At 41.6% G+C, this 69726-nt stretch overlaps 1 protein-coding gene, 1 long non-coding RNA gene and 1 pseudogene across 5 annotated transcripts; 2 read left to right on the forward strand and 1 right to left on the reverse strand.

Moving 5' to 3' along the window:
• The first annotated feature begins 6465 nt into the window (after positions 1–6465).
• On the forward strand, positions 6466–11956 carry LOC127920599 (uncharacterized). 2 transcript variants are annotated; one of them, XR_008106698.1, is made up of 3 exons: positions 6466–6492; positions 6631–6737; positions 11368–11956. It is a non-coding gene; the product is annotated as an uncharacterized LOC127920599 (long non-coding RNA). The 2 variants fall into 2 exon arrangements; XR_008106697.1 differs by lacking the exon at positions 6466–6492 and having other exon boundaries at positions 6499–6737.
• Positions 11957–12942: 986 nt separating this feature from the next.
• LOC127920598 (oocyte zinc finger protein XlCOF6-like) lies at positions 12943–36152 on the forward strand (annotated as a pseudogene).
• A 4586-nt stretch (positions 36153–40738) lies between these two features.
• LOC127920600 (zinc finger protein OZF-like) lies at positions 40739–58309 on the reverse strand. Of its 3 annotated transcripts, none has more exons than XM_052504637.1 (3): positions 58079–58309; positions 54130–54381; positions 40739–42363 (listed from the first exon to the last, which is right to left on the reverse strand). In XM_052504637.1, exons 2-3 carry the CDS (start codon positions 54233–54235, stop codon positions 41180–41182), a joined length of 1290 nt encoding a protein of 429 aa, XP_052360597.1. In that variant the 5' UTR covers positions 54236–54381; positions 58079–58309; the 3' UTR covers positions 40739–41179. The 3 variants fall into 3 exon arrangements, with proteins under 3 accessions (XP_052360597.1, XP_052360596.1, XP_052360598.1); XM_052504636.1 differs by lacking the exon at positions 58079–58309 and adding an exon at positions 56266–56381; XM_052504638.1 differs by lacking the exons at positions 54130–54381; positions 58079–58309 and adding an exon at positions 47480–47690.
• Positions 58310–69726: the final 11417 nt, after the last annotated feature.

Below are 69726 nucleotides of genomic sequence, written 5' to 3' on the forward strand. Positions count from 1 at the left end.
ATCTAAATCTTTTTTTTTTTTGGGGGGTGAGAAGGATTACTTACCCTTACTTACCCTATCCTAGGTATTCCTTGAAGAGGTGGGGTTTCAGGTGTCTCCGGAAGGTGGTGATTGACTCCGCTGTCCTGGCGTCGTGAGGGAGTTTGTTCCACCATTGGGGGGCCAGAGCAGCGAACAGTTTTGACTGGGCTGAGCGGGAACTGTACTTCCTCAGTGGTAGGGAGGCGAGCAGGCCAGAGGTGGATGAACGCAGTGCCCTTGTTTGGGTGTAGGGCCTGATCAGAGTCTGGAGGTACTGAGGTGCCGTTCCCTCACAGCTCCGTAGGCAAGCACCATGGTCTTGTAGCGGATGCGAGCTTCAACTGGAAGCCAGTGGAGAGAGCGGAGGAGCGGGGTGACGTGAGAGAACTTGGGAAGGTTGAACACCAGACGGGCTGCGAGGCGTTCTGGATGAGTTGTAGGGGTTTAATGGCACAGGCAGGGAGCCCAGCCAACAGCGAGTTGCAGTAATCAAGACGGGAGATGACAAGTGCCTGGATTAGGACCTGCGCCGCTTCCTGTGTGAGGCAGGGTCGTACTCTGCGGATGTTGTAGAGCATGAACCTACAGGAACGGGACACCGCCTTGATGTTAGTTGAGAACGTCAGGGTGTTGTCCAGGATCACGCCAAGGTTCTTAGCGCTCTGGGAGGAGGACACAATGGAGTTGTCAACCGTGATGGCGAGATCATGGAACGGGCAGTCCTTCCCCGGGAGGAAGAGGAGCTCCGTCTTGCTGAGGTTCAGCTTGAGGTGGTGATCCGTCATCCACACTGATATGTCTGCCAGACAGGCAGAGATGCGATTCGCCACCTGGTCATCAGAAGGGGAAAGGAGAAGATTAATTGTGTGTCGTCTGCATAGCAATGATAGGAGAGACCATGTGAGGTTATGACAGAGCCAAGTGACTTGGTGTATAGCGAGAATAAGAGAGGGCCTAGAACAGAGCCCTGGGGGACACCAGTGGTGAGAGCGCGTGGTGAGGAGACAGATTCTCGCCACGCCACCTGGTAGGAGCGACCTGTCAGGTAGGACGCAATCAAGCGTGGGCCGCGCCGGAGATGCCCAACTCGGAGAGGGTGGAGAGGAGGATCTGATGGTTCACAGTATCGAAGGCAGCCGATAGGTCTAGAAGGATGAGAGCAGAGGAGAGAGAGTTAGCTTTAGCAGTGCGGAGCGCCTCCGTGATACAGAGAAGAGCAGTCTCAGTTGAATGACTAGTCTTGAAACCTGACTGATTTGGATCAAGAAGGTCATTCTGAGAGAGATAGCGGTAGAGCTGGCCAAGGACGGCACGCTCAAGAGTTTTGGAGAGAAAAGAGAGAAGGGATACTGGTCTGTAGTTGTTGACATCGGAGGGATCGAGTGTAGGTTTTTTTCAGAAGGGGTGCAGCCAAGACCTCAGAAAATAAATTGTAGACCTCCACAAGTCTGGTTCATCCTTGGGAGCTATTTCCAAACACCTGAAGGTACCACGTTCATCTGTACAAACAATAGTACGCAAGTACAAACACCATGGGACCACGCAGCCGTTATACCGCTCAGGAAGGAGACGCGTTCTGTCTCCTAGAGATGAATGTACTTTGGTGCGAAAAGTGCAAATCAATCCCAGAACAACAGCAAAGGACCTTGTGAAGATGCTGGAGAAGATAGGTACAAAAGTATCTATAACCACAGTAAAAAAAGTCCTATATCGACAACCTGAAAGGCCGCTCAGCAAGGAAAAAGCCACTGCTCCAAAACAACCATAAAAAAGCGAGACTACGGTTTGCAACTGAACTGCACTTGGGGACAAAGATTGTACGTTTTGGAGAAACGTCCACGGGTCTGATGAAACAAAAGTAGAACTGGTTGTCCATAATGACCATCGTTATGTTTGGCGGGAAAAGGGGGTGGCTTACAAGCTGAAGAACACCATCCCAACCGTGAAGCACGGGGGTGGCAGCATCATGTTGTGGGAGTGCTTTGCTGCAGGAGGGACTGGTGCACTTCAAAATAGACGGCATCATGAGGATGGAAAATTATGTCGATATATTGAAACAATATCTCAAGACATCAGTCAGGAAGTTAAATGGGTCTTCCAAATGGACAATGACCCCAAACATACTTCCAAAGTTGTGGCAAAATGGCTTAAGGACAACAAAATCAAGGTATTGGAGGGGACATCACAAATCCCTGACCTCAATCCCATAGAAAATGTGTGGGCAGAACTGAACAAGCATGTGCGAGCAAGGAAGCCTACAAACCTGACTCAGTTACACCAGCTCTGTCAGGAGGAATGGGCCAAAATTCACCCAACTTATTGTGGGAAGCTTGTGGAAGACTCTCCGAAACATTTGACCCAAGTTAAACAACTTAAAGTCAATGCTACCAAATACTAATTGAGTGCATGTAAACTTCTGACCCACTGGGAATGCGATGAAAGAAATAAAAGCTGAAATAAATCATTCTCTCAGCTATTATTCTGACATTTCACATTCTTAAAATAAAGTGGTGATCATAACTGACCTAAAACAGGGAATTTTTACTGGGATTAAAAACTGAGTTTAAATGTATTTGGCTAAGGTGTATGTAAACTTCTGACTTCAACTGTACATGTATCAGATAGAGATGGTGTGATGATCAGTTTTCACCATTACTTTGGGTGGATTCTTTTTTACTACATAATGACTTTTGTTTGATTGTACACAGGCTATGAAATGAGTACATGTGTTTTATTAAATTGTCTTTTAAAACTAGATTCATTATTTTAGTCATTGATTCAGGTATTTGGAAAACTGTAATGAAATTAATTGATATACAAATGAAAAATAAACATGTTACATGAATTTGTGCTCGTAAACCTTTGTTTTCTGGGTTATCTATACAGAAAATACAATGTTTCTGTTTAATTCATGGAATTCAAAGTAATTTACATGTCTATTATCTACTCAAAACATGTCACTACACCTTTGCACATCACCATGGGGACAAGCCAATTTGCTGGCCACCAGTAATTGCTACAATACACACACAGATGTTTTGCAGTATAAAGGACTTACATATGTTTCTTATTAAATAACAGTTAAATGAAAAAAAAGTATTGTCATTTTAAAGTGTTTTATATGGTACCAAAGTCCAGGGACAGCATTACCACCACAAATCAACAATGACCCAGTTACTATTGGGGAATGGAACCAGAGAGGAAGCTTGTGTTACCTTTCTCTTACTTATCCTGTACATTACATTTACATTACATTTAAGTCATTTAGCAGACGCTCTTATCCAGAGCGACTTACAAATTGGTGCATTCATTCGCCTTATGACATCCAGTGGAACAGCCACTTTACAATAGTGCATCTAAATCTTTTAAGGGGGGGGTGAGAAGGATTACTTTATCCTATCCTAGGTATTCCTTAAAGAGTTGGGGTTTCGGGTGTCTCCGGAAGGTGGTGATTGACTCCACTGTCCTGGCGTCGTGAGGGAGTTTGTTCCACCATTGGGGGCCAGAGCAGCGAACAGTTTTGACTGGGCTGAGCCGGAACTGTACTTCCTCAGTGGTAGGGAGGCGAGCAGGCCAGAGGTGGATGAACGCAGTGCCCTTGTTTGGGTGTAGGGCCTGATCAGAGCCTGGAGATACTGAGGTGCCGTTCCCCTCACAACTCCGTAGGCAAGCACCATGGTCTTGTAGCGGATGCGAGCTTCAACTGGAAGCCAGTGGAGAGAGTGGAGGAGCGGGGTGACGTGAGAGAACTTGGGAAGGTTGAACACCAGACGGGCTGCGGCGTTCTGGATGAGTTGTAGGGGTTTAATGGCACAGGCAGGGAGCCCAGCCAACAGCGAGTTGCAGTAATCCAGACGGGAGATGACAAGTGCCTGGATTAGGACCTGCGCCGCTTCCTGTGTGAGGCAGGGTCGTACTCTGCGGATGTTGTAGAGCATGAACCTACAGGAACGGGCCACCGCCTTGATGTTAGTTGAGAACGACAGGGTGTTGTCCAGGATCACGCCAAGTTTTTAGCGCTCTGGGAGGAGGACACAATGGAGTTGTCAACCGTGATGGCGAGATCATGGAACGGGCAGTCCTTCCCGGGAGGAAGAGCAGCTCCGTCTTGCCGAGGTTCAGCTTGAGGTGGTGATCCGTCATCCACACTGATATGTCTGCCAGACATGCAGAGATGCGATTCGCCACCTGGTCATCAGAAGGGGGAAAGGAGAAGATTAATTGTGTGTCGTCTGCATAGCAATGATAGGAGAGACCATGTGAGGTTATGACAGAGCCAAGTGACTTGGTGTATAGCGAGAATAGGAGAGGGCCTAGAACAGAGCCCTGGGGATACCAGTGGTGAGAGCGCGTGGTGAGGAGACAGATTCTCGCCACTCCACCTGGTAGGAGCGACCTGTCAGGTAGGACGCAATCCCAAGCGTGGGCCGCGCCGGAGATGCCCAACTCGGAGAGGGTGGAGAGGAGGATCTGATGGTTCACAGTATCGAAGGCAGCCGATAGGTCTAGAAGGATGAGAGCAGAGGAGAGAGAGTTAGCTTTAGCAGTGCGGAGCGCCTCCGTGATACAGAGAAGAGCAGTCTCAGTTGACATTACCCACCCTGACAACCTGGCCCTCAATTTAAAGCTTGTGGAAGTGACATAACAAATACACTAGTACAACACAGAGTATATTTAATATCTGCACAAGTACAATGTAATTACCAGGTGTTTCACAGGATTTGGCCGGTGATAATGAAGTCTATCTTGAGGTGTACTTACATGTAATTACAGTGAACCAATAGCCAGTGGTGGAAAAAGTACCCAGCTGTCATACTTGAGTAAAAGTAAAGATACCTTAATAGAAAGTCACCCAGTAAAATGCTCCTTGAGTAAAAGTAAAGATACCTTTATTAGAAAGTCACCCAGTAAAATGCTCCTTGAGTAAAAGTAAAGATACCTTAATAGAAAGTCACCCAGTAAAATGCTCCTTGAGTAAAAGTAAAGATACCTTTATTAGAAAGTCACCCAGTAAAATGCTCCTTGAGTAAAAGTAAAGATACCTTAATAGAAAGTCACCCAGTAAAATGCTCCTTGAGTAAAAGTAAAGATACCTTAATAGAAAGTCACCCAGTAAAATGCTCCTTGAGTAAAAGTAATGATACCTTAATAGAAAGTCACCCAGTAAAATGCTCCTTGAGTAAAAGTAAAGATACCTTAATAGAAAGTCACCCAGTAAAATGCTCCTTGAGTAAAAGTAAAGATACCTTAATAGAAAGTCACCCAGTAAAATGCTCCTTGAGTAAAAGTAAAGCCACCTTAATAGAAAGTCACCCAGTAAAATGCTCCTTGAGTAAAAGTAAAGATACCTTAATAGAAAGTCACCCAGTAAAATGCTCCTTGAGTAAAAGTAAAGATACCTTAATAGAAAGTCACCCAGTAAAATGCTCCTTGAGTAAAAGTAAAGATACCTTAATAGAAAGTCACCCAGTAAAATGCTCCTTGAGTAAAAGTAAAGCCACCTTAATAGAAAGTCACCCAGTAAAATGCTCCTTGAGTAAAAGTAAAGATACCTTAATAGAAAGTCACCCAGCAAAATGCTCCTTGAGTAAAAGTAAAGATACCTTAATAGAAAGTCACCCAGTAAAATGCTCCTTGAGTAAAAGTAAAGATACCTTAATAGAAAGTCACCCAGTAAAATGCTCCTTGAGTAAAAGTAATGATACCTTAATAGAAAGTCACCCAGTAAAATGCTCCTTGAGTAAAAGTAAAGATACCTTAATAGAAAGTCACCCAGTAAAATGCTCCTTGAGTAAAAGTAAAGATACCTTAATAGAAAGTCACCCAGTAAAATGCTCCTTGAGTAAAAGTAAAGCCACCTTAATAGAAAGTCACCCAGTAAAATGCTCCTTGAGTAAAAGTAAAGATACCTTAATAGAAAGTCACCCAGTAAAATGCTCCTTGAGTAAAAGTAAAGATACCTTAATAGAAAGTCACCCAGTAAAATGCTCCTTGAGTAAAAGTAAAGATACCTTAATAGAAAGTCACCCAGTAAAATGCTCCTTGAGTAAAAGTAAAGCCACCTTAATAGAAAGTCACCCAGTAAAATGCTCCTTGAGTAAAAGTAAAGATACCTTAATAGAAAGTCACCCAGTAAAATGCTCCTTGAGTAAAAGTAAAGATACCTTAATAGAAAGTCACCCAGTAAAATGCTCCTTGAGTAAAAGTAAAGATACCTTTATTAGAAAGTCACCCAGTAAAATGCTCCTTGAGTAAAAGTAAAGATACCTTAATAGAAAGTCACCCAGTAAAATGCTCCTTGAGTAAAAGTATTTGGTTTTAAATATACAAAAAAAAGTCAATGCATTAATAATTTCAGATTCCTTCTATTAAGCAAATCAGATGGCACAATTTAAAATATATATTATGGGTGGCCAATGGGCACACTCCAACATTCAGACATCATTTACAAAGTCCACCAGAGCAGAGGAGGTAGGGATGACCAGGGTTGTTCTCTTGGTAACTGTGTGAATTGGACCATTTTCCTGTCCTGCTAAGCATGCCAACTGTAATGAGTACTTTTGGGTGTCATGGAAAATGTATTGAGTAAAAGTACATGATTGTCTTTAGAACAGGAGTCGAGAAGGTCAGTGTGCAAAATCTGGACAAGATAGATTGCCGCGAAAGAAAAATAGTGTTATAGACAAGATAAAAACGTCAAGACAGAAGAGAGAAAGGTACGTTTTCCATGCAATTTCTTTCGTTTCCTTTTGGGAATACATGAATAGTGCTGGACGATTTAGCATAGGACGTTAGATAACTAGCTAGCTAGCATTTGGCAGCTACCTAGCCAACGGAAGGCTAGCTAGTTAACGGAAGGCTAGCTAGCTAACGGAAGGCTAGCTAGCTAACGGAAGGCTAGCTAGCTAACGGAAGGCTAGCTAGCTAACGGAAGGCTAGCTAGCTAACGGAAGGCTAGCTAGCTAACGGAAGGCTAGCTAGCTAACGGAAGGCTAGCTAGCTAATGGAAGGCTAGCTAGCTAACGGAAGGCTACCTAGCTCACTGAAAAGCCATAACTGTAGCATGCTAACGTTAGCTGGCGTTAATGTTAGGCTTACCAACTAGGCTAACAAGTTACCATAGCACATTGTACGGAATAGATTTACCATGTAGTATGTTGAGTTTTGTTTGGATTAGCTAGCACGCTAGATAGTTTTCTAACCTTTACTAGCCACTGTAGCTAAATTACCTAACATAAAGCTGGCAAATAGCTACGTTATGGTCGCTACTCGCTAGCTAGCTGGGCTCACGGTTGCTAGCCACAATAACGATTATCCACAACGGTATAATTTACGGATCGCCTTCATAATAAAAGTCCCCCATTGGAAACAACAGTGTGTCGTCTATCTTGGGTTAGTTATACAAATCTTTCGTGTTAGCATGCAATTTTATAGCTAGCTGGATAACACAATAACTAGTTAGCAAGGCCGAGGTAGCTACAGGCTTAAACTATGGAAAGCATGATGATGATAACTACTTCATCGCTGAAATGTGGCTCCCACGTGGACAGGCTTCTTAGCAAACTTCCTGTGTACCTCAGAGACAGTTTCATTGAACATTGTTTGAACAAGGGCATCCTGAGAGAGGGCTCGAGAGGCACCTATGCTCTCAGAGACCTGGCCGCATGGTTGGAGGATAAGGCAGGCCACACCCATGTCTCCTTTGTCATGGCCAGGTCCAGGGTTGCACCCAAGAAGCAGTTGTCAATGCCTAGGCTGGAACTCCGTGCTGCCCTTTCCGGAGCCCAGTTGGCCTCTACCCTGCCAGCCGAGCTCACCTTGCCAATCCAATGGGTCATCTACTGGAGTGATTCAACCACTGTATTGACCTGGCTCAAGTCGGAGTCCTGCAGGTATAAGGTGTTCGTTGGAACCCGCTTTGCGGAAATCCAAGACCTAACAGAAGTCCAGGACTGGAGGTATGTTGATAGCATAAACAATCCTGCTGATGACGTTACTTGCGGTAAAACCCTTAAGGAACTGGCTCAACCCCATCGCTGGAGCTTGGGACCGCCATTCTTGTCCCAACCAGAGAATGAGTGGCCGACAGCTCCCAGGCGTGCGCCCCCTCCGCAACCAACTGAAGCTCATGAGTTAAGGAAGTCCGCCCAATGCTACAGCATCTCTACGGAACCAACAACACAGCTCTCCCTGACCTAGCACAATCCCAAACACTGCCGGATCTGATCGCCGCCACAAACCAGAGGTTTGGGGTGGCTTCTATACCCACCTCCCTCATGGCAGAGACACTACTCCTCCAGCATGCACAAGCAGTTAGCTTCCCTGAGGAGTTAAAAGCTCTGAAAGCCGGTAGGGAAGTTGCTAGGAGAGCCGTCTTCTCTCTCTCGCCCCAGAATATGATCAAATCCTTGGAGTGATCAGAGTCGGGGGAGGCTGCGCCAAGCAGAAGTTTTGGACCCCGATGCTATCCACCCAATTATCCTTGACTCCAGACACCCTCTTACCAGGATCCTCATCAAGAGTTATGATGAGAGGCTTCTCCACCCAGGGCCAGAGAGGGTCTATGGGGGAGATGAAGTGGAAGTACTGGATAATTGGAGGACGAGGAGTCATTTGTAAGCACCAATACGCCTGCGTAGAATGTCAGAGATGGCGGGCCGGAGCCACGATGCCCAAAATGGCAGATTTACCCCCTGCTCGCTTGCGCCTCCTTAAACCACCCTTCTGGTCAACAGGAGTAGACTGCCTTGGCCCCTTGATGATCAAGCTAGGACGCCGTGTGGAAAAGCGCTGGGGCATTCTATTCAAGTGTTTGACAACTATCTGGACCTACTGGAGAGATTGGATACTGAAGCCTTCCTCATGGCCCTACGGCGGTTTATCTCCCGACGTGGGAAACCCTACGAGATCCTTGCTGACAGAGGTACGAACTTCAAGGCAAAAGAAGCCAGGTTGGAGGAAGCCTTCCAATCCATGGAACCCAGCCTCCAGGATCAGCTGATGGACCAACAAATCTCATTCAAATTTAACCCTCCAGGAGCTCCTCATTTTGGAGGAAATGGGAGCAAGAGATCAAATCTGAAAAAGACGGCCTTACGAGTCGTACTAGGGGACTAAACTGACCCCTAGTACGTCCTGATAGAGGTGGAAGGGATACTGAACTCCAAACCCTTGGGATATCTCTCTGCAGACATCGCTGACCCCGATCCGGTTACACCGAATATGCCCTTGATGGGACGCCGAGATGCGTCACTTCCTCAAGCCATGTATGCTGATACCAACCTCGTTGGCAGACGCCCGGTGGCGACACAGCCAGATCTTAGCTGGTGGACCCTCAGCTGCCTTGAGCCTCCTGGCCGGTGGGCCATATCACTAAGACCATGCCTGGGACCGATGGTCGTGTTAGATCAGTGGAGATCCAGGTGAAGAACCCGGACATATATCCGGCCAGTTGCCCGACTAATTCCTCTCCCTGAGATGACAGAGGACGGGGAGCAATGAGCCTTTTTTGAGGAGTGTGGAATTGAACAAATTTCCAGGGTGGCTGTAGAAAAGGCCCATGGAGTTGGTGGAATAATCCTTTAATTCATTGCCATTTACTCAGCTGAGCCAGGGGCGCTTTAATTAGGTCAGGTGGAAATGTCAGACAGATCTCAACTCCATAAAAGGAGGATATTGCCATCGCCTGAGCTCACTGCTTTCTCTTCCTTAACTCTGTCTGATCCAGAAGTTCTGTGCGTCCATGAATCCACAAATTCCTGCCTCGGTCGCATCCATTCCTCTGTCACCTGACACGTGACCACCTGTTCACCTTCACTGTCAGTCATCCTACCTGTCCAGCTACCCACACAGATTCCACTAATCTTTCAATAGGGTAACGTAGTGTCTCAATTGTCATACATTCTTCTCTACCACAGATTTCCACTCTACAATCTACACACGATACCCCATAATGCCAGGGCGAAAACAGGTTTTTAGAAATGTTTTCAAAAAAATTAAACATCAATACTTTATTTACATAAATATTCAGACCCTTTGCTATGAGACTTGAAATTGAGCTCTGGTGCATCCTGTTTCCATTGATCATCTTTGAGATGTTTCTACAACTTGATTGGAGTCCACCTGTGGTAAATTCAATTGATTGGACATGATTTGGAAAGGCAGACACCTGTCTATATAAGGTCCCACAGTTGACAGTGCATGTCAGAGCAAAAACCAAGCCATGAGGTCAAAGGAATTGTCCTTAGAGCTCAGAGACAGAATTGTGTGGAGGCACAGATCTGGGGAAGGGTACCAAAAATGTTTGCAGCATTGAAGGTCCCCAAAAACACAGTGGCCTTCATCATTCTTAAATGGAAGAATTTTGGAACCACCGAGATGCTTGCTTGAGCTGGCAGCCCGGGCAAACTGAGGAAGCACCCCTGCTTGGTCAGGTAGGTGAGCAGAACCTGATGGTCACTCTGACACAGCAGGAGTGGTTTCGGGACACGTTTTGTAATGTCCTTGAGTGGCCCAGCCATAGCCCGGACTTGAACCCGATCAAATATCTCTAGAGAGACCTGAAAATAGCTGTGTAGCAACGCTCCCCTTTCAACCTGACAGAGCTTGAGAGGATCTGCAGAGAAGAATGGGAGAAAAACTCCCCAAATACATGTGTGCCAAGCTTGTCGTGTCATACCCTGGAGAACTCGATGCTGTAATCGCTGCCAAAGGTGCTTCAACAAAGTACTGAGTAAAGGGTCGGAAAATGTGATATTTCCGGTTTTAAAAATATATAAATTGCCATTTCTAAAAAAACTGTTTTTTATTTGTCATTCTGGGGTATTGTGTGTAAATTGATGAGGGGGGGGACTAATTTAATCTATTTTAGAATAAGGCTGTAATGTTACAATATGTGGAAAAAGTCAAGGGGTCTGAATACTTTCCGAAGGCACTATATATCAAGTAATTTGTCACCTAGTACAGCCAAAAGAGGAGCGGCCACTGCTCGGAGCCTGGTTCTTCTCTAGGGTTTTCCTTTCCTAGGTTCCTTCTAAGGAGTTTTTACTAGTCCCTCTGCTTCTGTATTGCTTTCCGTTTGGGGTTTTAGTCTTGGTTCCTGCACCCTCAGCGGAGTCGACAAACACCGGGAGCATCTGTTTTTCAGGAAGAAGGCTTCTGTTTTGAGCTTCTGGTTTCTGTCAACCTCATTGAGGCATTTATTTGTACACCTGATACGTTAGGTTAGGGTGTCTGTAAAGTAAAGCACTTTGTGACAACTGCAGATGTAAAAAGGGCTTTATATATTTTTTTGATTGAAATGTACATCACACCACCTGACTGGTTCTTCTGATGTTGTTCACACAGGAGACCATGTTGAGACATTCTCTACATCCAGAGAGCAACAGCAGGAAGATCACAGAGTGAAGAGGTCTCACCACTGCCCACGTTGTGAGGAGATTTTCCAATTCTATCAAGCTAAAAAACACACCTAAAAATACAGACAATGTAGAATCTTTATCCCTGCTTTGACTGTGGGAAGAGCTGCACAATATCAAGGGATCTGACAGTTCATCAGTCAACACTGGAGAAAAGCCTTACTCCTGCTCTGACCGTTGGAGAGTTTCTCTCAACATGGCCACTTAAAAACACACCAACATATACATAAATGTGAGATTCCTCATCAGTTCTCTGACTAGCGAAGATTAAAATCATTCCATCACTTAATTATCAAGAAATCGTAGAACACTCTATTGTAATCCTATAGTTTCTCACTGTGACTTAATTATCAAGAAGTTGTAACACACTATTTTAGTCGTATTGTTTCTCACTGTGATATCTGTGCAGAGGAAAGGGAGTGTTATAGAATGTTAGCCTCTCTTTACTTTACTGATCAGTATTCACTGAAACCTGCTTAATTTATCTGCAAATTAAAAATAAAGTTTGTACATTTGTACTGGTCAAACTCTTCTCTTTTGGAAAATGAATTACCAAAAAACAATGTTTCAAGTGACATATTTGCTGTTTTTCTGAAGCTGAATAAGACAGGAAGTTGAAATGAGCATCACCAAGCTAAATCTGACCTATTCTCTAACATGTTATGTCAGCATAAGCAGCTGTGAGACCTGCTAGAGTACTGGAACTTTATTGATCTACTGAGTCATTGTCGTTTTTGGGGGGTTAACTTTACAGTAAATGTAATGCTTTTGTTTAATTCATGACATTCCAACAAATACATATCTGTATTTATCTACTCAATACATGTCATGCCACCTCTACACATTGGGACAAGACAATTTACTAGTCACCAATATTCTCTAAATCAAATCAGTGATGACTGTTCAACAGTGTTATGGGCTGGAGATAGAAGCAGTTTCATTCTCTTGGTACCAGCTTTGACGCACCTGTACCGTCTCTGCTTGCTACATGGTAGCAGGGGGAACAGGCCGTGGCTCGGGTGGATGAGGTTCTTCATCTTCCAAATAAAATGTTATTGATCACATACACATGGTTAACAGATGTTATTGCGAGTGTAACGAAATGTTTGTGCTTCTAGTTCCGATTGTGCAGCAATATCTAGCAAGTAATATCTAGCAATTCCACAACAAATACCTAATACACACAAATCTAAGTAAAGGAATGGAATAAGAATATATGTTAATATATGGATAAGCAATGTCAGAGCGGCATACGCTAAGATGCAATAGATATTATAGAATACAGTATATACATATGAGATGAGTAATGCAAGATATGTAAACATTATTCAACTGGCATCTCTGTGGCCTTCCACAGAGACCATGTACAATGCATATGTAATGTTTTTAAAAAACTTAGACATTAAAACAGACACACCTTTAGTTTTCTTGAACCAAGGTTTATTTGTCTTGCTAATCAAGTTCCCTTTATATTTTACATGCTTTATCAGTAGTTAGTCCATCAGTCCAATACATGTCGCTGTTGCACTACGGTAGTTGGAAACAGGAAGTTCCGGGTTGCCTGCCACCATTCTTCAGAGTAAAGAAAACGACAGAACGTTGTTGTGCGTTTCGCTTTATTACTACAGGTATGTAATGGCACGTTTAAACTGTGTATTATCGAAATAGCGTATTATATAACACATCCTCGAGATATTATCCCGTTTGGGAAAGGTTTTGTGTAATTTCTCTGTCAAACCGAGTGAGAGAAGAACGTGATAAAATATTTTTCAAGCACACGGAGCGATGTCCACCACACGTTCATTTGTGAGGCTTTCCAGGTTCATACATAACTCAGTCGTGTTCTCCTGGGGATGTTCAGTACAAAAACGTTGTGGAAAGTTGCAGATAGAAATGCCCTGAATAGAACTGAGATGATCCCTTAGAATCAGAGGCATGTTTGTTCTACATAATACATTTCTATCGGAATGTGGCCAACGTTTCCGTCCCCATCCTGGAAGCAGCCCTGGTACCCGCTTGTCCCTAGCTACGTGAAATTAGCCAGAATAACGATTAGCCACAATAATGGAATTTGTGGTTCGCCCTCAACATAAAATACCCTCATTGAAAGCAATGCGAACTGATACAAATTAGTGGAATCATTTCAAATTAGGATTAGGCAACAATAAACACTGTTAGAATGTTGTTACTAAATTTAAAAGTGAGAAGAATGGCGCCAGAGTAGACGGCTGCCGTATTATGGTTTTCTAACCTATTGTGGGTTTTTTGGCATTATTTGTGGGTAATCTGCCTCTACCCTCAGTCCAACTAGCCCACGTACAATGATTGGATGACAAAATAGACGAGCTTCGATCACAAATAAACTGTAATGTCTTGTGTTTCACCAAGTTGTGGCTGAACGATGACAAAGATAGCATACAGCTGGCAGGGTTTGCGCTGCATCGGCAAGATGGAACATCTGCCTTTTGTAAGACAAGGGGTGGCGTCTGTGTATATTTGTAACCAACAGCTGGTGCATGAAATCTAATATTAAAGAATTCTAAAGGTTTTGCTCGCCTGAAGTAGAGTATCTCATGACCCACAACAATTTGCATACCTCCCCAAAGATCCACAGATTATGCAATTTCTATTGCACTCCACACTGTCCTTTCCCACCTGGGCAAAAGGAACACCTACGTGAGATTGCTATTCATTGACTACAGCTCAGCGTTCAACACCATAGTGCCCTCAAAGCTCATCACTAAGCTAAGGATCCTGGGACTAAACACCTCCCTCTACAACTGTCCCCAGGTGGTAAGGGTAGGTAACAACACATCTGCCACGCTGATCCTAAACACAGGGGCCTCTCAGGGGTGCGTGCTCAGTCCCCTCCTGTACTCCCCGTTCACTCATGACTGCGTGGCACCAACACAGTCGTTAAGTTTGCCGAAGAGTGTGTAAAGCTGTCATCAAAGCAAAGGGTGGCTACTTTGAAGAATTTCAAATATAAAATGTATTTTGATTTAACACTTTATTTTGGTTACTACATGATTCCGTGTGTTATTACATAGTTTGGATGTCTTCACTATTATTCTACAATGTAGAAAATAGTAAAATCAAGAAAAACCCTTGAATGAGTGGGTGTTCCCAAATGAGAGGAAGATGTGATCTCGCAACTTTGTTGACGTGAAAGTCAGGGGGTGGGGCTTGGTGTGTGTAAGTCATTGAGAAAGAGGCAAAGCAAGAAGTTTCACTCTCGCTAAATTCTCACTCTCGCTAAATTCTGTCCAAAATAATGCCAATGCGTTTCTATGGGCTTGTTTTGGACCTAACCTTGTTGCCTGCCTTCCTGCCTTTGGGACAACGACTCCCATTGTTAGAGTAGAGACGTGCATCTTGTCATTATATACAGATCTCTGGTGTAAATGGGAAGGTGCACACGGCACAGAGGAGCAAAAATACAATTTGACAACAAAAGGACATAAACACTCATGAAAATGAAAGTAAATACAGAAATTTGGAATTTAGCTAAAAAATGTACATTTTAATTAATTCTACACTGCTCAAAAAAATAAAGGGAACACTAAAATAACACATCCTAGATCTGAATGAATGAAATATTCTTATTAAATACTTTTTTCTTTACATAGTTGAATGTGCTGACAACAAAATCACACAAAAATTATCAATGGAAATCAAATATATCAACCCATGGAGGTCTGGATTTGGAGTCACACTCAAAATTAAAGTGAAAAACCACACTACAGGCTGATCCAACTTTGATGTAATGTCCTTAAAACAAGTCAAAGGCCAGTCCATAGCATCAAAGGAACTGCTGACACTCCAGCCACATGAGGTCTAGCATGGTCTTGCATTAGGAGGAACCCAGGGCCAACCGCACCAGCATATGGTCTCACAAGGGGTCTGACGATCTCATCTCGGTACCTAATGGCAGTCAGGCTACCTCTGGCGAGCACATGGAGGGCTATGCGGCCCCCCAAAGAAATGCCACCCCACACCATGACTGACCCACCGCCAAACCGGTCATGCTGGAGGATGTTGCAGGCAGCAGAACGTTCTCCGCGGCGTATCCAGACTCTGTCACGTGCTCAGTGTGAACCTGCTTTCATCTGTGAAGAGCACAGGGCGCCAGTGGCGAATTTGCCAATCTTGGTGTTCTCTGGCAAATGCCAAACGTCCTGCACGGTGTTGGGCTATAAGCACAACCCCCACCTGTGGACGTCTGTTTCTGACCGTTTGAGCAGACACATGTACATTTGTGGGCTGCTGGAGGTCATTTTGCAGGGCTCTGGCAGTGCTCCTCCTTGCACAAAGGCGGAGGTAGCGGTCCTGCTGCTAGGTTGTTGCCCTCCTACGGCCTCCTCCACATCTCCTGATGTACTGGCCTGTCTTCTGGTAGCGCCTCCATGCTCTGGACACTACGCTGACAGACACAGCAAACCTTCTTGCCACAGCTCGCATTGATGTACCATCCTGGATGAGCTGCACAACCTGAGCCACGTTTGTGGGTTGTAGACTCTGTCTCATGCTACCACTAGAGTGAAAGCACCTCCAGCTTTCAAAAGTGACCAAAACATCAGCCAGGAAGCATAGGAACTGAGAAGTGGTCTGTGGTCACCACCTGCAGAACCACTCCTTTATTGGGGGTTTCTTGCTAATTGCCTATAATTTCCACCTGTTGTCTGTTCCATTTGCACAACAGCATGTGACATTTATTGTCAATCAGTGTTGCTTCCTAAGTGGACAGTTTGATTTCACAGAAGTATAATCGACTTGGAGTTACATTGTGTTGTTTAAGTGTTCCCTTTATTTTTTTGAGCAGTGTATATATCGCCCAGCCCTGAGTATAGTAGAGTATAATGTACTGTGTTGTACCCTACTCAAGATGTCTTTTCAACTTTCAATTAACTGATTTCAACATACAGAAAATACTTATTTTAAATGTAAATGCAGATATGACTTTTCAACTTTCAGTCATAACCTAAAATGAATCTAACTTCAACATTTGGAAAAATAAGTATTTTACACGTTTTATTTGCTTACTAGGGCTATTGTAGTTCATAGGAGGAGGGTGGTATTTCAGCCAGGACCGGCCTGTGTCTGCATCAATAGAGATGGATAGAAGACTCAACCTCCATGTAACCCGTTTTAGCATGGACATTGTCATTGAGGGTTTCCACCATTTTAAAGAAGTCAAATGGATGGGGATTCCTATGGGTTAGGAGCAATCAGCCAATTATTAGTGCCCCAACTTTTGTGCTATGGTTTGTAAATATTGAACACAGCCATCTAGTGGCCAATAACTGAATTACACTAATTGGTTCAGGACTCCAGCACTGCAGGTGGCGCTAACTCTGTGGTGTCAACGGACTTCCGTTCATGCAGGTGCATGAGAGAGAGACAATTTCAATGTTACATTACTGTTTTGAAGCAGAACGTAATGATTATCAGTTTTCTACATGTGTACTAATTAGAGGTCGACCGATTATGATTTTTCAACACCGATACCGATTATTGGAGGACCATAAAAGCCGATACCGATTAATCGGCCGTTTTTTTTTTGTTAAAAAAAACATATTTTAAAAAAATTTAAACTTTTTTTTGTGATAATGACAATTACAGCAATACTGAATGAACACTTATTTTAACTTAATACAATACATCAATAAAATCAATTTAGCCTCAAGTAAATAATGAAACATGTTCAATTTGGTTTAAATAATGCAAAAACAAAGGGTTGGAGAAGAAAGTAAAAGTGCAATATGTGCCATGTAAGAAAGCTAACGTTTCAGTTCCTTGATCAGAACATGAGAACATATGAAAGCTGGTGGTTCCTTTTAACATGAGTCTTCAATATTCCCAGGTAAGAAGTTTTAGGTTTTAGTTATTATAGGACTATTTCCCTCTATACCATTTGTATTTCATTAACCTTTGACTATTGGATGTTCTTATAGGCACTTTAGTATTGCCAGTGTAACAGTATAGCTTCCATCCCTCTCCGCGCTCCTCCCTGGGCTCGAACCAGCAACACAACGACAATTAGCGTGCGCTAATTAGCTAGCCATTTCACTTCGGTTACACGAGCCTCATCTCGGGAGTTTATAGACTTGAAGTCATAAACAGCGCAATGCTTGATGCACAACGAAGAGCTGCTGGCAAAACGCACGAAAGTGCTGTTTGAATTAATGTTTTTTTAATTCGACAAATCGACGCCCAAAAATGCTGATTTGTTATGAAAACTTGAAATCGGCCCTAATTAATCGGTCGACCTCTAGTACTAATATTCAGACACATTCAGTTGTTTCCATCTTTATCTATAAATGTTTCAATGGTGTGAACAGAAAATACAATTGGAGTTAAATAGTACAGTGAAGACGAGGTTATTCAGGAAAATAGTGCATAGTGCTGCCCAATACATACTGTGATCTTGTACTAAATGGTTTTTGAGTCATTTATGCATTTTTGTGAATTTAGGAAATCTACTATAGATTAAGTGCACTGTAATTTAAAGTGTGCACTTTGTCTAATGTGAAATGAATAAATGGTTTGTTTTCAATGTTTAGCTACCTGATCTAATATCATTTTTTGAGAATAAAGAAAGTACCAGAACTCTCAAGACAATAACTTTTGGGGGCATTTTCTCTTCATAACTACAGGCCAACTCCGATTATGTCTGAGGCCGGTAACATCAAAAGTGAGGACAAACCCAATCTACAGTCACTGGGTCCTGATTGTGACAGTGGAGCCCAGTTTGCACTGCAGGATCCAGAGATGACATCAGTGAAGCTGGAAGACTGCAGTCAAACACTGGAGCTGAATGTCAACATTAAAGATGAAGAAGAGGAGGAGAAGATTGGGGAATCTGTTTATGATGGTAAGAGCAGGTTCTATTTATAAGTTATCTTTATAAGTTATGTTCATAAGTTATTGATATGACAGATTTACAGAATGAAACCTAACACATCCTTGAACAAGTTCTATGAAATGAGTCTGTGTAGTTACTAACCCTTGTGATAGTGAGTGGAGGATGATATGAAATGAGTCTGTGTAGTTACTAACCCTTGTGATAGTGAGTGGAGGATTATATGAAATGAGTCTGTGTAGTTACTAACCCTTGTGATAGTGAGTGGAGGATTATATGAAATGAGTCTGTCTGTCTGTCTCTCTGTCTCTCTCTCTGTCTCTCTGTCTCTCTCTCTCTGTCTCTCTCTCTGTCTCTCTCTCTGTCTCTGTCTCTCTGTCTCTCTCTCTGTCTGTCTCTCTGTCTGTCTGTCTCTCTCTCTGTCTCTCTCTCTGTCTCTCTCTCTCTCTGTCTCTCTGTCTCTCTCTCTGTCTGTCTCTCTGTCTGTCTGTCCGTCCGCCCTCTCTCTGTCTGTCCGTCCGCCCTCTCTCTGTCTCTCTGTATGTCTGTCCGTCCGTCCGTCCGTCCGTCCTCTCTCTGTCTCTCTGTCTGTCCGTCTCTCTGTCTGTCCGTCCGTCCGTCCTCTCTCTGTCTCTTTGTCTGTCTGTCTGTCTCTGTCTGTCTGTCTGTCTGTCTGTCCGTCTCTCTTTCTGTCTGTCTGTCTGTCCGTCTCTCTTTCTGTCTGTCCGTCCGCCCTCTCTCTGTCTCTCTGTCTGTCTGTCCGTCCGCCCTCTCTCTGTCTCTCGCTGGCTGGCTGGCACGGGAAACTCTTGAGGGCCTTAAATATTTTATACAATGATGCAAGTTTGCTAACACAGGCCAGACCAGATGATACAATGTTTCTTACAGACAGACAGACCATGTGCAGCCAATTTGATTGATAGGATAATTATTTTCATCAGGATATTTTCAACCTGCACGCTGCAATGTTTTTATTTGTTGGCTTTATGAAAGCTAGTTTTACATATCGGCAATAGAAGTTACTTTTGGATTTGTATCATTTTGATATAATTTTGATTAACCACATGACATTGATTTGAGATATGAATACCTTATTATGAATTAAATGAAACTGTTCCATGAAAATCATAACAGATCAGTAGAAATGGTACTATACCCTGGCACTCAACGTGGAAAAGGTTGCCGACCGGCAACGTCAGGAGCTTTCTGGTTAGGCGATATTGATCTCTGGCTGCCTCTTAAGTAATTTTATTTCAACACATATGTATGGTAAAGTAAACATTTGGTAGAAAGAAAACAAGACTCTCGGTCGACCAGGAATCAAAAAAGAATGTCGGGACAGCCCTAATAATTTTATTCCCTGTATTGTACAGCCTACTGTTATGAAGTCATATGTATATCACACCAACTGACTGGTTCTTCTGATGTTGTTCACACAGGAGACCATGTTGAGACATTCTCTACATCCAGAGAGCAACAGCAGGAAGGTCACAGAGCTAACAGGTCTCACCACTGCCCACATTGTGAGGAGATTTTCCCAATTCTATCAAAACTAGAAATTCACCTAAAAATACACACAGGAGATAATCTGTATTCCTGCACTGACTGTGGGAAGAGTTTCACAACATCACAGGCTCTGACAGTTCATCTGCGAGTCCACACTGGAGAAAAACCTTACTCCTGCTCTGACTGTGGGGAGAGTTTCTCTCAACAGAGCAGCTTAAAAACACACCAACGTATACACACAGGAGAAAAGCCTTACTCATGCTCTGACTGTGGGAAGAGTTTCTCCGTATCCAGCAACTTAAAAACACACCTAAAAATTCACGCTGGGGAGAAGCCTTACTTTTGCTCTGACTGTGGGGCAAGTTTTTCTCAACAGAGCCACTTACAAACCCACCAACATATACATACAGGAGAGAAGCATTACTTATGCTCTGACTGTGGAAAATGCTTCATAACATCAGCTGAGTTAAGAGTTCATCAGAGAACACACACAGGAGAGAAACCTTACTGCTGCTCCGACTGTGGGAAGAGTTTCTCTCAACAGAGCAACTTAAAATGTCACCAGCGAATACACACAGGAGAGAAGCCTTATTCCTGCTCTGATTGTGGGAAGAGTTTCACCCATTTGGATATATTAAAATGTCACCAGCGAATACACACAGGAGAGAAGCCTTACTCCTGCTCTGTCTGTGGGAAAAGTTTCTCCCAACAGGGCAACTTAAAAACACACCAACGTATACATAAAGGAGAGAAGCCTTACTCCTGTTCTGACTGTGGAAAATGCTTCACAACATCAACTGAGCTAAAAGTTCATCGGAGAACACACACAGGAGAGAAGCCTTACTGCTGTTCTGACTGTGGGAAGAGTTTCTCCCGATTGGCTACCTTAAAAACACATCAATGTGTACATAAAGGAGAGAAGCCTCATCACTTCTCTCAGACCAACTAAGATTAAAGTCACTCTATCGATTAATCCTCATCTCGTAAAAGAAGTGGTAACAGTGAATTGGATCAAGAAGAAAGCATAGAACACTATTGTAATCCTATTGTTTCTCAATGTGAGAGAACTGTGCAGAGGAAAAGGGAGTGTTATAGAATTATGACATTGGAAATCATCTTTCTCCACAAAAATTTACTACAAAACATAGAAACGCGCCATTTTCACATATGTTGATGTTGGGGTGGTGCTGGGGATGATAAATATGAAGTTGGAACATTTTAAAATGTCCCTTTTTAAGGCAAAAACAATAGGATAGTGGTTGGTCGGGTGGATGGATGGATCAGCAAAAACATGAATGTCTAGCAACCCAACGGTTGCGTGTTCAAATCTCATCATGGACAATTGTAGCTAATAAGCAACTTTGCAACTACACTACATGACGAAAAAGTATACCGTTCAAAAGTTTGGGGTCACTTAGAAATGTCCTTGTTTTTGAAAGATAAGCTATTTTTTTGTCTGTTTTTATCTAACATCAAATTGATCAGTGTAGACATTGTTAATGTTGTAAATTACTGTTGTCGTTGGAAACGGCAGATTTTTTTAATGGATAATCTACATAGGCGTACGAGGCGCATCATCAGCAGCCATCACTCCTGTGTTCCAATGGCACGTTGTGTTAGCGATTTCAAGTTGATCATTTTAAAAGGTTAAATGATCACTAGAAAACCCTTTTGCAAGTATGTTAGCACAGCTAAAAACAGTTGTGCTGGTTAAGTTGGACTAGTTGAGTATCTGGAGCAGCAGCATTTGTGAGTTTGATTACAGGCTCAAAATGGCCAGAAACAAATCACTTTCTTCTGAAACTCGTCAGTCTATTATTGTTCTGAGAAATGAAGGCTATTCCATGAGAAAAATTGCCAAGAAACTGAAAATCTCATACAACACTGTGTACTACCTTCACAGAACAGCACAAACTGGACCGAACCAGAATAGAAAGAGGCGTGGGAGGCCCCGGTGCACAACTGAGCAAGACGACAAGTATATTAGAGTGCCTAGTTTGAGAAACGGATGCCTCACAAGTCCTCAACTGGAAGCTTCATTAAATAGTACCCGCAAAACACCAGTCTCAACGTCAACAGTGAAGAGGCGACTCCGGGATGCTGGCCTTCTAGGCAGAGTTGCAAAGAAAAAGACATATCTCAGACTGGCCATTAAAAATAAAAGATTAAGATGGGCAAAAGAACACAGACACTTGACAGAGGAACTCTGCCTAGAAGGCCAGCATCCCGGAGTCGCCTCTTCACTGTTGACGTTGAGACTGCACTGTATTTCTGATCAATTCGGTGTTATTTAATGGACAAAAAAACAACTTTTGAACGGTAGTGTATGTGGGCACCTGCTCGTCGAACATCTCATTCCAAAATCATGGGCCTTAATATGGACTTGGTCCCCCTTTTGCTGCAATAACGGCCTCCACTCTTCTGGGAAGGCTTCCCACTAGATTTTGGAACATTGCTCTGGGGACTTTTTCCATTCAACCACGAGCATTAGTGAGGTCGGTTACTGATGTTGGGCGATTAGGTCTGGCTCCCAGTCAACGTTTCAATTCATCCAAAAGGTGTTCTTCCACACTGATCTTGACAAACCATTTGTGTATGGACGTCTATTTGTGCTCGGGGGCATTGTCACGCTGAAACGGGAAAGGGCCTTCCCCAAACTGTTGCCGCAAAGTTGGCAGCACAGAATCATCTATAATGTCATTGTATGCTGTAGCTTTAAGATTTCCCTTCACTGGAACTAAGGGGACTAGTCCGAACCATGAAAAACAGCCCCAGACCATTAGTTGTCCTCCACCAAACATTACAGTTGGCACTATGCATTGGGGCAGGTAGCGTTCTCCTGGCATCCACCAAACCCAGATTAGTCCGTCGGACTGCTAGATGATGAAGCATGATTCATCACTCCAGAGAACATGTTTCTACTGCATCAGTCCAATGACGGTGAGCTTTACACCACTCCAGCCAACGCTTGGCATTGCACATGGTGATCTTAGGCATGTGTGCTGCTGCTCGGCCATGGAAACCCATTTTCTGAAGCTCCCGACGAACAGTTCTTGTTGACGTTGCTTCCAGCAGCAGTTTGGAACTTGATTGTGAGTGTTGCAACCGAGGACAGACTATTTTTACATGCTTCAGCACTCGGCGGTCCTCAAGCAGGGCAGACATTTGATGAACTGGCAGTGCCACATTGAAAGTCACAAAGCTCTTCAGTAAGGCTATTCTACTGCCAATGTTTGTCTATGGAGAATGCATGGCTGTGTGCTCGATTTTTATACTCCTGTCAGCAACGGGTGTGGCTGAAATAGCCAAATCCACAATTTGAAGGGGTGTCCTCGTACTTTTGTGTATATAGTGTGCTTACCATGTTAATGTTAGCAACAACAAATTGGAATTCATAAAATATCATACGTATAGAAAATTGTAACATATTGTACGAAATGTCATTCGTAATATACTATACATCCTACAAATCGTATTACAGTTATAGGCCAATGTAATGTTATGTAACATAACATACTAAATTGTGTGGTATGTTTTTTTTTGTTTCATATAGTACGTTTTTCTCTGACACCAAGTTGTCCCTCTGCAGTTCTCTGTGGAAATGATTTGGTAGATACAGTTGAATTTGGTAGTTTACATACACTTAGGTTGGAGTCATTAACTTGTTTTTCAACCACTCCACACATTTCTTGTTAACAAACTATAGTTTTGCCAAGTCGGTTAGGACATGTTCTTTGTGCATAACACAAGTCGTTTTTCCAGCAATTGTTTACAGACAGATTATTTCACTTATAATTCACTGCATCACAATTCCAGTGGGTCAGAAGTTTACATACACTAAGTTGACTGTGCCTTTAAACAGCTTAGAAAATTCCAGAAAATTATGTCATGGATTTAGAAGCTTCTGATAGGCTAATTGACATCCTTTGAGTCAATTGGAGGTGTACCTGTGGATGTATTTCAAGGTCTACCTTCAAACTCAGTGCCTCTTTGCTTGACATCATGGGAAAATCAATAGATATCAGCCAAGACCTCAGAAAATAAATTGTCGACCTCCACAAGTCTGGTTCATCCTTGGGAGCTATTTCCAAACACCTGAAGGTACCACGTTCATCTGTACAAACAATAGTACGCAAGTACAAACACCATGGGACCACGCAGCCGTTATACCGCTCAGGAAGGAGACGCGTTCTGTCTCCTAGAGATGAATGTACTTTGGTGCGAAAAGTGCAAATCAATCCCAGAACAACAGCAAAGGACCCTGTGAAGATGCTGGAGAAGATAGGTACAAAAGTATCTATATCCACAGTAAAAAAGTCCTATATCGACAACCTGAAAGGCCGCTCAGCAAGGAAGAAGCCACTGCTCCAAAACCACCATAAAAAACCCAGACTACGGTTTGCATCTGCACATGGGGACAAAGATCGTACTTTTTCGAGAAACGTCCACTGGTCTGATGAAACAAAAATAGAACTGGTTGTCCATAATGACCATCGTTATGTTTGGAGGAAAAGAGGGAGGCTTACAAGCCGAAGAACACCATCCCAACCGTGAAGCACGGGGGTGGCAGCATCATGTTGTGGGGTGCTTTGCTGCAGGAGGGACTGGTGCACTTCAAAATAGACGGCATCATGAGGATGGAAAATTATGTCGATATATTGAAACAACATCTCAAGACATCAGTCAGGAAGTTAAATGGGTCTTCCAAATGGACAATGACCCCAAGCATACTTTCAAAGTTGTGGCAAAATGGCTTAAGGACAACAAAATCAAGGTATTGGAGGGGACATCACAAATCCCTGACCTCAATCCTATAGAAAATGTGTGGGCAGAACTGAAAAAGCGTTTGCGAGCAAGGAGGCCTACAAACCTGACCAGCTCTGTCAGGAGGAATGGGCCAAAATTCACCCAACTTATTGTGGGAAGCTTGTGGAAGACTCCCCGAAACATTTGACCCAAGTTAAACAATTTAAAGTCAATGCTACACTCAATTAGTATTTGGTATGTGACCTTCTGACCCACTGGGAATGCGATGAAAGAAATAAAAGCTGAAATAAATCATTCTCTCAACTATTATTCTGACATTTCACATTCTTACAATAAAGTGGTGATCCTAACTGACCTAAGACAGGGATTTTTTTACTAGGATTAAATGTCAGGAATTGTGAAAAACTGAGTTTAAATGTATTTGGCTAAGGTTTATGTAAACTTCTGACTTCAACTGTACATGTATCAGATAGAGATGGTGTGATGATCAGTTTTCACCATTACTTTGGGTGGATTCTTTTTTACTACATAATGACTTTTGTTTGATTATAAACAGGCTATGAAATGAGTACATGTGTTTTATTAAATTGTCTTTTAAAACTAGATTCATTATTTTAGTCATTGATTCAGGTATTTGGATAACTGTAATGAAATTAATTGATATACAAATGAAAAATAAACATGTTACATGAATTTGTGCCGTCAACCTTTGTTTTCTGGATTATCTATACAGAAAATACAATGTTTCTGTTTAATTCATGGAATTCAAAATAATTGACATGTCTATTATCTACTCAAAACATGTCACTACACCTTTACACATCACCATGGGGACAAGCCAATTTGCTCGCCATCAGTAATTGCTACAATACACACACATAGATGTTTTGCAGTATAAAGGACATAGGTTTCTTATTAAATAACAGTTAAATAAAATGGGGAAAAGTATTGTCATTTTAAAGTGTTTTATATGGTACCAAAGTCCAGGGACAGCATTACCACCACAAATCAATAATGACCCAGTTACTATTGGGGAATGGAACCAGAGAGGAAGCTTGTGTTACCTTTCTCTTACTTATCGTAAGAGTAGGGGTGTTAACCCTGGGGTCCTGGCTAAATTCTCATTCTGACCCTCATTGCCATCTAATCATCCCCAGCTTCCAGGCTCATTCATCCCCCCTCCTCTCCCCTGTAACGATTCCCCAGGTTGTTGCTGTAAATGAGAACGTGTTCTGTCAACTTCCCTGGTAAAATAAAAAAATGTAATGACTTAAACATTAATGTGCACTGTTTAAAATATATCTACAGTCAACGCTGTTGCTAGCACTAGCCCCCAAAATAAAGTGTCCGATCTGGGTTAACTTGGTTGAGTTTACAAAAACAAATATAATACAAGAGTCATTCCAGATGAGGAATAAGAAACGTTCAAAGCACATGTAATGTTTGGCTAAATACAATGTAATTTCTACTTCTTGCACAGGATTTAGCTAGTTAAAATGAAGTGTATCTTCAGGAGTAATTCATGTGTACCTGTACATTACCCACCCTGACAACCTGGCCCTCAATTTAAAGCTTGTGGAAGTGACATAACAAATACACTAGTACAACACAGAGTATATTTAATATCTGCACAAGTACAATGTAATTACCAGGTGTTTCACAGACTTCATTATCACCGGCCAAATCCTATCTTGAGGTGTACTTACTTGTAATTACAGTGAACCAATAGCCAGTGGTGGAAAAAGTACCCAGCTGTCATACTTGAGTAAAAGTAAAGATACCTTAATAGAAAGTCACCCAGTAAAATGCTCCTTGAGTAAAAGTAAAGATACCTTAATAGAAAGTCACCCAGTAAAATGCTCCTTGAGTAAAAGTAAAGATACCTTAATAGAAAGTCACCCAGTAAAATGCTCCTTGAGTAAAAGTATTTGGTTTTAAATATACAAAAAAAAGTCTAATGCAAAAGTCAAAGCATTAATAATTTCAGATTCCTTGTATTAAGGAAACCAGATGGCGCAATTTAAAAAATATATTATGGGTGGCCAATGGGCACACTCCAACATTCAGACATCATTTACAAAGTCCACCAGAGCAGAGGAGGTAGGGATGACCAGGGTTGTTCTCTTGGTAACTGTGTGAATTGGACCATTTTCCTGTCCTGCTAAGCATGCCAACTGTAATGAGTACTTTTGGGTGTCATGGAAAATGTATTGAGTAAAAAGTACATGATTGTCTTTAGAACAGGAGTCGAGAAGGTCAGTGTGCAAAATCTGGACATGATAGATTGCCGCGAAAGAAAAATAGTGTTATAGATAAAAACGTCAAGACAGAAGAGAGAAAGGTACGTTTTCCATGCAATTTGTTTCGTTTCCGTTTGGGAATACATGAATAGTGCTGGACGATTTAGCATAGGACGTTAGATAACTAGCTAGCTAACGGAAGAGCCATAACTGTAGCAAGCTAACCTGTTAGGCCTACCAACTAGGCTAGCTAGCCAGCTAACAGGTTACCATAGCACATTGTACCGAGTATATTTACCATGTACCGTATGTTGAGTTTTGTTTGGATTAGCTAGCACGCTAGATAGTTTTCTGACCTTGACTAGCCACTGTAGCTAAATTACCTAAAATAAAGCTGTCAAATAGCTACGTTATGGTCGCTACTCGCTAGCTAGCCTTTGTTAGCCACAATAACGATTATCCACAACAGTATAATCTACGGATCGCCTTCCTAATAAACGTCCCCATTGTAAACAACAAGGTGTGGTCTATCTTGTTTTAGTTATACAAATCTTTCGTGTTAGCATGCACTTTTATAGCTAGCTGGATAACACAATTAGTTAGCAAGGCCTAGGTATCTATAGGCCTAAACCATGGAAAGCATGATGATGATAACTACTATAGGGTAATGTAGTGTCCAAATTGTCATACATTCTTCTCCACCACAGATTTCCACAAGGTCTCAGTCTCCAGGATGGGAAATGCTTACTAGAAAGAAACATACGACAACAGAGACATAGTTGTTGATTTCCATTGTTATTTGTGATGTTAAAAAGGGGAGAAAAAGACAATCCTGTTTTTCTAAATTAGCTACAGCGCATTAGGAAAGTATTCAGAACCCTTGATTTTTTTCCACGTTTTGTTACGTTACAGCCTTATTCTAAAATTGATTACATAAAAGTGTTCCTTCTGCAATCTACACACAATACCCTATAATGCCAAATCGAAAACAGGTTGTTAAAATAAACAATTCTACAAAAATAACTTATTTGCTTAAGTATTCAGACTCTTTGCTATAAGACTCGAAATTGAGCTCAGGTGCATCCTGTTTCCATTGATCATCCTTGAGATGTTTCTACAACTTGGAGTCCACCTGTGGTAAATTCAATTGATTGGACATGATTTGGAAAGACACACCTGTCTATATAAGGTCCCACAGCTGACAGTGCATGTCAGAGCAAAAATCAAGCCATGAGTTTGAATGAAATAACCGTAGAGCTCAGACAGGATTGTGTGGAGGCACAGATCTGGAGAAGGGTACCAAAAAATGTTTGCAGCATTGAAGGTCCCCAAGAACACAGTGACCTCCATCATTCTTAAATGGAAGAAGTTTGGGACCACCAAGACGCTTGCTAGAGCTGGCCCGATAATAGCTGTGCTCATTCCTTCACTTAATTCTCAAGAAATTGTAGCTCACTATTGTAATCCTATTGTTTCTCACTGTGAGAAAAGGGAGCGTTATAGAATGTTAGCCTCTTTACTTTACTGATGAATATTCACCTTGTCAGTTTTGTTAGTTTCAACTGTAAAGATGTTGAGATTACCTTGGATTTGGCTTTAGGGTTGAATATCCTCTGTGAGGCTGGTTGACTGGGTGGTGCTGCTTCCCTCTGCAGTTTTATGTGGGAATGAGCTGGTAGACACAACATTTATCAGATAGAGATGGTATGAACATCAGTTTTGACCATTCATTTGGGTGGATACCTTTTTGTTTCTTAAATTGTATTTTAAAACTAGATTAGTTATAGATTAGTTATTTTAGTCATTCATAGTGCCCTCAAAGCTCATCACTAAGCTAAGGACACTGGGACTAAACACCTCCCTCTACAACTGTCCCCAGGTGGTAAGGGTAGGTAACAACACATCTGCTTGGTGTGGGCTTGGTGTGTGTAAGTCATAGAGAAAGAGGCGAAGCAAGAGGTTTCACTCTTGCTAAATTCTGTCTAAAAATTAGCCCAATGCATTTCTATGGGCTTGTTTTGGACCTAAGTTTGTTGCCTGACTTCCGCCTTTGGGACAACAACTCCCATTGTTAGGGTGAAGACGTGCATCTTGTCATTATATACAGATCTCTGGTGTAAATGGGAAGGTGCACACGGCACAGAGGAGCTAAGGAGACGAGACCAAAAATACAATTTGACAACAAGAGGACATAAACATTCATACAAATGAAAGTAAATACAGGCATTTGGAGTGTCGCGCAAAAACATACATTTGAATTAATTCTATATATCACCCAGCCCTGAGTATAGTAGAGTATAATGTACTGGATTGTACCTTACTTTACTCTGTTGTGTACTCTAGATGTCTTTTCAACTTTCAATTAACTGATTTCAACATCCAGTAAATACTTATTTTAAATGTGCAGATACGACTTTTCAACTTTCATTCATAACCTAAAATGAATCTAACTTCAACGTTTGGAAAAATAAGTATTTTACATGTTTTTTTGCTTACTAGGACTATTGTAGTTCATAGGAGGAGGGTGGTATTTCAGCCAGGACCGGCCTGTGTCTGCATCAAGCATAGAGATGGATAGAAGACTCAACCTCTATGTAACCCGTTTTAGCATGGACATTGAGGCTTTCCACCATTTTAAAGTAGTCAAATGGATGGGGATTCCTATGGGTTAGGAGCAATCAGCCAATTATTAGTGCCTTGTCTTCTTCAAATTGGGTGCTATAGTTTGTAAATATTTGACACTGCCATCTAGTGGCCAATAACCAAATGACACTAATTGGTTCAGGACTCCAGTACTGCAGGTGGCGCTAACTCTGTGGTGTCAACGGACTTCCGTTCAGGCAATGCAGGTGCATGAGAGAGACCATTTCAAGGTTACATTACTGTTTTGAAGCAGAACGTAATGATTATCAGTTTTCTACATGTATACTAATATTCAGACACATTCAGTTGTATCTATCCTTATATATTACTATGGTGTGAACGCGAAATACAATTGGAGTGAAATAATACAGTGAAGACAAGGTTATTCAGGAAACTAGTACATAGTGCTGCCCAATACATACTGCAGCCTTGTACTAAATGGTTTTTGAGTCATTTATGCATTTTCTTCTTTAAGAGGCTCCTCTGTCCTCGACTCATTACCTGTATTAATGACACCTGTTTGAATTTGTTATCAGTATAAAAGACACCTGTCCACAACCTCAAACAGTCACACTCCAAACTCCACTATGGCTAAGACCAAAGAGCTGTCAAAGGACACCAGAAACAAACCTGCACCAGGCTGGGAAGACTGAATCTGCAATAGGTAAGCAGCTTGGTTTGAAGAAATCAACTGTGGTTGATTACGCCGCCAGGGACTCGAATCCTGCAGTGCCAGACGTGTACCCCTGCTTAAGCCAGTACATGTCCAGGCCCATCTAAAGTTTGCTAGAGAGCATTTGGATGATCCAGAAGAAGATTGGGAGAATGTAATATGGTCAGATGAAACCAAAATATAACTTTTTGGTAAAAACTCAATTCGTTGTGTTTGGAGGACAAAGAATGCTGAGTTGCATCCAAAGAACACCATGCCTACTGTGAAGCATGGGGGTGGAAACATCATGATTTGGGGCTGTTTTTCTGCAAAGAGACCAGGACGACTGATCCATGTAAAGAAAAGAATGAATGGGGCCATGTATCGTGAGATTTTGAGTGAAAACCTCCTTCCATCAGCAAGGGCATTGAAGATGAAACATGGCTGGGTCTTTCAGCATGACAATGATCTCAAACACACCGCCCGGGCAACGAAGGAGTGGCTTCGTAAGAAGCATTTCAAGGTCCTGGAGAGGCCTTGCCAGTCTCCACATCTCAACCCCATAGAAAATCTTTGGAGGGAGTTGAAAGTCCGTGTTGCCCAGCAACAGCCCCAAAACATCAGTACTCTAGAGGAGATCTGCATGGAGGAATGGGCCAAAATACCAGCAACAGTGTGTGAAAACCTTGTGAAGACTTACAGAAAACGTTTGACCTCTGTCATTGCCAACAAAGGGTATATAACAAAGTATTGAGATAAACTTTTGTTATTGACCAAATACTTATTTTCCACCATAATTTGCAAATTAATTCATTAAAAATCCTACAATGTGATTTTCTGGATTTTTTCCCCCATTTTGTCTGTCATAGTTTAAGTGTACCTATGATGAAAATTACAGGCCTCATCTTTTTCTTTGTGGTAGAACTTGCACAATTGATGGCTGACTAAATACTTTTTTGCCCCACTGTATGTGAATTTAGGAAATCTACTATAGGTTATGTGCACTGTAATTTAAAGTGTGCACTTTGTCTTATGTGAAATTAATAAATGGTTTGTTTTCAATGTTTAGCTACCTGATCTAATATCATTTTTTGAGAATAAAGAAAGTACCAGAACTCTCAAGACAATAACATAACTTTTGGGGGGGGGGGCATTTTCTCTTCATTACTACAGGGCAACTCCGATTATGTCTGAGGCTGGTAACATCAAAAGTGAGGACAAACCCAATCTACAGTCACTGGGTCCTGATTGTGACAGTGGAGCCCAGTTTGCACTGCAGGATCCAGAGATGACATCAGTGAAGCTGGAAGACTGCAGTCAAACACTGGAGCTGAATGTCAACATTAAAGATGAAGAAGAGGAGGAGAAGATTGGGAAATCTGTTTATGATGGTAAGAGCAGGTTCTGTCTATAAGTTATCTTCATAAGTTAGACCTCCATAAGTTATTGATAGGTTTAATTCTGTAAATCTGACATCAGACATCCTTGAACAAGTTCTATGAAATGAGTCTGTAGTTACTAACCCTTGTGATAGTGAGTGGAGGATTATATGAAATGAGTCTGTGTAGTTACTAACCCTTGTGATAGTGAGTGGAGGATGATATGAAATGAGTCTGTGTAGTTACTAACCCTTGTGATAGTGAGTGGAGGATGATATGAAATGAGTCTGTGTAGTTACTAACCCTTGTGATAGTGATTGGAGGATGATATGAAATGAGCCTGTGTAGTTACTAACCCTTGTGATAGTGAGTGGAGGATGATATGAAATGAGTCTGTGTAGTTACTAACCCTTGTGATAGTGAGTGGAGGATGATATGAAATGAGTCTGTGTAGTTACTAACCCTTGTGATAGTGAGTGGAGGATGATATGAAATGAGTCTGTGTAGTTACTAACCCTTGTGATAGTGAGTGGAGGATGATATGAAATGAGTCTGTGTAGTTACTAACCCTTGTGATAGTGAGTGGAGGATGATATGAAATGAGTCTGTGTAGTTACTAACCCTTGTGATAGTGAGTGGAGGATGATATGAAATGAGTCTGTGTAGTTACTAACCCTTGTGATAGTGAGTGGAGGATGATATGAAATGAGTCTGTGTAGTGTGATAGTGAGTGGAGGATGATATGAAATGAGTCTGTAACCCTTGTGATAGTTGGAGGAAGATATAACTGTAGTTACCTTGTGATAGTGAGTGGAGGATGATATGAAATGAGTCTGTAGTCTTGTGATAGTGTGGAGGAAGATTTGAGCCTGTAGTTACTAAGCCTTGTGATAGTGAGTGGAGGATGATATGAAATGAGTCTGTAGTTACTAAGCCTTGTGATAGTGAGTGGAGGATTATATGACTCATAATATTCACCCCTTTTTGCCCTCAACTGCTGAACAGCTTTTAGGACTGAGACCCCATGAGACACACTAGACATTTGTCTGAGTGAATCTGATAATATTTCTGATTGTCTTGACTCACTGTCAAATAAAAAATTGCAAGTGAGCGAAGTCTGTTTCTACAAAAAATCTAGCTTCCTCTTGAGTATTTGGTGTGTCTTCATTTTTAATCGCAGTGCTTAAAGCATCAGACAAGCTCAGTAGCCTACATATAGTTGATTTTATTTCAACACATATATGATAAAATAAACGTTTTAAAATTGTAAAAAATTGACTAGGGAACGATTGGTCGAAAAAAATAAAGACTCGTTTGACCAGGATAAAAAAAATTGTCGGGACAGCCCTAATAGTTTTATTCTCTTTATTGTACAGCCTACTGTTATGAAGCCATGTGTATATCACACCAACTGACTGGTTCTTCTGATGTTGTTCACACAGGAGACCATGTTGAGACATTCTCTACATCCAGAGAGCAACAGCAGGAAGGTCACAGAGCTAAGAGGTCTCACCAATGCCCACATTGTGAGGAGATTTTCCCAATACTATCAAAGTTAAAAATACACCTACAAATACACACAGGGAGAATCTGTTTTCTTGCACTGACTGTGGGAAGAGTTTCACAACATCACAGGCTCTGACAGTTCATCGGCGAGTGCACACTGGAGAAAAACCTTACTCCTGCTCTGACTGTGGGGAGAGTTTCTCGCATCAGAGCAACTTAAAAACACACCAACGTATACATACAGGAGAGAAGCCTTACTCCTGCTCTGACTGTGGGGAGAGTTTCTCTCAACAGAGCAGCTTAAAAACACACCAACGTATGCACACAGGAGAGAAGCCTTACTCCTGCTCTGCCTGTGGGAAGAGTTTCACCTCATCAAGCAGCTTAAAAAACACCAACGTGTACACACAGGAGAGAAGCCTTACTACTGCTCTGATTGTGGGGCGATTTTCTCTCAGCAGAGCAGCTTAAAGTCACACCAACTTATACATACAGGAGAGAAGCATTACTTCTGCTCTGATTGTGGAAAATGTTTCACAAGATCAGTTGAGCTAAGAGTTCATCGGAGAACACACACAGGAGAGAAGCCTTACTGCTGCACTGACTGTGGGAAGAGTTTCTCTCAACAGGGCCACTTAAAATGTCACCAGCGAATACACACAGGAGAGAAGCCTTACTACTGCTCTGACTGTGGGAGGAATTTTTTCCAACAGAGTGGCTTAAAGTCACACCAACGTATACACACAGGAGAGAAGCCTTTCTCCTGCTCTGACTGTGGGAAGAGTTTTTCAAATCAGAGCAACTTAAAAACACACCAACGTATACATAAAGGAGAGAAGCCTTACTCCTGCTCTGACTGTGGGAAGTGCTTCACAACATCAACTGAGCTAAAAGTTCATCAAAGAAGACACACAGGAGAGAAGCCTTACTTCTGCTCTGAATGTGGGAAGAGTTTCACCCGATTGGCTACCTTAAAAACACATCAATGTATACGTAAAGCAGAGAATTAACATCACTTCTCTCAGACCAGCTAAGATTAAAGTCACTCCATCAATGAATCCTCATCTCATAAAAGAAGTGGTAACAGTGAATTTGATAACATTAAGAAAGAGTAACACTATTGTAATCATATTGTTTTTCACTGCGAGGGAACTGTGAAGAGGAAAGAGTGTGTTATAGAATCATGTCATTGGAAAGTTTATCCTTTTTTTAATGAGCCATTTGCACATGTGTTGATGTTGGGGTGGTGCTGGAGATGATGAATATGAAGAAATTTCCCTTTAAGACAAAACAAAAGGAGGGTGGTTGGTTGGTCGGGGTGGATGGGTCAGCATATAACATGAACGTATTGCAACCCAAAGGTTTCATGTTCGAATCTCATCATAGACAACTTTTGCATTTTAACTAATAAGCACCTTTTCCAACTACACTACATGGACAAAAGTATGTGGGCACCTGCTCGTTGAACATCTCATTCCAAAATCATGGACCTTAATATGGACCTGGTCCCCCTTTTGCTGCTATAACAGCCCCCACTCTTGTGGGAAGGCTTTCCACTAGAAGTTATAACATTGCTACGGGAACGTGCCTCTATTCAGACACAAGAGCATTAGTGAGGTTGGGTAGTGAGGTTGGGCACTGATGTTGGGCGATTAGGCCTGGCTCGCAGTCGATATTCCAATTCATCCCAAAGGTGTTTGATGGGGCTGAGATCAGGGCTCTGTGCAGGCCAGTCAAGTTCTTTCAAACCGTTTTTGACACACCCTTTCTGTATGGACGTCTATTTGTGCTTGGGGGCATTGTCACGCTGAAACAGGAAAGGGCCTTCCCCAAACTGATGCCACAAAGTTGGCAGCACAGAATCATCTATAATATCATTGCATGCTGTAGCGTTAAGATTTCCCTTCACTGGAACTATGGAGCCTAGCCCGAACCATGAAAAACAGCCCCACACCATTGTTCCTCCACCAAACTTTACAGTTGGCACTATGCATTGGGGCAGGTAGCGTTCGCCTGGCATTCACCAAACACAGATTTTTCCGTGGGACTGCCAGATGATGAAGAGTGATTCATCACTCCAGACAACACATTTACACTGCTTCAGTGTCCAATAGCGGCGAGCTTTACATCCCTCCAGCCAATGCTTGGCATTGTGCATGGTGATCTTAGTCTTGTGTGCGGCTACTCGGCCATGGAAGCCCATTTCATGAAGCTCCCGATGAACAGTTCTTCTGCTGCTGTTGCTTCCAGAAGCAGTTTGGAACTCGATAGGACAGGCGATTTTTACGTGCTAAGCGCTTCAGCTCTCGGTGGTCCCGTTATTTGAGCTTGTGTGGCTTACCACTTTGTGGTTGAGCCATTCTTGCTCCTAGATGTTTTCATAATAACAGCACTTACAGTTGAACAGGGCAGCTCTAGCAAGGAAGAAACATGACAAACTGACTTGTTGGAAAAGTGGCATCCTATGACGGTGCCACATTGAAAGTCACTGAGCTCTTCAGTATCAGTAAGGCCATTCTACTTCCAATGTTTGTCTATGGAGATTGCATGGCCGTGTGCTCGATTTTATACTCCTGTCAGCAACGGGTGTGGCTGAAGTAGCCAAATCCACTATTTTGTGTATATATATATATATATAGTGTACTTAGCATGTTAATTAATGTTTGCAACAACAAATTGGAATTTGTAAAGTATCATACGCATCGCAAATTCGTAACATATTGTACGAATTGTAATTCATACATCTTAGAAATCGTATTACATTCATAGGCCAATGTAACATAACATACTGTATCATACTAAATTGAGTGGTATGGTTTTGCTCTGACACCAAGTTCTCCCTCTGCAGTTCTCTGTTGGGAATGAGCTAGTAGACAACATGTATCAGATAGATGGTGTGATGGTCAGTTCTCTGTTGGGAATGAGTTAGTAGACAACATGTATCAGATAGATGGTGTGATGGTCAGTTCTCTGTTGGGAATGAGCTAGTAGACAACATGTATCAGATAGATGGTGTGATGGTCAGTTCTCTGTTGGGAATGAGTTAGTAGACAACATGTATCAGATAGATGGTGTGATGGTCAGTTCTCTGTTGGGAATGAGCTAGTAGACACATGTATCAGATAGATGGTGTGATGGTCAGTTCTCTGTTGGGAATGAAGTAGACACATGCTAGAGATGGTGTGATGATCAGTTCTCTGTTGGGAATGAGCATAGACACATGTATCAGATAGAGATGGTGTGATGATCAGTTCTCTGTTGGGAATGAGCTAGTAGACACATGTATCAGATAGAGATGGTGTGATGATCAACTAGTTCTCTGTTCAGATAGAGAATGAGCTAGTAGACACATGTATCTAGAAGACACAGATGGTGTAGACACATGTATCAGATAGATGGTGTGATGATCAGTTCTGTGGGAATGAGCTAGAAGACACATGCATCAGATGTTGATTCACCATTACTTTGGTGTGTGGATTCTTTTTTACTACATAATGACTTTTGTTTAATGATACACAGGCTATGAAACGACTGCATGTTTATTACATTATCTTTTAAAACTAGATTCATTATTATAGCCATTGATAATTAATGCATTTGGATAACTGTAATGAACTTAATTGATCTGCTAATGAAAAATAAACATTCTACATGAATTTGTGCTGGTCAACCTTTATTTTTTGAGTTATCTATACAGAAAATACAATGTTAATTTATAATTTACATGTTTATCTCCTCAAAACATGTCACTACACCTTTACACATCACCATGGGGACAAGCCAATTTGCTGGCCACCAGTAATTGCTACAATGCACACAAATAGATGTTTTGCAGTAGAAAAGACTTACATGTGTTTCTTATTAAATAACAGTTCAATAAAAATTATATTGTGCAATGAAACCAATTGTATTCAATCATTTTGTTGGATTAAAAGTACTTACAAATGTTTGATTGTGTGCACTCGCCATGTGATCTTTTATAGAACTCACCAGCATGTGGTCCTAAAGACTGGAAAGGAGTTGAGCCATCCCTATGGGGAAAGAATATGGTTTGGGATGAATCCAGGAAATAAAGTCTGAGGTTAACACAGGCTTGGGAGATCTTATACGTTTTTGTTCTACGAGATCATATCAGTCATTTAACAGGACCTGTATGAATTATGACGCATTTTATGTGCTTTATGTGATACATAACTGTAGCAAAATGCAAAAAAAAAGTGATGTTAGCTGATGATTAACTCATAGAACAAAACGTATAAGATCTAAGCCTGTGTTTACCACAGACCTTCTTTTAGTGCCTACAAAAAGACCATTACTATTACTCTCGGTTGCTTTGCAGCATCGGTAGGGAGCATGATCACTGAGAGTGTGTTCTTGTTTGGTGTTTATTGGTGGTGTTCAGACCAACGTTAAATGTGCATCACTGCCAACTGGCCTGGAGTGGGATAGAGACATGTGGTTCTGTCCTGGTGACATCACAGGGTCAGAGAGAACTCCTGACTGTAGTCATACAAAACACTCCAGGCACTCAGCCCATAAGAACCATTCATACTGTCAGATCTAATATGAAGAACTGAATACAACCATAAGAACCATTCATACTGTCAGATCTAATATGAAGAATGAAGAACCATTCATACTGTCAGATCTAATATGAAGAACTGAATACAACCATAAGAACCATTCATACTGTCAGATCTAAGAACCATTCATATGTCAGATCTAATATGAAGAACTGAATACAACCATAAGAACCATTCATACTGTCAGATCTAATATGAAGAACTGAATACAACCATAAGAACCATTCATACTGTCAGATCTAATATGAAGAACTGAATACAACCATAAGAACCATTCATACTGTCAGATCTAATATGAAGAACTGAATACAACCATAAGAACCATTCATACTGTCAGATCTAATATGAAGAACTGAATACAACCATAAGAACCATTCATACTGTCAGATCTAATATGAAGAACTGAATACAACCATAAGAACCATTCATACTGTCAGATCTAATATGAAGAACTGAATACAACCATAAGAACCATTCATACTGTCAGATCTAATATGAAGAACTGAATACAACCATAAGAACCATTCATACTGTCAGATCTAATATGAAGAACTGAATACAACCATAAGAACCATTCATACTGTCAGATCTAATATGAAGAACTGAATACAACCATAAGAACCATTCATACTACTGTCAGATCTAATATGAAGAACTGAAGAACCATTCAACTGATATGAAGAACTGAATACAACCATAAGAACCATTCATAAGAACCATTCATACTATCAGATCTAATATGAAGAACTGAATACAACCATAAGAACCATTCATACTGTCAGATCTAATATGAAGAACTGAATACAACCATAAGAACCATTCATACTGTCAGATCTAATATGAAGAACTGAATACAACCATAAGAACCATTCATACTGTCAGATCTAATATGGAAGAACTGAATACAAAACAGAAGTTTGACCAGTACAAATTCATGTAACTTTATTTTTAATTGGCAGATCAATTAACTTAACTTATGCAGTTATCCAAACACATTCATTATCAATGACTGAAACAAATCTGTTTTTAAAATATAACTTAATAAACACATGTAGTTGTTTCATAACCTGTGTATCATTAAACAGTTGTTTAATAGCAAAAATAATCCCCCCCAAACTAATGCTGAAAACTGATCATCTCTATCTGATACATGTTGTGTCAACTAGTTCATTCCCACAGAGAACTGCAGAGGGACAACCTGAATGAAAGCAAGTGCCCACAGCAATGTTCCAACATCTGGTGGAAAGCCTTCCCGGAAGAGCCTGTTATAGCTGCAAAAGGGGGACCAACTCCATATTAATACCCATGTTTTTGGAATGAGATGTTCGATGCGCAGGTGTCCACATACTTTTGCTCATGTAATGTAGAATACAAATTGTAGGATGTATAAATTACAATTTGTATGATATGTTATGAATTGGAATTTGTAAAATATGTTACAAATGTTCAATATGTTACTTAATTACAATGTATTGTTGCTAATGCTAGCTAGGTGGCTATGCCTTGGGTTAAGTTTAGGGTTAGGGGAAAAACTTTTTTTTGGGGGGGTTAGCTAACATGCTAAGGAGCGACATGCTAAGCTAACATGCTAAGTAGCGGCATGCTAAGCTAACATGCTAAGTAGTATCTAAAAAGTAGTAAGACGTTGCAAAGTTGCTTATTAGCTAAAATAAGCTAAAGTCATCTGTGATGAGATTCAAACATGCAACCTTTGGGTTGCTAGATGTTCGTGTTATACGCCCATCCATCCACAGAGCAGGAGTAAGGCTTCTCTCCTGTGTGTATACAGTTGGTGTGTTTTTAAGCTGCCCAGTTGAAACTCTCCCCACAGAAAGAGTCAGACCAGGCTGAGAGGGAAGCAGTACCACCACGTCAACTGTTAAACTATAAAATGTTTGTTTTTAAAATGAGAAGCCTCACAGAAGATATTTAACACTAACTGAAAGTCCAAGGTCATCTCAATATATTGTGTCTATAAGACAGTAGTTTTGGAATTGTTAGCTAGATTACTTGTTGGTTATTACTGCATTGTCGGAACTAGAAGCACAAGCATTTCGCTACACTCGCATTAACATCTGCTAACCATGTGTATGTGACAAATACAATTTTATTTGATTTGAATATCTTTACATTAGAAGCTAACAAAACACACCAAAACAGACAAGGTGCACAGTGATATGTAAAGTAAAGAGGTTAACATTCTATAACGCTCTCTTTTCTCTGCATTGTTCTCTCACAGTGAGAAACAATAGGATCACAATAGAGTGTTCTACACTTTCTTCATTTGATCCAATTTACTGTCACAACTTATTTTATGACTCTAATCTTAACTGTTCTGAGAGAATTGGCAGTGGTGAGACCTCTTTGCTCTCTTCATGCTGTTGCTCTCAACACTGTCTCCTGTATGGGCATAGACAGACTTTACAATTGGAGGATGCATTTAATGCATATTTTATAATATTCAATAGGGTACATCTGTCGGTACATATATGTGACAAATATATAATATCTTATAACTATCTCTATTAAAGGGAAATCAAGCACCAACCAAACATCAACATGTGAAAATGACATCCTCAACCAATTAGTAGGCAATGCCTCCTCATAAATTGGTCAAAAATCACACGATGCCCACCGATGATGTCATTAGAAACACTTATCTTCCTCAATCTTTTTTTTACTACAGAAACACCGCAATATTCACATTGTTGATGTTGGGGTGGTGCTGGAGATGAGGACTATCCCTTTAAGTTAACAGTCTAAAATGTGCTAAATGCTCTGCAGTTGTGCATTTGGTTTGCTAATTTAGTAGTTAGTTAGCTAACTTCTCCTGGATGCTGTCTATTATATGCTGTCTAAAATATATATATATATATATTTTTTTTGCGTGCAGTTACCTTATATTCTGGTATGGCACAAGGTCATTTACATTACATTTAAGTCATTTAGCAGACGCTCTTATCCAGAGCGACTTACAAATTGGTGCATTCACCTTATGACATCCAGTAGAATAGTCACTTTACAATAGTGCATCTAAATCTTAAAGGGGGGGTGAGAAGGATTACTTATCCTATCCTAGGTATTCCTTAAAGAGGTGGGGTTTCAGGTGTCTCCGGAAGGTGGTGATTGACTCCACCTTCCGGAGACACCTGAAACCCCAGGTATGACAATCTGGATAACGCCCAAGCCTAGCTAAGTTGTCCAATAGAGATCAAATATTCCCACAGGCAGTGTAGTACACACAGGCTTTCCCCCGGTGTGTGTTCGCCGATTAACTTTTAGATCACCCAGTGCTGTGAAGCCTTTTCCACAGTCAGACAAGGAGTAAGGCTTATCTCGGTCTAAGAAGCAGTAGATCTGTTCTATGTGCACTATTTCTATGCTTCCCGTTCTGAAGTTTTGTTTTTTACTTCCATTTTTTGTACAACAGCTGAAAATACAATATTTTTGAGAATGGAAAATATATTTCACAGCGGTTTAGATGGTACAATGATTCACTACACAAGGACTGCTTATTTTAGAACTATTGCAATTTTAACATGCAGGGAATAGTGGAGTGATTTCTACATAGTGCATCTTTAAGTGATGGAGTGACTTTAAGTCTTAGCTGGTCTGAGAGAATTGATGAGGCTTCTGCCCTTTATGTATACATTTGTGGCGTTTTAAGGTATCCAATCGGGAGAAATTCTTCCCGCAGTCAGAGCAGGAGTAAGGCTTCTCTCCTGTGTGTATACGTTGGTGCGTTTCTAAGTTGCCCAGTTGGGAGAACCTTTTTCCACAGTCAGAGCAGGAATAAGGCTTCTCTCCTGTATGTATTCGCTGATGACATTTTAACATATCCAATCGGGAGAAACTCTTTCTACAGTCAGAACAGGTGTAAGGCTTCTCTCCTGTGTGTGATCTTTTATGAACTTTTAGTTCAGCTGATGTTGTGAAGCACTTCCCACACTCAGAGCAGGAGTAAGGCTTCTCTCCTGTGTGTATACGTTGGTGTGCTTCTAAGTTGCCCAGTTGAGAGAAACTCTTACCACAGTCAGAGCAGGAGTAAGGCTTCTCTCCTGTATGTATTCGTTGGTGACATTTTAACATATCCAATTGGGAGAAACTCTTTCCACATTCAGAGCAGTAGTAAGGTTTCTCTCCAGTGTGCACTCTCTGATGAACTGTCAGAGCTTGTGATGTTGTGAAGCTCTTCCCACAATCAGTGCAGGAGAAAGGCTTCTCTCCTGTGTGTATACGTTTGTGTGTTTTTAAGTTGCCCAGTTGAGAGAAACACTCCCCACAGTAAGAGCAGGAGTAAGGCTTCTCTCCTGTGTGTATACGTTGGTGTGTTTTTAAGCTGCCCAGTTGAGAGAAACTCTTTCCACAGTCAGAGCAGGAGTAAGGCTTCTCTCCTGTGTGTATTCGTTGGTGGGTTTTTAGGTGGCCCTGTTGAGAGAAACTCTCCCCACAGTCAAAGCAGGAGTATGGCTTCTCTCTTGTGTGTATTCGATGGTGGGTTTTTAGATGGCCCTGTTGAGAGAAACTCTCCCCACAGACAAAGCAGAAGTATGGCTTCTCTCCAGTGTGCACTTTCTGATGAGCTGTCAGAGCCTGTGATGTTGTGAATCTCTTCTCACAATCTGTGCAGGAATACAGATTCTGGTCTGTGTGTATTTTTAGGTGTATTTTTAGATTTGATAGAATTGGGAAACTCTCCTCACAATGTGGGCAGTGGTGAGACCTCTTAGCTCTGTGATCTTCCTGCTGTTGCTCTCTGGATGTAGAGAATGTCTCAACATGGTCTCCTGTGTGAACAACATCAGAAGAACCAGTCAGTTGGTGTGATATACATGTCAATCAAATGTATTTTATGAAGCCCTTTTTACATCAGCAGTTTTCACAAAGTGCTTTAAAATATATCCATCTTAAAACCTCAAAGAGCAAGCAATGCAGATGTAGAAGCACATTGGCTAGGAGAAACTCCCTAGAAAGGAGGAACCAGGCTCTGAGGGGTGGCCAGTCCTCTTCTGGCTGTACCGGTAACATATGAACTCATCAGTAGGCTGTACAATCCAATCAGGGAATACATCTATTCTAAAAGTGGGTAACAGTCAGGCTTGTGGTCTATATAAATGAAACATGTAAAGTGTTGGGCAAAAGGTTTCATGAGCTGAAATAAAATATCACAGAAATGTTTCATATTCACAAAAATATTATTTCTCAAAAATGTTTACATCTCTGTTAGTGAGCATTTCTCCATTGCCAAAATAATCCGTCCACCTAACAGGTGTGACATATCAAGAAGCTGATTAAACAACATGATCATTACACAGGTGCACCTTCTGCTGGGGACAAAATGCCACTAAAATGTGCAGTTTTGTCACAACACCACCACAGACGTTTCACGTTTTGAGGGAGCGTGTAATTGGCATGCTGACTGCAGGAATGTCCACCAGAGCTGTTGCCAGATAATTTCTCTATCATAAGCCACCTCCAACAAAAAATGTGAAAATTTGGCCCGTATGTCCAATCGGCCTCACAACCGCAGACCATGTGTAACCACGCCAGCTTCTTCACACTAATACATTGCGGAGGCCATAGGGATGGCACAGTACATCACTAAGACATGTGCTACTGAAATTGTATATGGTTGTATTATGTAAGAACAATGGTGCAACACTAATACAAATTACATTATTTTATAACATGCGCTTTTTCTCCCACGTTAGATAGCGGTCACTGTCTGCCATTCTGAAACAATATTTTTGAGGAGTGTGGAAACCAACTTAAATAGGTCTGTAATCAATAGCCTAACTGTTAAATGTACCTGGTTTTAGAAATCATCCATATGTACTGAGTGTATGAAACATTAAGCACACCTTCCAAATATTGAAGAAAAGAAACACACAAAAAACAAGCCATGAGGTCAAAGGAATTGTCCGTAGAGCTCAGAGACAGGATTGTGTAGAGGCACAGATTTGGAGAAGTTCACTAAAAATTGTCTGCAGCATTTAAGGTCCCTAGTCGTCCTGCTAGCGGGACAACTTCCGGTGAAACTGGAGGGCGCGCAATTCAAATAAATAATCAGACAAATTATGGATATTAAACATTTAGGTAAATATAAGTGTCTTATTTAGGTAAATATAAGTTTCTTATTTCGGCTGAAAGCTTAAATTCATGTTAATCTAACTGCAGTGTCTGATTTACAGTAGCCATTACAGTGAAAACATGCCATGTGATTGTTTGAGGACGGCGCTCCACATCGAAATATTTTTCACAGGTTTCATAAATTCACAAATAGCGATTAAATATTCACTTACCTTTTTGAAAATCTTCCTCTGATTTGTCATCCAAAGGGTCCCAGCTATAACATGTAGTGTCATTTCTTAGACATAATCCTTCATTATTTCCCAAAAAGTCAGTTTAGTTGGCACCATCGATTTGAGTAATCCACTCGTTCAACATGCAGAGAAAGGAAACCGAAAATCTACCCCTAAACTTTGTTTCAACAAGTCAAAATACATTTCTATTTACTCCTCAGATACCCTAAAATGTAATCAAACTATAATATTTCTCACGGAAACAAGTATGTTCAATAGAAACCGACTTTAGAAGGTGCGTCCTGTCTTCATTCATCCTGTCTTCATGGCGCGCGCAAACACACATTTCCAAGACTGTATCCCTGTACTTAAACTGATATTTCTTATTAGTTTTGAAGTTACAAACCTGAAACCTTGAACATAGACTGCTGACACCCTGTGGAAGCCATAGGAATTGCATCCAGGAGCTAATCTGTTTTCGCATTGTCATTACAAGTGGGGGGAAAAAACTTCTATCAATTTTAGAGTAAGGATGTAAGTTTGGAAAATGTCAAGGGGTATGAATACTTTCCGCACTGTATCTACAGAAAGAAGATAGATTCTGCTTCTGTTGCCTGTTTGAGTGTGTTTGATAGCCTATTGATTCTGTGAGCTCCAAGCCTCACGCAATTGCAACATGTCAGATAAAGCAATTTCCTCATTTGAGAAGTTTTTTTGTGCTATGCTGTAATACAGGTTTTAATGTGTGGTATGCTGTAATACAGGTTTTAATGTGTGGTATGCTGTAATAAAGGTTTTAATGTGTGGTATGCTGTAATAAAGGTTTTAATGTGTGGTATGCTGTAATACAGGTTTTAATGTGTGGTATGCTGTAATACAGGTTGTAATGTGTGGTATGCTGTAATACAGGTTGTAATGTGTGGTATGCTGTAATACAGGTTGTAATGTGTGGTATGCTGTAATACAGGTTGTAATGTGTGGTATGCTGTAATACAGGTTTTAATGTGTGGTATGCTGTAATACAGGTTTTAATGTGTGGTATGCTGTAATACAGGTTTTAATGTGTGGTATGCTGTAATACAGGTTTTAATGTGTGGTATGCTATAATACAGGGTTTAATGTGGTATGCTGTAATACAGGTTTTAATGTGTGGTATGCTGTAATACAGGTTTTAATATGTGGTATGCTGTAATACAGGTTTTAATGTGTGGTATGCTGTAATACAGGTTTTAATGTGTGGTATGCTGTAATACAGGTTTTAATGTGTGGTATGCTGTAATACAGGTTTTAATGTGTGGTATGCTGTAATACAGGTTTTAATGTGTGGTATGCTATAATACAGGGTTTAATGTGTGGTATGCTGTAATAAAGGTTTTAATGTGTGGTATGCTATAATACAGGGTTTAATGTGTGGTATGCTGTAATAAAGGTTTTAATGTGTGGTATGCTGTAAAAGGTTTTAATGTGTGCTATGCTGTAATACAGGTTTTAATGTGTGGTATGCTGTAATACAGGTTTTAATGTGTGTTACATTATGTGTGTGTTATACATAATTATTAACATAGAAGTGTTTAGAAACATATTCTATTAATATTTAATAACTGGGAGTGGACTTGAACTAAGGTGAACCCAAGAGCCATCGCCAGCAATCAGTTCATCATTATTAACGTAGAAGTGTTTAGAAACATATTCTATTGTTATTTAATAACTGATAGGAGTGGACTTGAACTAAGGTGAACCCAAGAGCCATCGCCAGCAATCAGTTCATCATTATTAACGTAGAAGTGTTTAGAAACATATTCTATTGTTATTTAATAACTGGATAGGAGGTATGACTAAGGTGAACCCAAGAGCCATCGCCAGCAATCAGTTCATCATTATTAACGTAGAAGTGTTTAGAAACATATTCTATTGTTATTTAATAACTGGATAGGAGTGGACATGGACGAAGGTGAACCCAAGAGCCATCGGCCAGCAATCAGTTCATCATTATTAACGTAGAAGTGTTTAGAAACATATTCTATTGTTATTTAATAACTGGATAGGAGTGGACATGGACGAAGGTGAACCCAAGAGCCATCGGCCAGCAATCAGTTCATCATTATTAACGTAGAAGTGTTTAGAAACATATTCTATTGTTATTTAATAACTGGATAGGAGTGGACATGGACGAAGGTGAACCCAAGAGCCATCGGCCAGCAATCAGTTCATCATTATTAACGTAGAAGTGTTTAGAAACATATTCTATTGTTATTTAATAACTGGATAGGAGTGGACATGGACGAAGGTGAACCCAAGAGCCATCGGCCAGCAATCATGGATCTTTATTTCTTCTTCTCACCAACAGTCATATCTGACATTAAGTTGGCTTACATGCATAATAATCGTAGCCTATTTTACAAGTGGTGATTTGCAAAATCAGCCATTTTATCAATTGATTCTTCAGTGATAAAAGTAATATTTCATCCATGCTCTATGAGTTTAGTTGCCATTTTAGGCATTTACATTTTTACTTGCATTTCATCTCGTTAATAAACAAAATGTCTTCTGCAATATCTTGATATGTTGCATCAGTCTTGGCCATTAGTCCCCATCTCATAATGGTATATTCTCCTCCCAGCTGCAAACCAAGTGTCAAGGTGGCTATCGTCAATAATGTATCGAATAAGAACTGTGGCTTTAAGCTTCAGTCACTTTGCCTGTAGCCTATTAATGTTAAATACATGGGTTTTCCTTCTCCATAATTCTAACAATTTGTTAATTTGCTTCAGTTTCTATGTACCGGGACTCACCTTGCCTGAATTTATTTGGGGAAATGCTTCTCTATGCAAGTTTCAACATCCAAACCTCCTAACAACGATTTGGTCCCAGTCACCACTTTCTAATTGCAAATGAAGGCTACCCAGCAACGTGTTTTTACCACATTGGTTCCCTTACTGGTTCATCTGTCCTTGGTTAGCGCTCAGTTTTACATAATACTTTTACTCAAGTGCCTTTTCACTAGTGGTCCTACATGGTCTCAAAGTTTCATGGGTTAGACAGTCGGCTTCTGAGTACAGGTCTTATCACACATGCTTCCCATCCGTGTAGGTTTGGGGGATGTTTAGGGTAAGTAGGTTTGGGGGATGTTTAGGGTAAGTAGTTTGCAGTTCCCACGAATAATTGTTAACTCTAGTGAGCCTCAGCTCATTTGACATTTTTTGTATTTTTTTATACCTTTATTTAACTAGGCAAGTCAGTGAAGAACAAATTCATATTTACAGTGACAATCCACTGTTCCCCGGGAGGCTAACTGCCTGTTCAGGGCAGGACGACAGATTTGTACCTTGGCAGCTCGGGGATTCGATCTTGCAACCTTTCGGTACATTGCACAGGTTTCCAATCAAAGCTCGCATCCACTACAAGATCATGGTGCCTACAGAGAAACAAAGGGAACAGCCCCTCCCTACCTTCAGGTTATGGTCAAATCCTACATCCCAACCCGAGCGAAATTACTCAAATGTAAGTGTAAAAATGTACAAAACAACCATTGCTGTGCAGTCTGGAGTTTGGCAGGGATGTGCGATGTCAGAATTACAGAATAGATTGAACCTGCTTTTACCATGATTAACAGATTTCCCAATCTCCTCCTCCTCTTCTTCATCTTTAATGTTGACATTCAGCTCCAGTGTTTTACTGCAGTCTTCCAGCTTCACTGATGCCATCTCTGGATCCTGCAGAGCAAACTGGGCTCCACTGTCACTATCAGGACCCAATGACTGTAGGTTTGGACTCAGTGTGGAAGGAGAGAGGCAGGCTGGGTTTGTCCTCACTGTTGATGTAGTAATAAAGAGAAACAGACACAAAATTATCGTCTTGACAGTTCTGGAACTTTTTGTTATTCTGTAAAATATGTTTTTTTCCTGTTCAATTATCTAATTTCAATAGATCAAGTAGCTAAGCACAGACAACAAAAATTCATTCCCATTTGACACAAGGTGCACACTTTAAATAACACAACGTAAGTGCACTTAATCTATATAGTAGATTTCCTGAATTCACATAGTGCAATTCGAAAGTACTCAGACCCCTTGACTTTTTCCATATTTTGTTATGTTTTACAGCCTTACTCTAAAATGGATAAAATGTATTATTTTCCTCATCAATCTACACACAATACCCCATGACATCACAATACCCCATGACATCACAATACCCCATGACATCAGAATACCCCTTAATGACAAAGCCAAAAAAAAGGTTTTTAGACATTGCAAATGTATTAAAATTAAAAACTGAAATAACTTATTTATATAAGTATTCAGAGCGTGAAGGAATGTGAATGTATTTGTGTGTGCCATCAATATGTGTGTGTGTTTTATGTGTATTAGTGGTGTGTGTGTTTAGAGTCGAGTGAGTGTACTTAGAGCCTATAATAATTTACATTTTACATTTAAGTCATTTAGCAGACGCTCTTATCCAGAGCGACTTACAAATTGGTGCATTCACCTTATGACATCCAGTAGAATAATAGATAATAATGAAATAAGGGGTCAGTGCAAATTGTCCAGGTCGCCATTTGATTAACTGTTCAGTAGTCTTATGGCTTTGGGGGTAGAAGCTGTTAAGGTACCAGACTTGGTGCTCCGGTACCGCTTGCCGTGCGGTAGCAGCGAGAACAGTCTGTGACTTTGGTGGCTGGAGTCTTTTACAATTTTTAGGGCCTTCTACTGACACCGCCTGGTATAGAGGTCTTGGATGGCAGGGAGCTCGGCCCCAGTGAGATCAGGCCTTCCACTGTCGTGTCGTCGGCAAACTTGATTAATGGTCACGCAGTCTTGGGTGAACAGGGAGTACAGGAGGGGACTAAGCATGGATCCCAGAGGGCCCCCGTGTTGAGGGTCAGCATGGCATATTTTTTTATTGCCTGCCCTCACCACCTGGGGGCGGGCCATCAGTAAGTCCAGGATCCAGTTGCAGAGGGAGGTGTTCAGTTCCAGGGTCCTTCGCTTAGTGATAAGCTTAGAGGCCACTATGGTGATGAATGCTGTGTTGTAGTCAATGAGCAGCATTCTCACGTATGTGTTCCTTTTGTCCAAGTGGGAAAGGGTAGTGTGGAGTGCAATAGAGATTGTGTTGTCTGTGGATCTGTTGGGGCGGTATGCTATTTAGAGTGGGTCCTGGGATGATAGTTTTGATTTAAGCCATAACCAACCTCGCAAAGCATTTCATGGCTACAGATGTGAGTGCTACAGGTCAGTAGTCATTTAGGCATGTTACCTTGGTGGTCTGCTAAAAACATGTAAGCATTACAGATTGGGTTAGGGAAGGGTTGAAAATGTCAGTGAAGACACTTTCCAACTGGTCAGCGCAAGATCTGAGTATGCGTCCTGGTAATCCGTCTGGCCCTGCAGCCTTGTGAATGTTAAGGTCTTACTCACATCGGCTGGAACAGCTGGTGCTCTCATGCATGATTCGGTGTTGCTTGCCTCGAAGTGAGCATAAAAGGCATTTATCTCAACTGGTAGGCTCGCGTCACTGGGCAGCTCGCGGCTAGGTTTCCCTTTGTAATCTGTGATAGTTTGTAAACCCTGCCACAACCTGATGACTGTCAGAGCTGGTGTAGTAGGATTTGATCTCAGTCCTGTATTGATGCTTTGCCTGTTTGATGGTTCATCATAGGGCGTATCGGGATTTCTTATAAGCGTCCAGGTTAGTGTCCTGCTCCTTGAAAGCAGCTGCTCCAGCCTTTAGCTCAGTGCAGATGTTGCCTGTAATTCACGGCTTCTGGTTGGGATATGTACGTACGGTCACTGTGAGGTTGACATCATCGATGCACTTATTAGTGAAGCCGGTGACTGATGTGGTATACTACTCAATGCCACCAGATGAATGCCAGAACATATTCCAGTCTGTGCTAGCAAAACAGTCCTGTAGCTTAGCATCTGCTACGTCGGAACCTCTTCCGTATTGAGCACGTCACTGGTACGTCCTGTTTGAGTTTTGCTTTAAAACTTCTTGACGCACCCATCCCGTTAGCGGGATCATTTATCAACATCCTCTGAATTGCAGAGCGCCAAATTCAAATTAAATTACTAAAAATATTTAATTTTCATGAAATCACAAATGCAATATAGCAAAACACAGCGTAGCTTGTTGTTAATCCACCTGGCGTGTCAGATTTCAATAAAGCTTTTCAGCAAAAAGCATAACAAGCGTTTATGTAAGAACATCTCTCTCAGTAGACAAAATATTACAAACACCCAGCAGCCAAGTAGATTGATCACAAAAGTCAGAAAAGCAATAAATTAAATCCCTTACCTTTGATGATCTTCGGATGTTTGCACTCACGAGACTCCCAGTTACACAATAAATGTTCCTTTTGTTCCATAAATATATTTTTATATCCAAAATACCTCCATTTGTTTGGCACGTTATGTTCAGAAATCCACAGGCTCGAGCGGTGACATCGCATTCCAAATAGTATCCGCGTAGAAAGATGTAAAATGTTTTTAAATTCCAAATAGTATCCGTAATATGTCAAGAATGTACAGTGTAGAAAGATGAACTTTCAAATGTTTTTTATAAAACTGTCTTTTTTGTGAAGAATCAACAAGTGAAGTGGAATCAATCAGGTTGACATTTTTGATATTTCAAACTTTTTAACAAATAAAAAACTGAAAAATTGGGTGTCTTTAATGTATCTTTATAATATGTCAACCGGAATGTAGCTTCTTCCATAGGCGAGAGAGAGAAAATGGCTGTTGCACATGAAAAACTCTGCCATCCACTGACGCGATGGGTTCTTTCTCGCTCATTTTTCAAAATACAAGCCTGAAACTATGTCTAAAGACTGTTCACAGCTTGAGGAAGCCATAGGAAAAGGAATCTGGTTGATATCCCTTTAAATGGAGGCAAGACATCCAGTGGAACAGAGAGCTTTCAGGAAAAACAGCACTTCCTGGTTGGATTTTCCTCAGGTTTTCACCTGCAATATCAGTTCTGTTATACTGACAGACAATATTTTGACAGTTTGAAACTTTAGAGTGTTTTCTATCCTAATGTGATTATATGCATATTCTAGTTTCTGGGCCTGAGAAATAGGTCGTTTCAAATGGGTACGTTTTTTAGCCAAAAACAATAATAACGCCCCCTACACTCAAGAAGTTTTAAGCAGGAATCAGGAGGATAGAATTATGGTCAGATTGGAGGGTGAGGGAGAGCATTGTACCCGTCTCTGTGTGTGGACTAAAGGTGTTCTAGATTTGTTTTTTTTGTTTTTTTTGCATCTGTGACATGCTGGTAGAAATGGAACAAAACGGATTTCAGTTTCCGGCCACTAGGAGTGCCGCCTCTGGATGAGCATTTTCTTATGTCCTTATTCAGCTCATTGAGTCCGGTCTTAGTGCCAGCATCACTTTGTGGAGGTAAATAGACAGCTACAAAAAATATTATCCATGTCCTTGTTAAGCCACGACCCGGTGAAATATAGGATATAAAAAAAATGTACACTACAGTCAAAGGTTTGGGCACACCTATTTTACAAATCTCTGCAGAATGCTGTGGTAGCCATGCTGGTTAGGTGTGCCTTAAATACTAAATAAAATCACTGACAGTGTCACCAGCAAAGCACCATCACACCTCCTCCTCCATGCTTCACGGTGGGTACCACACTTGCAGAGATCATCTATTCACCTACTCTGCGTCTCACAAAGACACGGCGGTTGGAACCTAAAAATCTCAAATTTAGACTAATCAGACCAAAGGACAGATTTCCAGCGGTCTAATGTCTGTTGCTTGTGTTTCTTGGCCCAAGCAAGTCTCTTTTTCTTATTGGTGTCCTTTAGTGTTGGTTTATTTGCAGCAATTTGACCATGAAGTCCTGATTTACACAGTCTCCTCTGAATAGTCGATGTTGAGATGTGTTTGTTACTTGAACTTTGTGAAGCATTTATTTGAGCAGCAATTACTGAAGCTGGTAACTCCTCTGCAGCAGAGGTAACTCTAGGTCTTCCTTTCCTGTGGCGGTCTTCATAAGAGCCCGTTTGAAACAACTTTAAGTTCTTGAAATTTTCCGGAATGACTGACCATGTCTTAAAGTAATGCTGGACTGTCATTTCTTTGTTTATTTGAGCTGTTCTTGCCATAATATGGACTTGTTTTTTTTACCAAATAGGGCTATCTTTTGTATACCACACCTACCTTGTCACAACACAGCTGATTGGCTCAAACGCATTAAGAAGGAAAGAAATTCCACAAATTAACTTTTAAGAAAGCACACCTGTTAATTGAAATGTATTCCAGGTGACTACCTCATTGTCACGGATCCCTCCGGTACTGTTGCTCATACCGTGCACCAGTTTCGGAGGTCTACATCACTGGCCTTTAGGAACTGAACTGTATCATTACGCTCACCTGGTCTCCATATTCTCCCCTGATGAGTAATTGTATCAGTGTGCCCTTTGTTCACCATTGTCTTGTCGATTATTGTTCCAATGTCCGTTGGTCGTGTGAGTACCTGTGCCTGGTTGTTTTGGCTTTCGTGCCGCTTGTATTGTGCAGATGATTACGGGTCTCGTCCTGTGTGGTATCATTGTGCGTGTATGTTATGGGTCTCGTCCCGTGTGGTATCATTGTGCGTGTATGTTATGGGTCTCGTCCCGTGTGGTATCATTGTGCGTGTATGTTATGGGTCTCGTCCCGTGTGGTATCATTGTGTGTGTATGTTATGGGTCTCGTCCCGTGTGGTATCATTGTGCGTGTATGTTATGGGTCTCGTCCCGTGTGGTATCATTGTGCGTGTATGTTATGGGTCTCGTCTCGTGTGGTATCATTGTGCGTGTATGTTATGGGTCTCGTCCCGTGTGGTATCATTGTGCGTGTATGTTATGGGTCTCGTCTCGTGTGGTATCATTGTGCGTGTATGTTATGGGTCTCGTCCGTGTGGTATCATTGTGCGTGTATGTTATGGGTCTCGTCCCGTGTGGTATCATTGTGCGTGTATGTTATGGGTCTCGTCCCGTGTGGTATCATTGTGCGTGTATGTTATGGGTCTCGTCCCGTGTGGTATCATTGTGCGTGTATGTTATGGGTCTCGTCCCGTGTGGTATCATTGTGCGTGTATGTTATGGGTCTCGTCCCGTGTGGTATCATTGTGCGTGTATGTTATGGGTCTCGTCCCGTGTGGTATCATTGTGCGTCCTTGCAGCATGCCTAAGGCACATTCACGCAGATGAGCAGGGACCCTGGGCATCTTTATTTTGGTGTTTTTCAGAGTCAGTGGAAAGGCCTCTTTAGTGTCCTAAGTTTTCATAACTGTGACCTTAATTGCCTACCGTCTGTAAGCTGTTAGTGTCTTAACGACCGTTCCACAGGTGCATGTTCATTCATTGTTTAAGCATAGGAAACAGTGTTTAAACCCTTTACAATGAATATCTGTGAAGTTATTTGGATTTTTACAAATGATCTTTGAAAGACAGGGTCCTGAAAAAGGGACGTTTGTTCGTTTTTTTTTACTGAGTTTATTTACTATGACGTGGTTGACAAGCTATCTTAACATGAATGAACTGATAAGTCGCTCTGGATAACAGAGTCTGCTAAATGACTCAAATGTAAGTATGGAATTTGGCAGGGATGTGTAATGTCAGAATTACAGAATAGATTGAACCTGCTTTTACCATGATTAACAGATTTACCAATCTTACTGTATGTAGTTACTGTATGTATTCATTTCAGTAGGCTGGTAGTGTATGTATTCATATCAGTAGGCTGGTAGTGTATGTATTCATATCAGTAGGCTGGTACTGTATGTATTCATATCAGTAGGCTGGTACTGTATGTATTCATAGCAGTAGGCTGGTACTGTATGTATTCAATACAAAAGGGGAATAAAACTATTCTAAAAGTATCTCATAAGTCATGAAAATGATGATCTATATAATCCTCCACTCACTATCACAGGGTTAGAAACTACAAGACTAATTTCATATCATCCTCCACTCACTATCACAAGGGTTAGTAACTACACAGACTCATTTCATAGAACTTTAAAACACTGGCAGTTTGTCTACTTCAATTCTTTAGTCTACACTCTGAACACTCCAGACAGCCCAGTTAATAAAACTAAAATGCTGACAAAACTGGTGTCAAACCATGCAAGTCTCAGTAGCATGAAATAACATCTACCTTCTCATTGAAACAGTTCTACTGCAACTTTTCATACACAGTGGGAAGTTGGAATGAACAACAAACTTAGATAGAACCTGCTCTTACCATGATTAACAGATTTCCCAATCTTCTCCTCCTCTTCTTCTTCATCTTTAATGTTGACATTCAGCTCCAGTGTTTGACTGCAGTCTTCCAGCTTCACTGATGCCATCTCTGGATCCTGCAGTGAAAACTGGGCTCCACTGACACAATCAGGACCCAGTGACTGTAGGTTTGGACTCAGTGTGGAAGGAGAGAGGCAGGCTGGGTTTGTCCTCACTGTTGATATTACCGGCCTCAGACTTTATCTGAGTCGTCCTGTAGTAATAAAGAGAAACAAACACAAAAGTTATTGCCTTGACAGTTCTGGCACTTTCTTTATTCTCTGAAAATATATTCTTTAAAAAAAATTCAATTATCTAATTTGAATAGATCAGGTAGCTAAGCACAGACAACTCAACATTCATTCCCATTAGACACAAAGTGCACACTTTAAGTGACACAACGTAAGTACTCTTAACCTCTAGTAGATTTCCTCAATTCACATAAAACCATAAATGAGTCAAAAACCATTTGTTTCCGTTTGTTTTAGGCAGTATTATGAACTATTTCCCTGAACAACCATGTCTCAGACATGTTATTTCAACTAACAAAAATCTCTTGTGTTTCCCGTTCACACCATAGTAACATTTATAGATAAAGACGGAAACAACTGAATGTGTCTGACTATTAGTACACATGTAGAAAACCAACAATCATTACATTCATCTTCCAAACTGTAGAGCAACTGAAATGTGTCTGAATATTAGTACACATGTAGAAAACTGATGATCATTACATTCATCTTCCAAACTGTAGTGTGACTGTGTCTGAATATTAGTACACATGTAGAAAACTGATGATCATTACATTCATCTTCCAAACTGTAGTGTGACTGTGTCTGAATATTAGTACACATGTAGAAAACTGATGATCATTACATTCAGCTTCCAAACTGTAGTGTGACTGTGTGAAACTGTCCGTCTCTACTGCTGCCCCCTTACTGCCTGCACTGAGCGAAACGCAGACAAGCTGACAATCCTCTGAATTTACCAACGCCCAGAGCGCACTCTAGAGTACATTTACAAACAAACCCTAAAGCCAGCAGGGTCCAGCTGTGACATCATCTCTCAGAGTCTCTATGCTGCCTGCCACCTTCTGATATGTCATCTCAGTGCAGTGCAGCTCTCAGGATAAGTGGGCGTTTCCAAAGAACGATATATGGAGAAGTGGGCGTTTCCAAAGAACGATATATGGAGAAGTGGGCGTTTCCAAAGAACGATATATGGAGAAGTGGGGGTTTCCAAAGGAACAATATCAGGAGAAATGGGGGTTAAAATATTCAATAACAAATAATACATAGTAAAATAAATGCTTTTTATAAAGGTAGCTAACGTTAGCTAGCATTTACATTTACGAACAACTTAACTACGGTTAGGTAGGTAAAGTTCAAAGATACAGTTCAGTGAGTGAAGAGGTTTTTTTTTTTTTGCATAACTGAAATTCCTTACTGTCATTTCTGCAGATCATGACTAAAGTCTGATAACCCAAACGAGGTATTGAGTGGCACCTTTCGAAACCCACACTTTTCCTAAGAGACGCACTGCATCGATAGACGACCTATCGGTAGTGGGCCGGCAGCACAAAGACCCTGAGGGGAGACTGCTCTGAGAGATGACGTTGCAGCTGGACCCCTCTACTTAAAGCTGCATGAATTCGGTTCAGTCAAATGTTTGGGCCGAGCCAAGGGTCGGCCGAAATTGTAAAACATAAACGTCTATAATTTGATAAGATTGGTCCGGTCCGTGAATGTTGAAATCCAGCCCGCCGGACCGCACCAAAATAGACTTCCAAAAGAAGTCGAGGGGCTCCTCCGCAGACATAGTGGACGCCGCCATTTTACCAACTCAGGAGCTTCATTTGATACAAAACCAATAACATGTAAAAACGAACAAAAAAATCTCAAATAGATTATTCATGAAATGACCTTGTACATTCCTCGGAAGACCCCCAAGTCTACGTGACATGTAAAATAGTTTTTAAATCACGTTTTCACTCACTGGGTTTGACACAAACAATAACGCATAAAACCGGAAGGATTTGTTATCTAGCATGTTATGACGTTCTTTCGATGTTAGACTGTTTAAACTTGCTATCACATACCTTCAGTAATGAAGAGAAACGGACACAAAAGTTATCCTCTTGACAGCACAGTTATGGCGATTCTTTATTATATTATTTATTCTGAAGAATGCGATCAGGGTTGCCAGGTGTATCAAAAATGTCTAGCCCAATGATCAAAACCCGTCCACAAGGCCTGAAAACTTGCCGATTTTTTTTTCAGCCGCAAGAGAGGAGTTGACACATTTTGCCATAGTTATCGCCTTTTCCACAACGTTATGGAGCGAATTAAGAAGGAATATCGACGTAAGAAGTTACATTTGGTTTTCCATCAAAATAATACTTATTGCAAGCTAACATGACTAATAAAGGAATTTGAATATGTCCCAAGACTAAAGACAATTCGCTCTTATTAAACTCGCCAGATAATTTTCAGTCATTGGATGTATATTTAACTGCTATGATTGTAAATAAATCCCTTGTGCATAACTATTGATCAATCCAACAGGAGAGTTTGAGGGATGAAAGTTGGACAGAGGATCTCGAGAACTTCAAAAAACGAATTAGGCTATTGACTTAAACCCTTTACAATGAAGGCTATTGACTTAAACCCTTTACAATGAAGGCTATTGACTTAAACCCTTTACAATGAAGGCTATTGACTTAAACCCTTTACAATGAAGGCTATTGACTTAAACCCTTTACAATGAAGGCTATTGACTTAAACCCTTTACAATGAAGGCTATTGACTTAAACCCTTTACAATGAAGGCTATTGACTTAAACCCTTTAAATGACTTAAACCCTTTACAAGGCTAAATTGAGGCTTGTCAATGAATTTCAAACCCTTTATGCATAGGCCAGGCTTACTGACTAAAATCTGCGTTTATGATTGTAATTCAATTTTGCCATGGTTTGGTTAGCTAGATGCAAGTAGTATATAGCCAGATATCCCACAGTAGCCTAGGCAATATATAAGATGAATTATTTAGCAGCTTGCTTAGTTCAAATTGACAAAGCATTTAGTTAACATGAATAGCGAGGCGATTGTTACGTAATAAATTGTTATGTTGCCCAATAGCCTCCTGGAATAAGCTAGAGGATAGGGTCTTGAATTTCAATCACTGAATCATATATTAATCATTTGTATATTTACCTGTAGCCTAATCTGACTGACTGTTACCTTCAATCTAATGCATTCTAGCAACAGCTGATAGAACTGTGACCATAATCACAACTTCCCATTTCATGAACTAAACATGGCCATTAATAATTGCCTAATTACACAAGGCTACAAGAACAAACTGGAGTTATAGGCTATGGATTAAATCCGTTTGAAAGCTCCAGGTAGGCTACACAAGTGGCACAAATGTATTTGAAATGGTAGGCTACAGTAGCTTACATAGGCATACAAATGAATAGGCTACTTAATGGCCAACATATGTATCATTCTCCACATATAATATCAGTTTCATTGTGGACTTTTCCGTAACAGAAGCACGCGAGGGAGTTCCATAACTTCTATTTAAAATGTCCCGCTCGACATCCAAGAACTGACTGAGTATGCTTAAAACCCTTCGCTTTATATGGTTTTCGCGCGTACCGTTCTGTCTCCTCTCACGCCTCGATCACACCGACAGTGAATTTGTACACCAGAAGTACAACTTGTTTCCAATGGAACGCTTTGTTTGCCTTGCAGCATTGCATTGCAGAGGCAGTTGTAGTGCGTTATGTGTGGTGTTGAATGTATCGAACGTGTGAGTAAAACTGTATTCGTAAACGGTTTGACAGAAATGGTAGCAGAAGGTGAATGTTGAACTTTTGTTGCGCACATATCCAGATGATGCTATCAAGACGTTACTCAGCTGCAGCGCTCAGTCTCAAACCACACACACCTCGGCCTCCGGCCCTCATACTCCCCACCACTCACTTGCTCAGCAACAGACTGTCTCACTGCCTAATAGTCAGCAGCAGGTCACAGTGAAATAAATATTTTAAAGACAATATAGCGGCTGCGGTGCAATTAAGAAGTAGCCCAAAAACCTGCAATCCGCCACCATGACATTTTCACCCGACATCGTTTTCCAAGTAGCCCACAGGAAAACTACAAACATGGCAACCCCGAATAGGGAGTATAACGTTTCCCGGTTGCAGGGACATCACTCGATAGAAATCCAATATGGCTGCCAACGCAATACCATATATGGACAAGTGTTTGTGACACCGAACTCAGTAGCTCTACTCTCATTGGTCCTAACGATTTTCTTAAGTTTTTGCATTTAGCTTGCGACACCGCCATCAAATCAAATTGTATTTGTCACACGCGCCTTATACAACAACCGTATACCTTACCATGAAATATTTACTTTACCAGCCCTTCCCAACAATGTAGTTAAAAAATAAGAAAATTAACAAATAGATAAAAAGAAAATAGTAACCCATTGTACTAGTAAGACATCATGGATGACATCAATGGATCATCAGAAATGGGGATAGATGGATGTGTGTATATATATATATATATATATATATAGAGAGAGATATATATAGTGCATATTTAATGTGTTAACTAGGCAAATGGTTATATATATATTTATGCATGTATACCTAATAATTGTCTGTATCTATAGCAGAGATAAGTAGTGAGAGAGAGAGAGATCAGAGCTCCAGAAGAGCTCGTTTTGAGACCTAGAGAGAGCTAGAGAGAGAGAGAGAGAGAGAGATAGATTTATATACAAATATAGAAGAGAGAGAGAGAGAGAGAGATGTATATATAGAGAGAAAGAGAGAGAGAGAGGGAGATAGATGTATATATAGAAAGAGAGAGAGAGATAGATGTATATATAGAGAGAAAGATAGATAGTGCATATTTAATGTGTTAACAAGGCAAATGGTTATATGTATTATATTTACCTGCATGTATACCTAACTAATTGTCTGTATCTATATTGCAGAGATAAGTAGTGTCTTGCAGAGTAAAGATCAGAGCTCCAGAAAGCTCGTTTTGAGACCTAGCTACTGTAGCTAGCAACCCAACAACAGTGTGTACCAATACCAATGGCCTATCAGAGTTCCAGATGGAGCTATCAGCATATTGCTTACACCTATCCAATACTTCCAGATCAACACAATAAGATCTACTAGGGGTTTATTGGCGTTTTTCAGGGATTTGTGCCAATGAACCAAGACCCTGGTCTCTGAGTTCAGGCCCAGATCAACACCAAAATAACAAGACTATTTGTGCTATTAAATATAGTAGGGTTGCCCATACTAGGGATCAGGCTTTCCTGACCTGTCATGGTATGTAGGACATTGGCCACCAACCCGGTTCCTGAAGAGCCACCAGGTGTGCCTGCTTCCGTTTCAGTAAACACTATGAGACTCATACACTGGAGGGTTTGTAAGTGTTGGTCTAAGATCCCTCCTACATACATTACAATGATGGATATTTAAACAGAGTTATAGGGGAACATAGGGTTGTGCTAAAACATAAAGAGAGGGAGAGTAGTATTTAGGAAATGTGCAATAGGTTGGGACCAGCAGAAGCACCAGTCTGACTTGACAGACCAGCCAGGTCATCAGTCTGACAGTAGGTCCTCTTAGTACGGGACCAGCCATGGAAGCTCCATCAGTCTGACAGTAGGTCCTCTTACTACGGGACCAGCCATGGAAGCTCCATCAGTCTGACAGTAGCTCCTCTTACTACGGGACCAGCCATGGAAGCGCCATCAGTCTGACAGTAGGTCCTCTTACTACGGGACCAGCCATGGAAGCTCCATCAGTCTGACAGTAGGTCCTCTTACTACGGGACCAGCCATGGAAGCTCCATCAGTCTGCACTGTAGTTCCACCAATCTGTCTTACAGCCTCTGCATATGATACATCATGACTGATTCTATATCTCTGAGCCTCTTTCTGCACCTGGCATCCACCAAATGCTGCACAATTGCCCCCCTTGTTCCATCATGCACTAGCGCGATGTGGCGGGCCGGGCGAAATGCATGCTGACATGGTCGCCAGGTGTAGAGAGAGGCTCAGAGATACATTGGTGCGGCTGCCTTCCGGGTTATGCGAGCAGTGTGGCTTGGCTGGGTTGTGTTTTGGAGGACGCACGGTTCTCGACCTTCGCCTCTCCCGAGTCTGTAAGGGAGTTGCAGCGATGGGACAAGACTGTAACTACCAATTGGATACCACGAAATTGGGGAGAAAACAGGGTAAAATAAAAAATAATATTTTTTAAATAAGACTCTTACAACTTACCCTACACACAATTAAAAACCCACTACACCATTCCACTACTTTGAACCCTATCTGCTCCTGCACCACGCCAACGGCCTGGGAGGACGGGACACCAACACTCAACACACACTGTAACTCTTCTGAAGTCAAATCTCATTCAGGATCCCTCATCTTTGACCCAATCTCCTCTACTTTCTTCACTGCTTCAGCATGACACCTTCTGCACTACTGTGACTCTGGACATCTCAACCTGCTTCTCTCGCACCAGACATTTCCAATCCCCAGCAACATGGGCACCCCTACAGTTGACACCAATGTTCCCTCTAAACTGCACTTGGGCACGCAATAACTCAGCAGCTCCCCAGGACTGCAGCACAGAAGTGTCAGCCCATGGAGAGAGGCAGCTCCCCCAGGACTGCAGCACAGAAGTGTCAGCCCTGGAGAGAGGCAGCTCCCCAGGACTGCAGCACAGAAGTGTCAGCAGAAGTGTCCGGAGAGAGGCAGCTCCCCCAGGACTGCAGCACAGAAGTGTCAGCCCATGGAGAGCTCCCCAGGACTGCAGCTCCCCCAGGACTGCAGCACAGAAGTGTCAGCCCATGGAGAGAGGCAGCTCCCCCCAGGACTGCAGCACAGAAGTGTCAGCCCATGGAGAGAGGCAGCTCCCCCAGGACTGCAGCACAGAAGTGTCAGCCCACGGAGAGAGGCAGCTCCCCCAGGACTGCAGCACAGAAGTGTCAGCCCATGGAGAGAGGCAGCTCCCCAGGACTGCAGCACAGGACTGCAGCACAGAAGTGTCAGCCCACGGAGAGAGGCAGCTCCCCCAGGACTGCAGCACAGAAGTGTCAGCCCATGGGAGAGGCAGCTCCCCAGGACTGCAGCACAGAAGTGTCAGCCCATGGAGAGAGGCAGCTCCCCCAGGACTGCAGCACAGAAGTGTCAGCCCACGGAGAGAGGCAGCTCCCCCAGGACTGCAGCACAGAGTGTCAGCCCATGGAGAGAGGCAGCTCCCCCAGGACTGCAGCACTGGATGGAGAGAGGCAGCTCCCCCAGGACTGCAGCACAGAAGTGTCAGCCCAGCTCCCCCAGGACTGCAGCACAGAGTGTCAGCCCACGGAGAGAGGCAGCTCCCCCAGGACTGCAGCACAGAAGTGTCAGCCCACGGAGAGAGGCAGCTCCCCAGGACTGCAGCACAGAAGTGTCAGCCCACGGAGAGAGGCAGCTCCCCCAGGACTGCAGCACAGAAGTGTCAGCCCATGGAGAGAGGCAGCTCCCCCAGGACTGCAGCACAGAAGTGTCAGCCCATGGAGAGAGGCAGCTCCCCCAGGACTGCAGCACAGAAGTGTCAGCCCATGGAGAGAGGCATGAGATTGAACTTCACTAAACTTTCTAGAGTTTTCCTTGTTATTTAACAACTTTTCCCTTTACTGTGGCAACTGTGATCGAATCAACACAATATTAACCACTTTCAATATAACATACCGAAACAAAACTAACTATGCTAGATACTTTGTTGTAGGCAGAACACATCAGAGTAAGATTCTATTGCGTTGACATGCACAACTCAGCCGTACTCGACGCAGACTGGTGCGGCCTAACCAATCAGAGCTGCAGTAGGCCTATATGTAAATAGATATATGCCATATATTGATCTGTGCCATTTAGTTTGAACTGGACTGTTTTTACAGCATGAACGGTCGTGAGTTGATGCGGTTGTTTAGAAATCAAAGCAGGAGCTGCATGTAGCCACGTGTGCACATTTTGGACATGTCCTTTGCTAGTTAGTGAGTTATTAGCCCAGTTATAGATTATTTGTAGTCAACAATGGGAGAGTGATTGCTTCCTACAAGAGCACAAAATGTATACATTTCTAGACATCCTTGAAAAGAAAGTCAGGTAAAGAGCTTTTTTTTATGTCTTAAAGGGGCAGTGTTTTATTTTGAGGTCTTGAATAAGCTAGAGGGTAGCTTAATGTGTCTGATATTCTGTAATAATGTTGTTTTCTAAAGTGGTTTCTTGCATCAAACACATATTTTTGTCACCTCCTTGTCTGAAGGACAAGTGGATAAACAGATTCATGTCAAGCCCTGCATGTTTTTTATTTTCAAAACACTACATCAAACACCACTCATTGGCTGCTACTGTAGGCTGAATGATAGAACAGCTATGTCCATGTTAAAATGTTATGGGATGCATTTTCTCCATTGTTTTTTTGATGGTATACCACTCTGGTAAGCCTACATTATGATCAAATAGTCACAGTAGCCTACTTGGACACGGGTAAAACTGTAACTTAAAGTGAGTACAGCCTCTGTGGGAAAACTCCCTAGAAAGGCCGGAACACAGGAAGAAATCTAGAGAGCAACCAGGCTATGAGGGGTGGCCAGTCCTCTTCTGGCTGTTCCAGGTAGAGATTATTACAGAACATGGCCAAGATGTTCAAATGTTCATAGACGACCAGCAGGGTAAAATAATAATAATCACAGTGTTAGTAGAGGGTCCAACAGGTCAGCACCTCAGTAGTAAATGTCAGTTGGCTTTTCATAGCCGATCATTCAGAGTATCTCTACCGCACCTGCTGTCTCGAGAGAGTTGAAAACAGAAGGTCTGGGACAAGGTAGCACATCCGGTGAACAGGTCAGGGTTCCATAGCCGCAGGCAGAACAGTTGAAACTGGAGCAGCAGCACAACCCAGGTGGACTGGGGACAGCAAGGAGTCATCAGGCCAGGTAGTCCTGAGGCATGGTCCTAGGGCCCAGGTCCTCTGAGAAAAAGAGAGAGAGTATAAGAGAAAGCATACTTAAATTCATACAGGACAACGGATAAGACAGGAGAAATACTCCAGATATAACAGACTGACCCTAGCCCCCCGACACAAACTATTGCAGCATAAATACTGCAGGCTGAGACAGGAGGGGTTGGGAGACACTGTGGCCCCGTCCAATACTCCTCTTCTCCCTCCTCCTCCTCCATCCTTTCAGTGTCTCTGTCCCAATACTCCTCTTCTCCCTCCTCCTCCATCCTTTCAGTGTCTCTGTCCCAATACTCCTCTTCTCCCTCCTCCTCCTCCATCCTTTCAGTGGCTCTGTCCCAATACTCCTCTTCTCCCTCCTTTCTGTGACCCTGTCCCAATACTCCTCTTCTCCCTCCTCTGTTACCCTGTCCCAATACTCCTCTTCTCCCTCCTCTGTGTCCCTGTCCCAATACTCCTCTTCTCCCAGCTTCGCTAGCGGTCTGGTGGCATCACAACGTAACTCCATATCATAATCATCCTGATCACCTCGGAAACAAGTCTTCTAACAGGATAACTGATATATCCTAACATGATTGTCGGGTAAAGACTCTGATTCAAAACTCAAAATGGACATACTGTCACGTTTTACCAAATTTCTATCAGCATGTTAAATGTGCAGAGGAAAATAAACTCTGGACCACCTATACTCCACACACAGAGATGCATACAAAGCTCTCCCTTGCCCTCCATTTGGCAAATCTGACCATAATTCTATCCTCCCAATTCCTGCTTACAAGCAAAAATTAAAGCAGGAAGCACCATTGACTAGATCAATAAAAAAATGGTCAGATGAATCAGATGCTAAGCTAAGCTACAGGACTGTTTTGCTAGCACAGACTGGAATATGTGATAGCTCACGTCTACCACAACCTCTCCTATTGTGTTAGTAAGGTTCAGCCTGCAGCACAGACTCTATGGAGGCTTTAGAGCACCTGGTTAAACTGTGTGTTGAGAGCATTTTAAACTCTCAATAGTTAAAGGAGTTAAATGAGTGAGAAATAGATGTCATTGTTGCAATAGTTTGTGAGTGGGCAACATATGCTATCATTTTAAATTGGCATGTTGAATTATTTTGTCATTATTTTGTCATTAAACTATTCTATATTGCTTTAATTTCCACAAGGTGTATATTTTGTGCTACAAGCTTGCATTTTCACCCCATAACATTTAATGGAATTACACATCCTTTTTACCTCAGATTTGTGATGTTTAGATGCTAAGCTACAGGACTGTTTTGCTAGCACAGACTGGAATATATTTCGGGATTCTTCCGATGGCATTGAGGAGTACACCACATCAGTCATTGGCTTTATCAATAAGTGCCTCGACGACGTCGTCCCCACAGTGACCGTACTTACATACCCCAACCAGAAGCCATTGTGCAAATGTTGCCTGGATTACAGAAGGCTAGATGCTGCCGCTTTCACACCAACCCAAAAACTTTAAAGAAATCCTGATGTGCCCTCCGACGAACCATCAATACAGGACTAAGATCGAATTGTACTACACCAGCTCCAACGCTCGTCAGATATGGCAGGGCTTGCAAACCATTACAGACTACAAAGGGAAGCCCAGCCGAGAGCCGTCCAGTGACTTGAGCCTACCAGAAAAGCTAAACTACTTCTATGCTCACCTCGAGTCAATAACACTAAAATATGCATGAGAGCACCAGCTGTTCCGGACGACTGTGTGATCACATTCTCTGCAGCCGATGTAAGTAAGGTCTTTGAACAGGTCAATATTCACAGATCTGCGGGGCCAGACGGATTACCAGGACGTGTGCTCCGGGCATGTGCTGACCAACTGGCCGGTGTCTTCATTGACATTTTCAACATGTCCCTGATTGAGTCTGTACTACCAACATGTTTCAAGCAGACCACCATAGTCCCTGTGCCCAAGAACACAAAAGCAACCTGCCTAAATGACTACACACAAAAGTGCCCTCAAAGCTCATCAATAAGCTAAGGACCCTGGGACTAAAAACCTACCTTTGCAACTGGATCCTGGACATCCTGACGGGCCACCCCCAGGTGATGAGGGTAGGTAACAACACATCCGTCACGCTGATCCTCAACACAGGGGCCCCTCATGGGTGCATGCTTAGTCCCCTCCTCTACTCCCTGTTCACTCATGACTGCACGGCCAGGCACGACTCCAACAACATCATTAAGTTTGCCAATGACACAACAGTGGTAGGCCTGGATGCTCTTGATGGTGCAGCTGGGAATGAGGTAGTTGGGTGGGCTATTTACAGATGGGCTGTGTACAGGTGCAGTGATCGGTAAGCTGCTCTGACAGCTGATGCTTAAGTTAGTGAGGGAGATATACAGTTGAAGTCGTAAGTTTACATACACTTAGGTTGAAGTCATTTTCAACTACTCCACAAATTTCTTGTTAACAAACTATAGTTTTGGCAAGTTGGTTAGGACATCTACTTTGTGCATGACAAGTAATTTTTCCAATAATTGTTTACAGATTATTTCACTGTATCACAATTCCAGTGGGTCAAAGGTTTACATACACTAAGTTGACTGTGCCGTTCAACAGCTTGGAAAATTCGAGAAAATTGTCATGGCTTTAGAAGCTTCTGATAGGCTAATTGACATCATTTGAATCAATTGGAGGTGTACCTGTGGATGTATTTCAAGGCCTACCTTCAAACTCAGTGCCTCTTTGCTTGACATCATGGGAAAATCAAAATAGCTCTTCCACGTTCATCTGTACAAACAATAGTACGCAAGTATAAACACCACGGGACCACGCAGCCGCCATACCGCTCAGGAAGAAGACACGTTCTGTCTCCTAGAGATGAATGTACTTTGGTGCGAAAAGTGCAAATCAATCCCACAACAACAGCAAAGGACCGTGTGAAGATGCTGGAGGAAACAAGTACAAAAGTATCTATATCCACAGTAAAACGAGTCCCATATCGACATAACCTGAAAGGCCGCTCAGCAAGGAAGAAAGAAAGAAGAAGCCACTGCTCCAAAGCCACTGCTCCAAAACCACTGCACCAAAACCGCCATAAAAAAGCCAGACTACAGTTTGCAAATGCACTTGGGGACAAAGATAGTACTTCTCTGAGAAATGTTCTCTGGTCTGATGAAACAAAAATAGAACTGTTTGGCCATAAAGACCATCGTTATGTTTGGAGGAAAAAGGGGAGGCTTGCAAGCTGAAGAACACCATCCCAACCATGAAGCACGGCGGTGGCAGCATCATGTTGTGGGGGTGCTTTGCTGAAGTAGGGACTGGTGCACTTCACAAAATAGATGACATCATGAGGAAGGGAAATTATGTGGATATATTGAAGCAACATCAAGACATCAGGCAGAAAGTTAAAGCTTGGTCGCAAATGAGTCTTCTAAATGGACAATGACCCCAAGCATACTTGTGGCAATATGGCTTAAGGACAACAAAGTCAAAGTATTGGAGTGGACATCACAAAGCCCTGACCTCAATCCCATAGAACATTTTTGGGCAGAACTGAAAAAGCGTGTGCAAGCAAGGAGGCCTACAAACCTGACTCAGTTACACCAGCTCTGGCAGGAGGAACGTGTCAAAATTCACCCAACTTATTGTGGGAAGCTTGTGGAAGACTCCCTGAAACATTTGACCCAAGTTAAACAATTTAAAGTCAATGCTACCAAATACTAATTGAGTGCATGTAAACTTCTGACCACTGGGAATGTGATGAAAGAAATAAAAGCTGAAATAAATCACTATTATTCTGACATTTTACTTTCTTAAAATAAAGTGGTGATCCTAACTAACCTAAGATGGAATTTTTTACTTGGATTAAATATCAGGAATTGTGAAAAACTGAGTTTAAATGCATTAAGCTAAGGTGTATGTAAACTTCTGACTTCAACTGTATATACAGTATTTCACTTCAAACAGTTTATTTCATTTAATTATACACAAGAGAAAAGTGGCTGCCCAGCATAAATTCATGTACAAACATCATTTTTAATTACATTCTTGTCATTTAGCAGATGTTCTTATCCAGAGAGACTTACAGGACAAATAAGGGTTAATTGACTTGCTCAAGGGCACAATGACAGATGTTTCACCTAATCGGCTTGGGATTCAAACCAGCGACCTTTCAGTTACTGGCCCAACACTCTTAACCGCTAGGCTACCTGCCAACAGATCAATTAACTTCAATACAGTTATTCAAATACATTCATCATCAATGACTACAATAATGAATATAGTATTCACATACAATTTAATAAACACAAGTAGTTGATTCATAGCTTGTTTATCATTAAACAAAAGTTAAGTAATAAAATAATCCACCCAAACTAATGCTAAAAATGGATCATTACACCATCTTTATATGATATACACGGATAGGGATGCACAATATATCGTTGAGCATATCGGAATCTGACGATATTAGCTAAAAATGCCAACATCGGCTCGATGTTTAATTTAACACCGATGTTAATTAAAGCTGACATGCATACCTATATAACGTGGATAGATGACGCCACGAAAAATACAGACCTAAACAGAAAAAAAACTGAAAAATACTAAGTGCACACTTCCAACAACTAAACAAGTTCAAGTCAAGCAGTCATTTGAAAGAGTAAGAACATTTCAGCGAGACAACTCAAAGGCGAAATCCGTTAACGCCAAGATAATGACATTAATTGCCCTTGATGCTCGGTACAAGGACCGTACAAGGACCGTCCTCTGTCGTGGATGACGTTGGCTTTCGCCGACTGGTCAAGCCCCAGAACACACTATTTTTCAGACGGTGACCTACCGGAGTTGCACAGAATTGTTAAAACGCACATCTATGGGCATCACTGCTATTAGCATCACAACTGATATTTGGACCAGTGATGTCAGCCCCATGAGCATACTGAGTCTGACAGCACAGTGGGTCGATGAGGATTTCGCACTGAGGAAAGCCGTATTGCATGTTCAAGAATGTGCTCGTTCTCATACCGCTGCAATCATTTCAACGGTGTTTGAAACTTGCAAACATGAACACACTCCTAGCGCCAATCCAACAACTGTCTCGAGAAATAAGCTAATCAACTGCGCCTGCAGCAGACGTGATACCCTCTGTCATGGCATTGAAACCCCTGCTCAACAAAACCCCACTGTGTGTGTCGGCAGTTAACTAACAAAAGTACTCGATGCTGTGAACAAGCGATTCGGTGGCATTCTCTCTGAGTCTCTTTACTGTGTCGCCATCACGCTCGATGCTCGGTACAAGGACCGTTACTTCGATGCAGACAAGTAGGGTTCATGTTACATGTTACATAAACAGCTGGACAAGATGGAAACGGACACAGTGAAAGAGCACATGAGGAAGAGAGGCTACGGACAGACAGCTGAAACGTTACTGCTTGACACGTATGATGAAATCCTGGTTGAGAATGAAACGACTGAACAACGAAACAGTACAAGTGAAATAAATCGGATTTGATGATGTTTTACTGGTAATGGGGACATACGTAAATGCCAACTAAATAACTTTTTGGTCGGTGTGGTTTGTGGTGTGTAACTTTTACTTAACTAGGCAAATTAGTTAAGAACAAATTCTTATTTACAATAACGACCAACCTCGGACGAGGCTGGGCCAATTGTGCGCTCTCAATCACGTCCGGATGTGATTCAAACCAGGGACTGTAGTGAAACGCTGCGTCCGTGTTTTAACTATTTAACTGTATTAGAATGCTTAAAAGGCCGCTAACATTTTAAATATCGGTGTAGTTTGTTGACAAGGAAAATATTGGATATCTTATTGGCCAAAAATGTCATATTGGTGCATCCCTAGTACAAAATATTTGAAACACCTTCCTAATATGGAGTTGCACCCCCCTTTGCCCTCAGAACAGCCTCAAATCGTCGGGGCATAGACTGTCCAAGGTGTTGAGTGATTTCCACAGGGATGCTGGTCCATGTCAACTCCAATGCTTCCTACAATTGTGTAAAGTTGGCTGGGAGTGGATCTACTCTGAATAGCTTGTTCCATCTCCTCCCACAGATGCACAAAGAAGTAATGTTCTTGAAAACATTCCTGGACAAACCTTGTGCCATAAGACATTATCCTGCTGAAAGAATCCATTTGCAGATGGATACACTGCTGCCAGGAAGGGATGCACCTGATTGGCAATGATGTTTAGATATTCTGTGGCATTCCAAAACACTACTCAACTTTTATCAAGGGGCCCAATGTGTGCCCTGAAAACACACCTTCACACCACCACACTGCCACATGGCGTGGATGCATGCAGTGGTGTAAAGCACTTATAGTTCTTAAAGTAGTTTTGGGGTTCTTTACTTTACAATTTATATTTTTGACAACTTTTACTTTTATTTCACTAAATTCCTAGGGTAAATAATACTTTTAACTCCATAAATTTTCCCTGACACACAAGTACTCAACTTCATTTTTTTATGATTAGCAGGACAGAAAATGGTCCAATTCATGCACTTATCAAGATTACTTTTG

This window comes from Oncorhynchus keta, unplaced genomic scaffold, assembly GCF_023373465.1.
Source record: "Oncorhynchus keta strain PuntledgeMale-10-30-2019 unplaced genomic scaffold, Oket_V2 Un_contig_20007_pilon_pilon, whole genome shotgun sequence".
Classification (NCBI taxonomy): domain Eukaryota; kingdom Metazoa; phylum Chordata; class Actinopteri; order Salmoniformes; family Salmonidae; genus Oncorhynchus; species Oncorhynchus keta.

Excerpts from the sequence above, each read along its gene's own strand:
- LOC127920600 (XM_052504637.1), bottom strand. The coding sequence starts at position 54,235 with ATGGCATCAGTGAAGCTGGAAGACTGCAGTCAAACACTGGAGCTGAAT. Across the intron at positions 42,364-54,129 it reads TGGGAAATCTGTTAATCATG|GAGACCATGTTGAGACATTC; the intron begins GTAAGAGCAGGT and ends TTGTTCACACAG.